At 44.7% G+C, this 72089-nt stretch overlaps 1 protein-coding gene across 1 annotated transcript; it reads left to right on the top strand.

The window, feature by feature from the left end:
• The first annotated feature begins 4663 nt into the window (after positions 1-4663).
• On the top strand, positions 4664-23609 carry IVD (isovaleryl-CoA dehydrogenase). Its single transcript, XM_077260666.1, has 12 exons — positions 4664-4842; positions 8857-8946; positions 10686-10737; positions 10853-11022; positions 12522-12615; positions 13288-13424; positions 16143-16239; positions 16889-16982; positions 20418-20499; positions 20974-21078; positions 21624-21696; positions 23108-23609. The coding sequence occupies exons 1-12, from the start codon at positions 4690-4692 to the stop codon at positions 23239-23241; spliced, it is 1281 nt and encodes a 426-aa protein (XP_077116781.1). The 5' UTR covers positions 4664-4689; the 3' UTR covers positions 23242-23609.
• Positions 23610-72089: the final 48480 nt, after the last annotated feature.

Consider the following 72089-nt stretch of genomic DNA (forward strand, 5'->3'; position numbering starts at 1 on the left):
GGGCTCATACTGTGTATATAGGAGGCTATATGTGGCTCATACTGTATATAGGGGCTATGTGGGGGCTCATACTGTATATAGGAGGCTATATGAGGGCTCATACTGTATATAGGAGGCTATATGGGGGATCATTCTGTGTATAGGCTATATGGGGGATCATTCTGTATATAGGAGGCTATATGTGGCTCATACTGTATACAGTAGGCTATATGAGGGCTCATACTGTATATAGGAGGCTATGTGGGGCTCATACTGTATATAAGAGGCTATATGAGGGCTCATACTGTATATAGGAGGCTATATGTGGCTCATACTGTATACAGGAGGCTATGCGGGGGCTCATACTGTATATAGGAGGCTATGTGGGGCTCATACTGTATATAGGAGGCTATGCGGGGGCTCATACTGTATATAAGAGGCTATATGAGGGCTCATACTGTATATAGGAGGCTATATGTGGCTCATACTGTATATAGGGGCTATGTGGGGGCTCATACTGTATATAGGAGGCTATATGAGGGCTCATACTGTATATAGGAGGCTATATGGGGGATCATTCTGTGTATAGGAGGCTATATGGGGGATCATTCTGTATATAGGAGGCTATATGTGGCTCATACTGTATACAGGAGGCTATATGAGGGCTCATACTGTATATAGGAGGCTATATGTGGCTCATACTGCATATATTATATTAATATGGATCAGAATTAATTTCGACAAAAAGAGAAATGATCCAGCTGGAGGTGGAGGCAGTTCAGACTTTGTGAGACTTTATTAGACAACTAAAGCGATAAATAGTCCTTCAAAATGAAAAATCTTTACATAGCAAACACCTGGCACACCAGTGAGGAGGATCAACGCGTTTCAACTATGAAGTCTTACTCATGATGGTAGATCATGGGTAAGACTTCATAGTTGAAACGCGTTGATCCTCCTCACTGGTGGGCCAGGTGTTTGCTATGTAAAGATTTTTCATTTTGAAGAACTATTTATCGCTTTAGTTGTCTAATAAAGTCTCACAAAATCTGAACTGCCTCCACCTCCAGCTGGATCATTTCTCTTTTTGTCTTCATTTGCTGTGGGCGCTCACCCCGAACCGTGCTGGGCGTTGGCAGGTCTGGGGATTTCGTCTAAGACCGGTAAGCTGACTATATTCCTTTTTTCTTTTCAGAATTAATTTCAGCCTATTGGTTCAGTCTTCACAACAGTCACGGTGTGTCATGTCGCCCTTTGAGAAAATTAATCTCCCCCTGCTCTGTTTTGTATAGCACTGTTACATATAGTGCCGTACAGAAGGGAAAAGTTTGCGCTACGCACGCCTCTATCTCTGTCGTTTTCCATGTACGATGTGCACCAGGGCACCTGTGTGTTACATGACCTATCGGGGGATCATGTGACTTTACACGATATATTGGGTACCTGGGGGCTCACGCTTTCTAAACTGCCGGGCTCCGCTCTTTTTGTCCCTGCACCCCCATGACACATAATTAGTTATGACAGGCTCCCATTAGAGGCTCGGACAGACGTCTGTAGCTCTTGGTCCGATCACTGGCCGGCGTGGGGCTCCCCACCTGAGCGTCACGGCCATACCCATTGGCGTCTGCATGAGCCTAGGAAGCCTTGTAATGACACTACGCAGAGTGACCCCATATCTGCTGGTACATAGCGCTTCTGCACATGACAGGATCCCTTTAAGGTGGACTCGCGGCCGTATCCCCCTGTATTATGGCTGATGGATGGGGCTCCCCTTACGCTCTGGTAGTAGTGGGGTGACAGCGGAGTGCCTCTTCTGTAGACCGCTATGAAGCCACGCCCAGTAACGTACGTGGCATCTAAGGCTTCTTTCACATTTCCGTCGGTACGGGGCCGTCAGTCGGCCCGACGTACCGACGGATATTGTGCACAATTGTGCACAACGTGGGCAGCGGATGCAGTCTTACGACGCATCCGCTGCCCATTGTGAGTTCCGGGTAGGAGGGGGCGGAGTTCCGGCCGCGCATGCGCGGTCGGAACTGGCGGATTAGACGGACGAAAAAATGTTACATTGAATGTTTTTTCGTCTAGACGGACCACAAAAACACGACGCATCTGTCGCACGACGGAAGCGACGTGTCAATCCGTCGTTAGTTCAAGTCAATGGCAAAAAAAACGGATCCTGTGGGCACATTTGCAGGATCCGTTTTTTTTGCCATAACCACGGATTGCGATGGCCCCCAGAAGACGGAAATGTGAAAGAAGCCTAAGGCTACTTTCACACTAGCGTTTTTTGCAATATGTCGCAATCCGTCGTTTTGGCGAAGAAACGCATCCTGCAAAGTTGTCTGCAGGATGCGTTTTTTCCTCATTGACTAACAGTGACGCAGTGACACACGTCGCAACCGTCATGCGACGGTTGCGTCGTGTTGTGGCGGACCGTCGGCTGCAAAAAACGTTGCTTGCAACGTTTTTTGCTGCGTCGAGAACGTCTTTTCCGATTGCGCATGCGCGGCCGGAACTCCGCCCCCTCCTCCCCGCACCTCACAATGGGGCAGCGGATGCGCTGAAAATCAGCATCCGCTGCACCCGTTGTGCAGCGCAAACAACGCTAGCGTCTTTACGTTGGCCCGACGCACTGCGACGGGCCGAGTATGACGCTAGTGTGAAAGTAGCCTAAGGCAGTGTTCACACTGAGACATTGGAGCAGAAATGCCAGCTTCTTTAAGGCTACTTTCACACTAGCGTCGTGCACTGCACGTCGCTATGCATCGTTTTGGAGAAAAAACGCATCCTGCAAAAGTGCTTGCAGGATGCGTTTTTTCTCCATAGACTATTTTTAACGACGCAGTGCGACGCATTGCCACACGTCGCAACCGTTGTGCGACGGTTGCGTCGGACCGTCGCCACCAAAAAACGTTGCATGTAACGTTTTTTGGTGCGTCGTCTGCAGCATTTCCGACTGCGCATGAGCGGCTGGAACTCCGCCTCCCCGCACCTCACAATGGGGCAGCGGATGCGTTGAATAACAGCATCCGCTGCCCCCGTTGTGCGGCGCTTCCACAGCTAGCGTCGGTGTGCCGCTAGTGTGAAAGTAGCCTAAGGCCTCTTTCACACTTCAGTCTTTTGGCGTCAGTCTGAAACCGCCATTTTCCTCAAATAGCGGATCCGCCATTTTTTTTGGGGCGGATCCGCTATTTTCCCATAGACTTGCATTAGCGACGGACTGTGGCAGATGGTCGTCCGTTCCATCCGCCATGCGACGGATCCGTCGAGATTTGGCGGACGTCATCTAGACATTGACGAACATTATAACGTTTTTTGTCTGCGCCGAAATGGCGGTTTGCGACGGATCCGTTGCGTCCGCCATTCCATAGAATGGGCGCCTATGGGCGACGGCTCCGTCGTGACCGTCATATGGCGGATCCGTCGCCCCAATCCGCTTTTTCAATTGAGCATGCTCCAAAAAGTAGATACTTTTCCCAGACAACCCCCAAGTAAGGCTACTTTCACACTAGCATCGTTTGGCCTCTGTTGCAATGCGCCGTTTGGAGAAAAAAACGCATCCTGCAAAGTGCTTGCAGGATGCGTTTTTTCTCCATTGACTTGCATTAGTGACACATTGCAACGGATTGCCACACGTCGTCGTGCGACGGATGCGTCGTGTTTTGGTGGACCGTCGGCACAAAAAAACGCTACATGTAACTTTTTTTTGTGCGTTGTGTCCGCCATTTCCGACCGCGCATGCGTGGCCAGAACTCCGCCCCCTCCTCCCCGGACCTTACAATGGGGCAGCGAATGCGTTAAACTGCATCCGCTGCCCCCGTTGTGCGGCGCATTAAATGCTAGCGTCGGTAACCCCGGCCCGACGCATTACGACGTGCAGTGCACGACGCTAGTGTGAAAGTAGCCTAATAAGGCTACTTTCACACTAGCGTCGGGCTCGGCCCGTCGCAGTGCGTCGGGCCGGGGTTACCGACGCTAGCGTTGTCTCCGCCGCAAAACGGGGGCAGCGGATGCAGTTTTCCAGCGCATCCGCTGCCCCATTGGGAGGTGGGTGCGGAAAAGCGGTCCGTCGGGAGCAAAAAACGTTACATGTAACGTTTTTTTGCTCCCGGCGGACCGCCACAACATGGCGCAACCGTCTCACGACGACGTGTGGCAATCCGTCGCAATGTGTCGCTAATGTTAGTCAATGGAGAAAAAACGCATCCTGCAAGCACTTTTGCAGGATGTGTTTTTTCTGCAAAACGACACATTGTAACGGAATGCAGTTAACGCTAGTGTGAAAGTAGCCTAACGGATCCGTTAGAACCGTTTTCTCAACAATTGTGACGGATCCGTCACTATGTCGGAGGTGACTGACGCCAAATAACTGAAGTGTGAAAGAAGCCTAAAGTTGCGTTTTCCCAGAGGAGTTGGCGGTTCTGCTCCAGCAGGTAAAACACCCTGAGATGTGGAGCTTGTGCAGGTCCCGGCCGGGCCGCACACAGGACTGATGGTCGCTCCTATACAGACTGACGCTGTTGTCCATAGCAACCAGTGCCGACTGTAATTGGCTGGCGCGGCTCAGCCGTCTGTCTCAAGGAGAAGCCTCCGTCCTCTGTTATAAATGGAGTGGGCGGGCCTTATTACGCGTCATCTTAGGGGCGGGCTGTTAAGTATACGCCGCCCTGATTGGACGAGAAGCGCACACCTCATCCCCTACCCCGTATGTTCCAGGACACTATGGCTGTGCTCCTACGTAGACTCGTCAGTGACTGCCGCCGAGGATGGCCGCTGCTGGCCCAGGGCACCCGCTGGTGTTCGAGTTCAGGCGCGCCAGTGGACGACACTGTGAACGGGCTCAGTGACGAACAGAGACAGGTGGGAGAAATCACGTATGTGACGACTCAACCAATCAGAACTGAGCTTGCATTCTATTCTGACCCTTGAACGTGAAAGCCGCATTCTGATTGGTGGATGGAGCCTCCATTCTCTTCTGCTGAAGCCTAGAGAACATTGGGGGCTCCCACCCACCAGCAGAACAAGGGCTGTACTCCCGGGGGGTCTCACATTGCTGGCCTGTGATAGAGGTGAAGGGAACAGACGGGATAAGAAAACCCCTTTAAGGCCGGCACAGCCCTGCATTATAGTGTAGTACCTTAAAGGGGTTTTCTTATCCCAAGGGGTAAACATTGTAAAGTGCTCATATAAACAATTATTTACAGTTTATTGCGTTTTGAAAAACTCAGCGCTCAAGAACAGAAGAATGTGTAATGTGATAGTTTACTGCTCGTTGCCTAGGTTACCGGCCACCTCTGCTGCACAGGACAGTGCTTACTAGCTTTCCAATAGAGCTTGTAAGTGCTGCTCTGTATCACAGGGCAAAGCTGACTCTACTGCCACACCGGGGCACACCGGTCAGACCTGCTGAGCAACCATGCCGCTGTCCGAGCTGTGCACCATCAGGAGCTCTCCCCCTGCGCGGGGTGGGTGTGCTGCTGCCTCAGAACCTGCAGAAACCCCTTTAAGATTTCTCCAGTGGCTATGACTACTGAAATAGTTGTCATGTCCTGTCCCTGAATCCATCCCTGGGACCCGACACCAATCGTAGGCTCAGGAAGTCCTGGGCTTGACTACTGACACTTGTCCATAACCCTGGCCTGGCGGCCTATTTAAAGGGAGTTTTAATGCAAGTATTTTGTGCTAAAACTGTATCCTCCGTGCTGTGTATTACTGGCCACAGTGAGTCAGCTAAGGATCCATCAGCGAGCTCGCTCTGATTGTCCGGTATAAGACGTTCTAACTCCTCCATCTGTCTACTTCTGAGCTCCTCTTAGCTGACTTATGACGGAAGACCACATCATGGATGAATGTGTTGGGAAACAAAATCAACGGTGCAAATTTGTAATGAAACCCAATTGCAAAAATGATTTTTACCCCCAAATTCATGTTGTTTAATAATAAAAAAAAAAAAAAAAAAAGTAAACACATTTTATGTCAGTATTTCATCTATTCTCATGCTAGTTAATATCCTGAGCAGGGGCCTCATAAATAATTAAGTAAATTTTGTGTGGGGGAGGGGGTTCTGTTTTTTCCTTGCATGATAATAAAGGAAGGATAGCATTTTGTGTTTTATTTTTAATCTGTATTATTTTGTATTTTTCTGCTGTTTACAAACTAAGTGATTGTTGCCAAAAACAAACTAAGAAATGATCTACTGTTACAATCAACTTTTACATGTCTAGTTAAGTATTATATAATACTAATATTATTATTATTACTATTATTATGAAAAAAAAGTCACTCCCACCCTCCTGATTCCCCCACTGCACTTCTCAAAGCTTGTCTTCTCAGGCAAACCAGCGGTATCACAGCTTCTGCTGAGCCAGCATTTCGGCACTGCCTTAAAGGGGTTGTCCAGCACTTGGATATCGATGGCCTTTCCTTAGGTTAGCTTATCAATATCAGTCCCTGGGGGTCTGCCACCCTCCATCAGGAACAGATCGGACCCCCACTGATCTGACTGAGGACCTGTCTTTAGGATATGCCATCTGTATATCGTGGACAGACCCTTTAAAAGGGTTTTTGCACCAAGCCTGACAAAATACCTTCAGTGTGTGCAGAAAGGAGCATAATCTCTGGGGAACCACAATGTGGCCATGACTGAGTGCACTTTACCATTTCCATGTTATCTCACGCCGGCTCCTGATGATGGCAGATTAGCAGCGCTCCCTCCATATTGATGCTTTGTCCTTAACTGTCAGTCCGCCCTGACCCTGACCCTTTGCACTCCCCCTGTTAATGACTGTACAAAGCTAATCTATCACTGTCAGTTGGTAGGAGACTAGGGAGCCAGGGAGAGGGGTGAGGTCTTTATATAGAAGCCACAATCCTACCTGTCATTTATGTTATGACTTGGCTGGTGAATTCTACACACCCCCTGCTACATTCCAGGTTTTTATCATCTAAACAAAATCCTACCAAGAAGAATCATTTCAAAACTTTTCCTTTCCAAAACTTTGATCTTCTTCTGAGGAAATCATTCTATTGTTGATTTGGAGGCATGCTTAGAGTTGCTGTTTTTACTGAAAGGTGAAATTCCTGTTCAATTTCAGCTTTTTAGCAGAAGTGTGAAGGTTTTGATGCAAAATTGACTGACTAATATTGGGAACTGTTCATAATTCCCTCCACCTTAATTAAAGCCCCAGTTCCAGCTGCTGAAAAACAGCACCCAAGAAAAATATTGCCTCCACCATGCTTCACTGTGGGTATGGTGTTCTTTTGGTGATGTGTACTGTTTTCCTTGTGCCAAACATACTTTTTGGAATTAAGACCAAGGTGGAACTTTTGGCCATATAAGACCATAACACGTTTTACCATATGCTTTTGGCAGAAATGATATAGGTTTTGACAAAACATAGCCAAGCTTGGATGTTTTTCTTTGTAAGAAGAGGGTTCCTTCTTGCCACCCTACCTCACAGGCCAGATATATGAAGGAGATGGGTTGATTATTGTCACGTGCAGTGCACAAGCAGTACTTGCCAGGAATTCCTGCAGTTCCTTAAATGTTGCTGTTGGCCTCTGGCAGTCTTCTGGACCAATTTCCTTCTTGTTTTTTCATTAGTTTTTGAGTGTTGTCCAATTCTTGTTAAAGTCACAGTTTGTTAAATTTAAGACCCTTATTGATGAACATGTCTACAGGGTTTCTTAGTATATCAAGTGCCTATGGATACTTTTTGTACCCTTCTCTTGAATGATGACTTTGTACAACGAGATCCCTTTGCTGTGTTGTCAGCTGTTTGCAGACCACAGCTTCTGCTGTAAAATTCAACTTAAAAATGTCAGGAATATCCCCTTAGAACAGCTCAACTTCCTATGGGGTTATCAGAATCACTAAATGATGGCGCAGTGCACTGACTACTATGTAACATGAGGGTAAATGTGATTGGGACATTTTGGACGCAGGCTCGTGCTTCCGGGGCTACCATTACACGTCACAGGGCAGTGTGACGCTGAAGGGGGTGGGGTGGTAGCAAATGAAGAAAGGAGGCAGATACTACTTCCAGGCACCGTACGCCCCGGACCCTGGTAGAAATCATTAGCATAAAGAAATAAGACTGCTTCTCCACAACAAGATCATTAATATGAGGCAGACAGGTAGGACTAAAGTGTGGGGGGGGGGGGGGGGGGGAGGGGGGGCAGGCAGACAGATTCCCCCTAATTGTCCCTCTCAAAATGGTTCCAGTCTGTTTCACAATGGATTCGTACAGATTGTGGGTGACATTGAAGCTGGAAAAAGTTCTGAAATTATTTTTTTCGTGTGGTGTTTTATTTATATTATAAAAAAAACAGGTATATTAACAAGGGTTAAATAAATCTCAAGGCACGGTACACATAGACAATTATATAAAGGGGGGAAAAAATATACCACCAATGTGCACCAATAGGAAGTATAAAGGACAAATCGGAATAACACCTGAAGATATGAGGAAAAAAACGAAACAAAGTCCAAAGTTAAGTATAAATAACAATATTTATTAAAATCTATGATACAGTGGAACGGTGGAAAAAATACCATCAAAAGCACAACACCAGGGACGTATAAATAATATTGTGAATAAATTAATTAAATACATAGCCACAGTGAAGGTTCAATATATATGTGCATACACAGGTATGCACATATATATTGAACCTTCACTGTGGCTATATATTTAATTAATTTATTCGCAATATTATTTATACATCCCTGGTGTTGTGCTTTTGATGGTATTTTTTCCACCGTTCCACTGTATCATATATTTTAATAAATATTGTTATTTATATTAACAAGGGTGTGTAGACTTTTTATATCCCCTGTACATGACCTAACATCACTTTTTTTTCTTCACTTAGCTCCGCCATACGATGCACAAGTTTCTCCAGGACAATTTGGCCCCTAAAGCACAAGAGATAGATCAGCAGAATGAGTTCAAGGACATGAAGGTGAGTAGTATCTGCCGGCGTGGGTCCGCCCCGTCCCACACTGGCTTATTAAAACTTTCGCTCAATGTTCATTTTGCACAGTGCACCAGGAATTCCCATGTGCCCATAGCCCCCATTTACTAGAGTCCTTTTGGCCACAGTTGGCGCCAGTACACCGTGGAATAACATATTTTTTATGCAATATGGTGATCTGCAGCACGATTCCATATAAAGGCTTTTAGAAAAATAAATGAATCAGGAAGCAGTGATGCAGTATGATGAGCAGTGCAAAATGCAGTCTGAACACAGGCGAAAGAGTGAATCTGTCAGAAGGTTTTGCTATATAATCTAAGAGCACCATGATGTAGGGGCAGAGACCCCGATTCCAGTGATGTGCCACTTACTTGGCTGCTTGGTGCAGTTTTAATATAATCCTGTTCTCTCTGCTGCAGAGCTCTGAATGCTGAGCTGTGTACAACCCCACTCACACTCCTGATTGGCAGCTTCCTGTGTATATTGTCAGTAAGCTGCAAATCATTGGTGGAGGCGGGGTTACACAGAATAGCCGGACTGCGTTACATACGAATCTTAGTCCTGCAGTGATAATCTCCTGCTGATAAAACACCAAGTCTGTGGAGTCCTGGAGTCTGTGTCAGGGAAATTGAGGAGTCGCTGTCGGGGAAATTGTGGAGTCTGAGTAGGAGGTTTGGCGTACTGACTCCACAGCCCTGTAAAGCACTGATTGTATTGAAACTACAATACACAGCCTAGTAAGTGACACATCCCTGAAATCAGGGTCTCTTGCCTACATCATGCTCGCAGATTATGTAGCAAAAGCTGCTGACATATTTCCTTTTAAAGTGACGTTCCCACAATGAGTTTTTGATGTTACAGATTTTCTGCACCATTATCGCATCAATTAAGTAAAATGAGTTACTTGCAGTTCTTCAAAAGTACGCAGCGTAAAAAGCTCATTGTGGGAACGTAGCCTTAAGAGGGGTACAAACCCCTGTCCCCTGGCTGTAGGTTGCTTTAAAACAAAAGAAACTTCCTTTTTCTCCCCCTTCCCAGGTCCAGCGCTGAGTGTCTGCTGCTACTCCCAGTGTATATTATTGTCTGCACTAACAGCGCTGCAGCTCATGACTAACCTCAGCGGCTCATGCTGTCAATTTGGACAGAGCAGCGGAGCTCACTGACTGCCTGCAGCGCTGCTGATGTGATGTCAGAACTGCAGACATAATGGACATCGGGAGCAGTGATGGATACTTGGGTGGAGTGAGTAAGGCATATCATTTTTTTTTTTTTTATTTCTTTTTTTTTTTTAGTAAATTGCTGCAATTCGTACACTCTGAATTATCACATTGTTTTACTGTGTTTTTCATAAAGAAAACTGCCACAGTTGCTCTTTTCTGGTCTCCACCTCCTCCCAAAATAAGAATTGAAAAACGATCGAAAAGTTCTAGAATAGCCCAAATTTAAACGTTAAGGGTCTCCGGAAAGAGCGACACCACATCCTGCCTCACCCTTTGTTGGAAAATCTGCAGAGAGTGTCTATATATCCATTATAATCAACACTGGGTGCCCGGGGCAGACCCCAAAACACTTAGCAAGAGCAACTACACTCTTTATTATAAGGGTGGTCTTCTATAAATAAATAAATCACTATACATAATGGAATGTGGAATGGAAAATGTGTTACGGGAAAGCTGTGAGGGAGGATTTTAGGATGAGGTGCATAATTTTGTGTATTTTCTTCCTAGAACTTTTGGAAGAAGCTGGGAGATCTTGGCGTCCTGGGTATAACCGCTCCGGGTTAGTGGCGATGACCGTGTAGTATAAGAAGTGGCTAAACTTGCCCCCGTTATGTGTTTCGGGTGCTGTGCTGTATACGATCTCCTCCTTATTTCTCCTTATTTCTGTTATGTAGCGGAGTATGGAGGATCGGCCATGGGATACCTGGAGCACGTCCTGGTAATGGAGGAGATCTCCCGTGTGTCCGCAGCTATCGGCCTCAGCTATGGAGCCCACTCCAACCTCTGTATCAACCAGCTGGTGAGAAACGGAACCGAAGCCCAGAAAGAAAAGTATCTTCCTAAGGTACTATCTAAGTGTTACTGACCGGGGCTTGTTCTTCTGTACATCGCTACTGCATGCGGATGCATCTGACCAATAGCGCTGAAATCTACATGTGCCTATAAATCACACTGTCCACATGATTAGGTTAGTGGCATTTCATATAAATTAATTACAAACATGCTCTGGCTCCAAATTCTTCCGGAAGAAGCAGGTGGTGAAACGCGCGTCGGGGTGAGGTGACTTCGGACTGATTACTCCTGACGGTTATCACTCTCTTCTATCTACCCTTCAGTCACAGGCATCTGTACTACTTTCATCATTGGCATCATCTACGAGTTTTCTTTGTGTATGGGTTGTCCTGGCACCTTACGTCCCAATTATGTATGCTGATGCTAATATATGGCCCTCTTGTATCTTAATGGAGATATTCCCACATTTATCTATATCCTTTGATATTTGACAGTTTATATTTGTGGCCTGATTACTGGCCCTCTTCAAGTTATACCCTGGCCGTATTTCTTGTGACAGTTTATACTGCTGGAACTCTATTCACACTATTTCCTGTGCGTAAGCTCTATTGTTCTTTAGGTGACTGTGAGTGTATTATGTTTTTCTTTTCTGGGGAGTTACCGGAGCCTAACCACAGAGTAACCCATTATTGAGATTATTTCACTTTCATCAGCGCTCATGTATATTTATTTTTTGTCAGGACTCCATGGCGTCCCCTATTTGGCATTTTGCTTTTTTAATTATATTTTAATGTTTAAAATTGTAATAAAGGTATATTTATTTTATACAATGGATCTCTTCGTTATTTAGGCCAAGAATTTGAAAATGTTTGTAATTAATTTACATGGACCTATAGGTTGCCCACCTTTTTAGAAAAAAACTTTTTTTAATTTTTTTTTAGCAAGGTGTCTTGAAAAGTTGTGTGCTGTTTTATGTATTTCCCGTTACAGGCAACTTTTGATGTGGTCATAAATCAGTTGAAAGGAGCTCAGTAAAAAAGCAGCTGGGAAAGCTACAAACTCTATCTGACCTTCAGTACTAGCTCACTGGCAGATTTTCAGTTAACTCATAGACAGTGCAGTTTTGAATCCTATTGTCACTTGTCTTTAAGCGTTTGAATTGATAGTTTTATTTGGATTGGACGTGTCCCTCTGGAAGACCCCCGGATCATCCAGGCATATCTTGTGTTACGTGCAGGCAGAACAATTACATAAAAAAATTGATATATATATATATATATATATATATATATATATATATATATATATATATATATATATATATATATATATATATATATATATATAATTTTTTTTTTTTTTAATAAAAGTACTACACATGTGACTATTTGTGGTGCTGGGTGAACATATTTTCTGAGATTATTGTAGTTTGCATTTTGTGCTATGGACACCTCTATTGTTTGAGCTGTCTGACGTTGTCATATTATTAGTGATGTTTATTTATATTTCATTTCATTTTTATCTTTTTTTTTTTTTTTTTTTTTAATCCAGCTGATCAGCGGAGAACACGTTGGGGCGCTGGCTATGAGCGAAACAAATTCTGGTTCTGATGTAGTTTCCATGAAATTGAAAGCAGAGAAGAAAGGTAGGTGCTCGTGTGTACGGAGATGTGACCTGTGTAGCTTAAATGTTTTTTGTTTTTTTCCCAAACACAGGTATTTGTGGCTAACAATCATTCTTGCAATTGGGAATCATTAAAAATATTGTACTTTTTGCATAGTATAGACTCTCTTTTGCACTGTCTATAGCTCCTTGCAGGATGAGTTAACTGAGCATCTATCAGTGAGCTTGTTCTAATGGTTTGACGAAGAGTTTGTAAGCCTTATCTTTTTTAGCTCCTCATAACGTTTGATTTACGACCACATACCACATCAAAGTTGAATGTGTCGGGGAGTCAAAGAGCCTGTAAAAGCCAAACGATGCAAAATTATTAATGAAACCCATGGCTCAAGTGATTTTTATCCCCAAATACATGCATTTAAGTAAAGAAAAAGAATTGGAACAAGCCCCTTTTACATATTACCAGTAATTTCTGTTACTGTGGAATCAGGAGGGATAATGTCGGGGGACCATTGTCCGCAGGGTAAATTCGCACGCTGCAGGCTTCACATCCACAGGGCTGCTATGTGTTTAGAGACGGGTAGATGAGATTTCTCCAGTCTCTATAAAATATAGGACATTTTCTGTTTCAAAAATCGTGACCGAAAATGCACTGTTACCTGAAAATGTCCCGTCAGTGATAACCGTCTGTTTCCAGGGGACTACTATATCCTGAATGGCAGCAAGTTTTGGATCACCAATGGCCCCGACGCAGATGTGCTTATCGTGTACGCAAAGACTGACTCCAACATTAAGCCTGCATCACGCGGGATCACGGCCTTCATTGTGGAAAAGGTGATGACCAGCTTATACCGCACAGCCTTGTCGTATCTGCTTTGTACCGGCGTGTGAGGATTCTCTATAGCGGTATTTGACTTGACACTGTATGGTGGTATTTTACTTGATTCTCTATGGCGGTATTTGACTTGATTCTGCGTGGCGGTATTTGACTTGATTCTCTATGGCGGTATTTGACTTGATTCTGCGTGGCGGTATTTTACTTGATTCTGCGTGGCGGTATTTTACTTGATTCTGTATGGCGGTATTTTATTTGATTCTCTATGGCGGTATTTTACTTGATTCTGTATGGCTGTATTTTACTTGATTCTCTATGGTGGTATTTTATTTGATTCTGCGTGGCGGTATTTTATTTGATTCTCTATGGCGGTATTTTACTTGATTCTGCGTAGCGGTATTTTACTTGATTCTCTATGGCGGTATTTTACTTGATTCTGCATGGCGGTATTTTATTTGATTCTCTATGGCGGTATTTTACTTGATTCTGCGTGGCGGTATTTTATTTGATTCTCTATGGCGGTATTTTACTTGATTCTGCGTGGCGGTATTTTATTTGATTCTCTATGGCGGTATTTTACTTGATTCTGCGTAGCGGTATTTTACTTGATTCTCTATGGTGGTATTTTACTTGATTCTCTATTGCGGTATTTTACTTGATTCTCTATGGTGGTATTTTACTTTATTCTGCGTGGCGGTATTTTATTTGATTCTCTATGGCGGTATTTTACTTGATTCTGTATGGCTGTATTTTACTTGATTCTCTATGGTGGTATTTTATTTGATTCTGCGTGGCGGTATTTTATTTGATTCTCTATGGCGGTATTTTACTTGATTCTGCGTAGCGGTATTTTACTTGATTCTCTATGGCGGTATTTTACTTGATTCTGCGTAGCGGTATTTTACTTGATTCTCTATGGCGGTATTTTACTTGATTCTGCGTGGCGGTATTTTATTTGATTCTCTATGGCGGTATTTTACTTGATTCTGCGTGGCGGTATTTTATTTGATTCTCTATGGCGGTATTTTACTTGATTCTGTATGGCTGTATTTTACTTGATTCTCTATGGTGGCATTTTATTTGATTCTGCGTGGCGGTATTTTATTTGATTCTCTATGGCGGTATTTTACTTGATTCTGCGTGGCGGTATTTTATTTGATTCTCTATGGCGGTATTTTACTTGATTCTGCGTGGCGGTATTTTATTTGATTCTCTATGGCGGTATTTTACTTGATTCTGTATGGCTGTATTTTACTTGATTCTCTATGGTGGCATTTTATTTGATTCTGCGTGGCGGTATTTTATTTGATTCTCTATGGCGGTATTTTACTTGATTCTGCGTAGCGGTATTTTACTTGATTCTCTATGGCGGTATTTTACTTGATTCTGCGTAGCGGTATTTTACTTGATTCTCTATGGTGGTATTTTACTTTATTCTGCGTGGCGGTATTTTATTTGATTCTCTATGGCGGTATTTTACTTGATTCTCTATGGTGGTATTTTATTTGATTCTGCGTGGCGGTATTTTATTTGATTCTCTATGGCGGTATTTTACTTGATTCTGCGCGGCGGTATTTTATTTGATTCTCTATGGCGGTATTTTACTTGATTCTCTTTGGCGGTATTTTACTTGATTCTGCGTGGAGGTATTTTACTTGATTCTGTATGGCAGTATTTTACTTCATTCTCTATGGCGGTATTTTACTTGATTCTGCGTGGCGGTATTTTACTTGATTCTCTATGGTGGTATTTTATTTGATTCTGCGTGGCGGTATTTTATTTGATTCTCTATGGCGGTATTTTACTTGATTCTGCGTAGCGGTATTTTACTTGATTCTCTATGGTGGTATTTTACTTGATTCTCTATGGCGGTATTTTACTTGATTCTCTATGGTGGTATTTTACTTTATTCTGCGTGGCGGTATTTTATTTGATTCTCTATGGCGGTATTTTACTTGATTCTGTATGGCTGTATTTTACTTGATTCTCTATGGCGGTATTTTACTTGATTCTGCATGGCGGTATTTTACTTGATTCTCTATGGCAGTATTTTACTTGATTCTGTATGGCAGTATTTTACTTGATTCTCTATGGCGGTATTTTACTTGATTCTCTATGGCGGTATTTTACTTGATTCTGCATGGCGGTATTTTACTTGATTCTGCATGGCGGTATTTTACTTGATTCTCTATGGCAGTATTTTACTTGATTCTGTATGGCAGTATTTTACTTGATTCTCTATGGCGGTATTTTACTTGATTCTGCGTGGAGGTATTTTACTTGATTCTGTATGGCAGTATTTTACTTGATTCTCTATGGCGGTATTTTACTTGATTCTGCGTGGCAGTATTTTACTTGATTCTATATGGCGGTATTTTACTTGATTCTCTATGGCGATATTTTACTTGATTCTTTATGGCGGTATTTTGCTTGATTCTCTATGGCGATATTTTACTTGATTCTTTATGGCGGTATTTTGCTTGATTCTTTATGGTGGTATTTTACTTGATTCTTCATGGTGGTATTTTGCTTGATTCTCTATGGCGATATTTTACTTGATTCTTTATGGCGGTATTTTGCTTGATTCTTTATGGTGGTATTTTACTTGATTCTCTATGGCGGTATTTTACTTGATTCTCTATGGTGGTATTTTGCTTGATTCTTCATGGTGGTATTTTGCTTGATTCTGTATGGCGGTATTTTGCTTGTTTCCATAGGGAACACCAGGATTTAGCACTGCACAAAAACTTGACAAGTTGGGAATGAGAGGATCAAACACGTCAGAGCTTGTATTTGAGGACTGCAAGATTCCAGGTTGGTAAATTGATAGGAATTAAGAGAGTTTTGGAGCCGGATTGTATAAGAAGGGGATTTGTGCGTCAGGACTGTATGACATTTGTAGGTCAGGACTGTATTACATTTGTAGGTCATCAGTTTATTCAGAACCTCCTAAGTAGATATCCCATAAATATTTGATGTGTGGGGGTCCCGTCGATGGGGGAATAGGAGGGCCTTGTGTCCCATTTTGCACCATAGAAAGGGTCTTCCCATAAGTTGTTATTGGGGAGTTATTTATATTCTGGGGTACTTGAATCTTAAAGAGTAATGGGGCCATATTGGACATTAAAAGGTTATTCTAACAAAGGATATTTCCATGATAGGTAGGGGACACCTTTCAGGTGGGCGAAGGAAGGGGGGGGGGAGAGGGTATAAGGGGAGTCCAACCGCCAGGGAGATAGTCAATGAATAGAATAGAGGCCACTCTTGCATCTCCAGTCCATTTAGGCTGTGGTATGAGGCCCCCCATTCTCGGGCAGGCTATTGGAACCCCAACAGTCAGCAAGTTGTCAACCATCCCATAGATAAGGGATAACTTTCTTTAGAAGTAACCACCTAAGGGCCGACCTTTTGCTCTTGCCACATGTGGTCGTTCTCCTGTGTTTAGTAATTTTGTATTTTTCAGAGAAGAACATGCTCGGGCACAGAGGTAAAGGAGTGTATGTGCTGATGAGCGGCCTGGATCTGGAGAGGCTGGTGCTCAGCGGAGGTCCCTTGGGGTAATTGTTATAATCCTTTTGTATGTAGAATTATTGAGCTTTTATAACTAAAAGTCGCACTGAAGCTAACCATTCGCTCTAGTGACCTCAGCCAACTTCACAGCACCATTTACAAACTCAGAAGGAAAGAGCTTGTAAGCTGTGCTGCGGTCTGTCAGTGGAGCCTGTAAGCACTGTGCATGTTATGCCATCTAGCAGCGGTGGTCGGTATCCAGGGCAATGAGTAAACAAAAGAAAAGTATTAATTTCTCAAGAACGGCTGCAAATTTTAATGAACAGTAAATTGCCAACTTGCGTATTTTTCCAAGCTTTATCTGACGATATCCACCAATGAAGATGGTGAAATCCCATTATCTACCATGTAATTTTCAGTACTACGTTGTGGGTCAGTTCCTTAATTGATCTTTGCATAGGCACAGGTGATGCTGGGCATGGAAATAGAGTAGCACAGGTTTCCATAACTTGGGAGCCCCCCTCATTCTCAGGACCATGGGGGGTTCCAAATGTTTGGACCCCGAGTTATTATTAAACAATATATATCGTTTTACATGATATGTGATAAATATACCACCGCTGGTGGTCCAGCCATAGGAATCCCCACTCATCCTGAAAACTGGTCCCAACAGTCCCCTGTGAGAATGAATCTTTAGTGAGCACGTGGGACCACTGACCCACTCCAGAGCAGTCATTAGAGCGGTGGTCGCACGTGCTCAGTAACGTGTGTTTAAGGAACTCCTTCTTTGGAACAGTGGGGGGGGGTCTCTGCAGTGAGACACGTTTGTGGTATTTGTAAAGATATTAGCAATTTGCTTCTAGCTAGTATGTGAGCACGAACCACATTAAAGGGGTATTCCAATCTCGCTGGGACATTGCTTATTAACAGGGGTGGATTAAGGGTAGCCAGGGCCCTGGGCTATTGAGACTCTGTGGGCCCCCCGGTCATGTGACGGGGTCATCATATACCTGAACTAGATTATTCCAGAAAAATAGTTGCTGAGTGAAACTCCACTTCTCACCTATCACACATTAACAGTTCCCATCACCAGATCACACATATAACCGGCAGCTTTTGTTTTGGCCAAAAGATTTTTCAAGCCGCCACCATAACACAGTAGACACTTTTTGCCAGGCCCTGCTCTACTGTAACATATTAAATATTTGTTAAAATATGCAATACAATTTAGGTATATTTTTATTTATTTTTCAATTTTTAAAATGACCAATAATATCACATACAACGAACAAATACCACTACACCTTGTCCAGACCACATATAACCACCACAGTGATCGAATAATATCACATACAAGGAAAAAATACCACAACACCATGACCAGAACACATATTACCAACACTAAGTGACCAAATAGCACATACAAGGGACAAATACCACAACACCATGTCCAGACCACATATTACCACTACATAGTGACTGAATACTACAATACTGATCAGTAATAAAAAAAAAACAAAAAAAAAACAAGAAAAAAAAACACAATACTATCACCATAAGTGCCATTATACACAGGAGATCTGTACTTGGTATGCAGTGTCTGTGTACAGGTAATACAGTGATCACTGGTGACATTATACACAGGACCTCTGTATATAATATACAGTGTATAGTGTCAGTGTATAGGTAACACACTGACTCACCAGGGAAGTCTCTAGATGAAGTCCTTCATATTTGTTTTTCATCTTTCATCCAGCACAGACCGCCATCACTTCTTCCAGCCAGGGCTCGTATCTACAGGAAATAACAGTTATCTCGAGCTCTGCTTGCAGAGCACATTAATTATTTTTTCCCAACTTCTACATTACACCACATGAAGAAAAAAAGGCAACATAGTGTCACTCTACACAGTAACAGGACCGCCCCCCCATTTAAAACAGTATACTCAAAAGATAAAATAAATACATTACTGCAGTAATAATATCCCTTAATTAGCCCCTATGATAATAATATTCCCCATCCTGGCCCCCGTGTGTCTCATTCCTGGCTCCAGCCATATGTTCTCCCATCCTGCCCTCATGAGTATCCATTCTGCCCCATATGATCTCCCCATCCTGCCCCATGATCCTGCACGATCTGTCTCCAATCCTGCCCCATATCTTTCATTCTGCCCCACGTCTCCAATCATGCCCCGTATCTACATTCTGCCCATGCCTCCAGTCCTGCCCCCAGTGTGTCCAGCATATTGCCCCCAGTGTCTCCAATCCTGCCCCCCAGTGTGTCCAGCATCTCTGCCCCCAGTGTTTCCAGCATCTCTGCCCCCAGTGTGTCCAGCATCTCTGCCCCCAGTGTGTCCAGCATCTCTGCCCCCAGTGTGTCCAGCATCTCTGCCCCCAGTGTGTCCAGCATCTCTGCCCCCAGTGTGTCCAGCATCTCTGCCCCCAGTGTGTCCAGCATCTCTGCCCCCAGTGTGTCCAGCATCTCTGCCCCCAGTGTGTCCAGCATCTCTGCCCCCAGTGTGTCCAGCATCTCTGCCCCCAGTGTGTCCAGCATCTCTGCCCCCAGTGTGTCCAGCATCTCTGCCCCCAGTGTGTCCAGCATCTCTGCCCCCAGTGTGTCCAGCATCTCTGCCCCCAGTGTGTCCAGCATCTCTGCCCCCAGTGTGTCCAGCATCTCTGCCCCCAATGTGTCCAGCATCTCTGCCCCCAGTGTGTCCAGCATCTCTGCCCCCAGTGTGTCCAGCATCTCTGCCCCCAGTGTGTCCAGCATCTCTGCCCCCAGTGTGTCCAGCATCTCTGCCCCCAGTGTGTCCAGCATCTCTGCCCCGAGTTTCCAGCATTCTGGCCCGGGTCCCCCGGATTGCCGCTCTCATTAAAAAAAAAGAAAGAGTTCTTCTCACCTGACCGCGCTCCTTCGGTGAAGCTCCCTCCTCGCAGCTGAAGCGCGCACTCGCTGGTGACTGACAATGACGTAAGACGCCGGCGACGTGCGCGGTGTGGCTGACGTCAGCTGCTAGCCACTGCTTGGCTGGCGGCTGTTAACTATTGCCGTGTGGGCGCGTTAAACTGCCGCAGCACCAGTAGGGGCCCGGTGAGCAGATGAGACGGGGCCCATGTGGGCCCCCTCTGCCCACTGGGCCAATACGCCCTTCAGGGCAGTAATGACCTGATGGCGGCGGTCAATCTGAGCGGTAGCCCAGGGCCCCCCACACCACTGGGCCCTGGGCTACCACCCAGATTGACCTCATTATAATCCGTCCCTGCTTATTGATATTTTGCGGATAAACGATAAATGTTTAAGGTATAACCCCTTTAAGTGACAACATCTCAAGTGACGAGATTGGAAAATCCCTTTAATGTCAGTGCCTGCACACTGGCTACATGCTGCTTTGTACGGCAGCTGAAGCCCACTATCGTCCTCCTGATCGTCTCTTTTGGCCATTTTTGTCGTCAGTGACCTAATTCTTCTCTGTCCTCCTTTAGGATCATGCAGGCGGTTTTGGACCACGCACTTCCCTACTTACACACCAGAGAAGCCTTCGGCCAAAAAATAGGATATTTCCAGGTACATATAAGTGGGAAAATGTTTTTTTGTGCACAATATAACACGATTCATCCAGGCTGACCAATGATCGCACATGGACCATATGAAAGCTGTCGGTAATAGCCCGTTTAGACAGCTGACCAACATTCTACAGAATGATCATTAATAACAGTCCGTCTGTGCGCATTGGAAGATCCACATTATCGGCAGCACATGTGCTGCCAAGAACAATGTTTTTTATGCTGCCATAAGTCATTGCAGCTGATGAATTGCATTACAGGACGCAGGGGCCTGACCTGGACTCCGTAGCCTCATACAGTATCTGCCTATGAGGATGATGTTTGGCTCAAGAGACACCACAGTCTGTCCTCACCCCATGGATTATAGGGTGTGAAGCCACCCTGATGGTGCAGAATTACCAGACCTTGCTTGTATATTCTTATTATTGTCCATATCTCAGACAGTTTTGTGATCTCAAAATGTCTTCTTCTGCAGCTCATGCAGGGAAAGATGGCGGATATGTATACACGTCTGACTGCATGTCGCCAGTATGTCTATAATGTAGCCAGGGCATGTGACAAGGGTCACTTCAATGCTAAGGTAAGTAGCATTTCAGATGAGTCGTAGCTTAATACAATTTGCCACCATTTTTTAGACTTCAGTGCAATGGATAATTTATTAAAAGATGACCTGTCTTTATTTGAAAAGTCACCTTTTTTGTTCTTTTAATGCGTTCCCACTTCTTTCCTGAACAGTTTTTTTTAAATCTGCCTCACAATTACAGAGATATGGGCTTTTTTATTCACTGCTGTATTTTATTCTCTACCAAAGCTCACAGGATCCTCAGGGGCGTGTCTTTAAACTGCTCTGCATGATTATCCTGTGAGCCACGCCCCCTTATACTGATTTAAAAAAACAAACAAAAAACATCACTAAATTAAAAGGCCCATATCTCTGCAACCATATGGCGGATTTAAAAAAAATGAAAAAGTGTAATAATCAAGGAAGCAGCAGTAATAAAGTAAGAGCTAACACCGGTCAGTTTTCACTTGCTGACAGGTTCTCTTTAAAGTCGAATTTTTGGCACGGGGATCGATTCTGGATATTGTATGTGATAAATTGTGAAAATGTCATTTAACCTACAGGATTGTGCTGGCGTTATCCTTTACGCTGCTGAATCTGCTACCCAAGTGGCCCTCGATGGCATTCAGTGTCTAGGTAAGGAGATGGGCAAGTTTTGTTTCTATTATTCGGACGCTGTCCAAAGCAAAAAAAAAAAAAATTGTAGATCTGAATGAAAGTGCTCAATCGTAAGTTAACAAACATCTGAAAATTAACAATTCTGGTCAGTATTCCTTTGAGGCTAATTCTTCCTGTCCACTGGTACAGCACATACATACTGTGCACACCGGGCTTAGTGCAGCGAGGAGCCCGAAGACAAGGAAGTCAATGCTGCCAGCAAATAATGATCCCTTCTTGTTCTTATCTGCGCCACAATACAGCTTTAGCACACCTTTTGGCCACCACCGAAATCCAATATTACCACTGATAAATATGTAATTAATTCTTCAGTTTTCCTGCGTTATTTCCAGCAGTCGAGGTCTACAGAACACAAAACTGTGCTCTTGATTTATTTTTGCATTTCCCACTATTTTTTTATTTTTTTATATTTTTTAATTTATTTATTTTCTTGTTTTTTTTTTTTTTTTTTTTAATAAATATTCTCCATTACGGCTCTGTTTTTTGTTTGCTAGATGTTTTCGGCCAATTCATCTATTGAGCAAAATCTGTGCCCCAAAAATAGATCTCCATAAATGATTTTGTATGCTGGATTTTGTGTGCAAAATGTTGTGCTATTTTAGCAGAATATCCAAAGGGTCGCAAAGTAAAGGTGAAAGACAAAAATAAGGAGTTTTTATTTTGTGCAAAATTCATGTTTCATGTGCATGAATTTGGTACAAAAAAAGGACACCCCAAGAAGTAAAAAAAAAAAAAAAAAAAAAAGAGCGAAAATGACTGACTTATATTAATTTGCAAATTAGACAAGCCGTATGTGTTGTATAGCAGAGCAGAAAGCATATCGCACACCTTCACCTGTATGGAAAGACAGTGATGGCTCTGGTGGGAGCAAGTGCACTACCACCGCTGTATTTTCATATAGGCAGCTCATTTTTTTTGAAACTCAGCGTTAACAAGCTTTCTGATTTGTGCTGATAAACAGATTTTGTCTGTTACCTGTCTCCAGTTAAAGGGAATCTGTCATCACGTTTTTGCTATGTAATCTGAGAGCAGCTTGATGTAAGGGCCGAGACCCTGATTCCAGTGATGTGCCACTTGCGGGTCCACACGCTGTCATTGATACATATATTTTGATATTTTGATCCGGCGCAATGAAGCTGGCCGGATCCAGAGTGGGCGGCACTCTGTGCCTAGGAGACCGACCACCTCTCACAGACTGGCAGAGGAAGCTGGTAACCTAAAAATCACTCTTCTCAAAGACAAAGAGGATCTTTTAATAAGAAGTAACTTGAAAAGTTGATAGTTTTTACAGTTGTTAGCAATTTTACCCATCAATGACGAGACCGCCCCATGTTCACTGTTCTTATACAGATGTTTTTCTTCTCCACAGGGGGCAATGGCTATATAAATGACTACCCCATGGGCCGCTTCCTTCGTGATGCCAAGCTTTATGAAATCGGGGCTGGTACTAGTGAAGTCCGGAGACTGGTCATAGGCAGGTCCTTCAATGCTCTGTACAAGTGACCTGCCGACCTTGGAGATCACCGATCATGGCTCTTCCAACTCCGAACTCCATCCGCAAATCTCTCTGCACCAGGGTGGATGAGCACCGATGGCCACCTACTGCCTAAAGACACTTACCTCGTAAGCTGCGATCCACGTGGCCGCACAAACTGGACTGTTAGGAGATCGGCCCGGTTCCAATGCTCGGACTGCCGTCTCCTTATCAAGTGAATGTGAGCGTTTCTTATAGCTGGGACATAAAACAATGGACTGTATAGTTTTATCAATAGACTGTGGGCTCTGATTGCCACCACTGATCATTGCTTATGGGGTCTGTATTGGGGTCTGTGTAATGCTCCAGGGACAAATAAAGCATACATCAATCACCAGGGCACATGACTTGTCATTATTTCCCCCTGGACAGTGCTGTCTATAGGGGCTGCATACTGCCTGTTGGTAAAGGGGGTGTCTGGGACTTTACCATTGATGACTTATCCTCACCATAGATCATTAGCGTCTGATCAGTGGGGGTCCGACACCCAGCACCCTGCCAATCAGCTGTCCCTGGTGTCTGCGGCCAGAAATGACCAGTTACCGAGCTGCACAGCCCCGTCTATGGAACAATGGCCACCGCTAGTGCGGGCACTATGAAGTCAGCACTTCTGGACGACACCAGGAACAGCTGATTGGTGGGGGTGTCTCATTACCACCAATCATACATTGATGACCTGTCCCAAGGATAGGCCATCATTGCTAAGTCTTAGACAACCCCTTTAAGTGTAACCCATCTTTAAGAGCAGAGATGGAGAGACACATTACAGAAAGTGGAGTCTTTATCTTTTCATTCCTGTTCTCCTGTCTGCTATCCTGCAAAGTCCAGTGAAGCAATGGCAGGATGCAATGCATGCTGGGAGGTGAAAGGAAGTCCGTTCCAGCTCCTATAGTGCTGATGGAATACTGATGATAAACTGCACTTTCAGACTGTGAGGTTTTTGTACATATTAGACTCTCTGTCAGCACCAGTGGTGTATGAGGTCGGCTTCAATATGCTTTTCTACAGGATTTTTGTGAAAGGCTTTAAAAAATATCTGAATGTGATAAGCTACTAAGAAAAATTCAGTTAAATTACTTGGAAAAAATAACTGATTCTTCAGCAGAATCAGGAGGAGCTCTGGGATTTTTACAAGGTATTCACATTTTTTTAAGCAAGTGACAGGTCCTCTATCATTAGTCATAAATACAATACACATGGAATAAAGGGGGAAAGCGTTAATAATACCAGGAGTAAAATAATAGAAATATGTCCCCCTAGTGGAGGTTTAGTAGATTGCAGGCAGCTCTCACTGTACTTTAGTGACCTCTGCTGGTAGTGGTGGGGATTTGTTTTCAATTGTATTTTAATTCTGTTCTTGCTGCATCTCACAATAAATACTAAGCAGGGGAAATTTCCTAGGATGGGTGAGTCACAGTCCAGCCTGATTTGTGCTGGATTTATGAAGAGGAGATCACCATGTAATAAATATGGTAAAGATTTAGATAGAAATCTACATCTGCTGTGGGTATCCGTAGAGTTGCTTTAAATGCTAAATTCTGGCATCTAGAAATGATGGAAAGTCTATCACATGTATAGATAAGCAAATGTGACCAATTTGCAAAGTGCATGTTAAGTATATATGTACTTAGAGAGATAGGACTGTTAGTGCTGCCATGCACCCCAACAGAATGATGAATCATATAGCAAAAGGTGCAGAGAGACCAAGTAACAAGAATGATAAGAAAACCATTAGATAATATGAAAACCAAACATATAGACCAAAAATGAGGGTCAGCATCCCCAACAATTGGTAAATGGATAGTAATGTCATTCCAAACGTGTGCACTAGGAGAGGAACGCCAGGGACCCTCCTCATCATCATAGAGGAAACGATTTAACTTGACTATTATTTTAAAGGTCCGAATTGCACAGACTCTACAACGATCAGTGCGACTCCCTGAAACATTTCTTAATCTCGAGCCTCTTTATGCTATAGGGCTGCAAGGCGGACTCGGACCAGCACTTGTACCGTCTCACGGGCGCATGGCAATGTCTCCATGCGAAGATTCACCGCTTTCTAGGTGGATCTAACAAGAGTCACTAACTCTGCACCTCAACCTGCCCCTTATTGCTCTGAACACATACACTGGTACAACACAGAATTTAGAGCTATTTATTGGCATACTGAAACCCTTTCCCCAATTTTTGAACTAAATTGAACTATAGCGCAAATATATTTAGTCTTCTAATTATGCCAAATAGGTGATAATGATCATTTTCATATGTGGGTTGAAACAGTCAGAAACAGAAACGGCTGTGCTTCTACAAGGGTGAGGTTGTGGACGATGGTTCCATGTCACATTTCATAGCAAGACTGACTGACTAACAGAAGGTAGTTATAATAATGAGGCTGTGCCAGTGGTCACCTGACAGCGCTAACAATGTCTACCACAGACAAGCTTAGCGCTAGCTCTCCATTTACCAGATCCCAGGGGTAGTTTTGCCCTTGTATGGCTATCTGGACTAACACAGGGGCCCCTGTGCTGGAGCCACGGAGTCAGCTGGTGGACGGAGGTGCAAGCTGGCCGGAGTAGTCGGGTCACCGGATCAGAACCAATGTGGCCGTAACTGTACAAAATCAGAAGATGCAAGAGTAGTCTGTACGGGAAACCAATATCCAACTCGGAGGCCTAGAAGAAGCAACGAACCAGAAGAAGACCTCATCTATCTGGCAGCTACCAGCAGTAAGATGGGAATGTTAGCATTTTACCAAAGCAGGGAGCTGGTTACTCCATCCAGACCGTTCATTGGCAGACTGGACAGCACTACAGGTCCCAGCCACTCTAGTCTTCATAGCTGGATGGAGCCTGCACTGCCCAGATCCTCTGATCCCACTGTCTCCTCCGTCACCAGAATGAATTTGGTGGTGCATTGTGGTAGAAGCAAACGTCACAAGACCAGATCCCAGAGGAGATGTGACAGTATCCCCCCACCTTCCTTTTAACAAGGACCACCGGACTATATTTATTTGGTAACAGAAGATGAAATTTCCTGGTCAGATTTTTGGCATTGATACCACTTGCCGGGACCCAGGATCTCTTTAATGCACCAGATATTGCACAGACCCTCTCACCATACAAGAGTCCATGATTCTCTGTGCCTCAAACTCCAAATTGCCTTTACCGCAGGAGGAGGAGGAGGAGGATCTCCGACTGGGAGACAGCAGAGAGTGACATTCCGCGACTATGGAGGATGCGCTTCATACAGTAATGCTGTGCATCTTCCGTTTACTTCATGGATAGAATATAGAAGCAGGGGCCCCTTTGTGAATGGGGGCCCTAGGCACGTGCCCAGTTTTCTCCTTCCTAACTCTCACCCAATTACAAAATTCTTCACTTGATGAATGGACTGATCTTGGGTGTCAGACATATTGGCTTCTCCGCAGGCTACCTGCTACACGCAGGTTCTGAATTTCCAGAGTGCCGAGCTACTTTTTATCCTTTGTGGGTTTGTGTGAATGGAAATAACCCTACAATCATCTCACCGGCAGGAGCCCGTATGTAAATGCTCCATCACAACATGGGACAATAAAAGAAGCCACATCCACGCCAGATAATTACTGATGATGCTGCAATTACACAGCTTGCAAGAAGATGTAGAAGGGACATGACTGGTCTAATACAAAGACATCTCAGACTTTTTTTTTATTTATTTTTTATTTTTATAAACAAATCTCAATTTATTGGGAGTATTTAATATAAAAGCAATACTATAATATTCATATTAATAATTTATTGTGATTTTATTAATAATGATTACTATTGGAATTATTATTAAAAGGAACCTGCCAAAATATTTATACAACTGAAATTAGTAGTATGGCTGTATAGGTACTAGTAATACGATAAAAATGATACCTGTCTTGTAATAATCTGATGTGCCAGCGCTGAGAAATCAAGCTTTTAAGCCACATGCAAATTAGCTCGAAAGTGTTTTGGGGGCGTGTCAAGGCACGCGGAGTGCATTACACATTGTTATCCATATTGGGGCTTCAAAGCTTGATTTCACAGCGCTGGCAGATCGAATTACCACATAGCAGGTACCATTATTATTGTACAAGGAGCTATACAATCATTCCAACCTGTAGTAAAAAAAATAAACAAAACAGTTTCACTTTAACCGGAATCTGTCAGAAGGTTTTTGCTACCTCATCTGAGAGCATATAAAACCTACTGTACAAGAGAAAAAAAATGAGCAAAAACCCTGCTCCATTTTCTCCTGTTACCTTTGGGAAAATAAAAAAACAAAATTGGATCTGAAATAATTTTTTTTGTGAAAAAAAGTTAAATGTTCATCTTTTTAAACATTCCAAAAATTCCTGTGAAGCACCTGAAGGGTTAATAAACTTATTGAATGTGATTTTGAGCACCTTGAGATGTGCAGTTTTTAGAATGGTGTCACACTTGGGTATTTTCTATCATATAGACCCCTTAAAGTGACTTCAAATGTTATGTGGTCCCTAAAAAAAATGGTGTTGTAAAAATGAGAAATTGCTGGTCAACTTTTAGCCCTTAGGCCGGCCTCACACTAGCGAGTTTTACGGACATATGAGCGCATAAACTACGTCCGTAAAATACGCATTACACACGGCCCAATGAATCTCTATGGCCCAGCTCATATCTGCAGTATATTACGCATCCGTAATATACGGTCTTGTACGGCCGTAGAAAATCGCAGCATGCTGCGTTTGTCACCGTATTGCGCAAAAAAATTGCCAATGAAAGTCTATGGGGGCGAGAAAAATACGGATTCCACACGGACCAGCAGTGTGACTTGCGAGAAATACGCAGCGGTGTTAGTGAAAAGCCGGTAATTCAATTGCCGGCTTCTCGTTTCTCCTTCCCAAACCCGACAGGATATGAGACATGGTTTACATACAGTAAACCATCTCATATCCCTTTTTTTTTTGCATATTCCACACTACTAATGTTAGTAGTGTGTATGTGCAAAATTTGGGCGCTGTAGCTTGTAAAATAAGGGGTTAACTGGCGGAAAAAATTGGCGTGGGCTCCCGCGCAATTTTCTCCGCCAGAGTGGTAAAGCCAGTGACTGAGGGCAGATATTAATAGCCTAGAGAGGGTCCATGGTTATTGGCCCCCCTGGCTAAAAACATCTGCCCCCAGCCACCCCAGAAAAGGCACATCTGGAAGATGCGCCTATTCTGGCACTTGGCCTCTCTCTTCCCACTCCCGTGTAGCGGTGGGATATGTGGTAATGAAGGGTTAATGTCACCTTGCTATTGTAAGGTGATATTAAGCCAGATTAATAATGGAGAGGCGTCAATTATGACACCTATCCATTATTAATCCAATTGTATGAAAGGGTTAAATAAACACGCACACATTATTAAATAGTATTTTAATGAAATAAACACACAGGTTGTTTTAATATTTTATTGCTCTCTCAATCCACATGAAGATCCTCGCTCTGAAAAATAATAAACCAACAATATACATACCTTCCGATGATCTGTCACGTCCCACGAAGTAAATCCATCTGAAGGGGTTAAATCATTTTACAGGCAGGAGCTCTGCTTATGCACTCGCTCGTGCCTGTAAACCCCGGGTACTGAAAGGAAAGCTGGGTGATCTGTAGTTACCTTGAGTTGCGGTGAGGCGCCCTCTGCTGGATGTCCTCATGAACTGGAGCCTTGGAAAAGTTTCTGTTATAGAATTTTTGGCTCGGGGTGAATTTAACCCCGTGTGTATGCTGTGTCCGTTCCCAATTATTATCAGATCTGATCTATTGAGCGCTCAAGAAAGAATGAACTCTGACACAAAGTGACAGTATAACATTCCATCCAGATCTCTGGTTTATTTCCTTAATACATGATCTTATAAAAGCGTATAAAATGGGAGTGGTTAGCAGATTAACATACAATTTAGCTATTATTTCATTGGCTGACTGAGTACATAATGCATTTAACTGAGTACATGACATCTTTGAACTATGGTCTACCTAGCAACAAACTGATCTTGCACTTTAGAAAACATCTGCCACCTTTATCCTGCTAGTCAGCAACATTTTGGGACATTAGTTTCGAATCATATGCTTTAACTTCCCTGTTCTCTGGTGATCTAAGCATACCAAAAAGTCCCGAGGTCTGTCTTGCCTAACTCATGTGATTAAATTGAGCAATTGATCATAAAATAGCTGAATATATTTGCTTTTAAGCTAGGACATGATTTAAAGGGATATACATGCAAGTGAGATCTACATGATATATATATTTCTATCACAAGCCCCCCTTAGATATCACTTGCCCTAATCCTAGCCTCCTGTCCCAAAGCGCTGCAACTCTTTTGTGCTGTCGGCGAACTGACATATACCTAACGTACATGCCCTACACCGTACAGACTTTTCGCAAATGGGCGGTCAGGAGATCTGTCCCTAAAGGGGGGTGGAAGCATTCATAGTCTCATATTGGCGAAGTTCTCCAATCAGCTCCACGTATTCATCCTCATCGGGGTGGGGTGCGTCGTCAGGTGGGTGAATCTGGATTCGGATAGGTTCGTCCAGGAGGAGATGTGGCATCAGGGGCATCAGGTTTGTGGTTTCCTTGACTGTCTTTTCCATCATCCTGCGGATACAAGGGATTACGCAGCAACCAGAAATTATCACAAGAACAAAAATAACAAGTATGGCTGCCCCAATCTGTGCTAATAATCTTTGCCACCCTTTCATCCATCCAAAGTACTGGTCCCAAGGATCCTTCACTCCTGAGTTTTGTTTCAATTCCTCTGATAGCTCGGTGAGTTTCTGTATCGCCACCGTGACTTTACCATTGGGACCAGTATTGTCTGGGATGTAGGTGCAACAGGTGTCTTTGATCATTTTACAAACACCTCCTTTTTCAGCTAGAATCATGTCTAGGGCCATCCTGTTTTGGAATGCCATGATGGAAGTGGGGCCCAACTGGTCTGCCAGACCTTTTAGAGCATCTCGGGTGTAGTTAACAAATCTCTGCTGGTTGTAATACACATAATTTATCCAATCAACATTTTTGTTCACAGTTATTATTGGCAACAATGACTCAAATCCTGCCTTGACTTGATCCCTGGCTTTGAATTCATCAGGTACCCCCCTTGGCACACCTACGTTGTCTATATAAACATGTGGATCAAAACTGCCTTTTGGGGCACTTGCCCGCTTTGGTCTGTTAACTGCAGTACTGGGTGAAGACTCACGGGTGTAGGGAAACAGGTGGAAAGGCATCAGAATTTTTGCCAGTGCACATTGGCCTACCCAAACACCCTCCAGTCTGCTACGTATCTTCATATCACCACAGATCCAGTATATGTCACCTAGGGAGACCACATGATTGATTAGGTTGTCAGTGGTGGTACTGTATTCTGAGCAGAACCCTTTAGTGAAGTTTTTTACATCCCTGCCAACCCCTGTGCGTGTGTAACAGGTGTAATTACCAGGGTATATTGTTATTCCAGTCCCTGGGGGGGTGTCTTTAGTCATGAGTGGGTACTTAGACTTCCAGTGTTCACAGGATGCAGAATGAGATGAGTTAGTGTATATGCTGAGGAAACAGGCCTGCTGGGATTCTGGGATGTTAAGTGGCACTGTGCCCAGATGGGGTCTGGCTCCGGCACATGCATAACAGCCACTCCCATTATGCTGTTGAGCTGTGTATCTTACCCACTCTAGCCAGTAATTGGTTTCAGAGAACCCAGTCTCTACTGCTAAAGTCTCCTCATAGGTCGGGTCTGTCAGTACCTTTACGTTACTAGGGGTCTCCTGAGTCACATTGGGCTTGTCAGCTGCATTTGCCAGCTTGAATTTTCCTGAGTACTGCACAGGGGGTTTGCGTTCACCACTTGGAGGTGTACTACTCATTATGTAAGTACCGGCATCACCTGGGGAGGGGTTTTCAATGCTAAGGATGAGTCGGTTGCATTCCCCCCTGGTGCTGCACCCTTTCCTGAAGGCCTGCTTTGTTAGGCGCATACGGTCAATTAAGGACTTGCCATCTTTATCTTTTCTGTTTAGGGCTGATGGGGGTTTGTATCCCCAACTGTCACCAGTGTTCCATGCTGCCGCTCCCCAGTATTCACATTTGTCTCCCCAATATTTATCTGCAACACAAATATACTGAGTCCCATGCCCCAAGCTGTCCAGCTGTGTGGGTGGGCAGTGTACCACATCGCAGTAATCAAACAGGTATGTAATTATGTGTGCTGATGTATCGAACCAGAAAATGGTATAGTCCCCATCCTTGGTGATCTCCCCTCCCAGAGGTGGGGTGCGAGGGGCTTCCACCCCCAGGATATGTATCACAAAGAGGATATACAGGATCATTCTGGCTTTGGCGTGTCCTCTGGTACGGGAGCCTTCTTGCAATGCGATGCGTGGATCCAAGTGGGTTTTCCCTCTAGTTTCACAGAGGTTGGTGTTGTCAGCAGCACTTGGAAGGGACCGTCAAATCTGGGGTCAAGTGTTCTCCTCACGAACTTCTTTACCAACACCCAGTCTCCTGGTTTCAGGGAGTGCGTACCGGGTACTGCTCCTGGATCTGGTAATGAAGAGAAAACTCGAGAATGGACATCAGCTAGTTTTTTGGACAGTTGAATTACATAAGCAGACAAAGTATCATATTGCATTGCCAACTGCTGAGGGAAGAATACCCCTAACCTAGGGCTGGACCCAAACAGAATCTCATGTGGTGACAGCTTTTCTGGGCCCCGGGGAGTGTGTCTTACACTAAACAGTGCAATGGGAAGGGTTTCGTGCCATGGTTTGCGTGCCTCTTGGGCAACTTTCAACATCCTGTTTTTAAGTGTCCCATTTAATCTTTCTACTTTCCCGCTACTCTGAGGGTGATAGGGAGTGTGTAGGCCTAGGTCTGACCCTACTGCTGACCAGATCTCCCTTGTGAGGTTTGCTGTGAATGCGGGACCCTGGTCACTCTCTATCACTTCTGGGACCCCGTATCTGCACACGATCTCTGAGAGCAGCTTCTTTGCAGTAGTCTTTGCTGACTGATTTCTCACTGGGAAAGCTTCTGGCCATCCTGAAAACACGTCCACGACCACAAGGGCATATTCGAAACCTCCACTTGGCGGCATCTGGATGTGGTCTATCTGGATCCTCTGGAAGGGGTATAGTGGTCTGGCCAGATGATGGGTGGGAACTTTCTCCATTCTTCCAGGGTTGCATTTGCCACAGGTCAGACAGCTGCTTGCGAACTTGGCTGTTAGGGTGGAGATCCCTGGAGCGAACCAGTAAGCACCAATCAGATCATTCATCTGTGTCTTTGATCTGTGGGTGGGCCCATGTGCCCACTGGACCACCATAGGGTACATGCTTCGGGGTAAACAGGGTTTATAGTCCATTGAGTATACCCTTCCTTCTTGATGTGTTGCACCCTTCCGCATCCAACTCTCTTTTTCTTCCTTTGGAGCTTGCTCTTGCAACTTCTTGAATAGATTCCAAGACGTCATCTCATCTGGTGTCTTGTCCTCAGTTGCCACGTAGTAGCCATCCGGCTCTACGACCTCTCCCACTTCTCCGCATTGTCTTCCTCTGGCGGCTTCTTTGGCTGCCATATCGGCCATGTTGTTGCCCCGTGCCTCTACTGTGTTCAGTTTTCCATGCGCTTTGACTTTCAGTACGGCCACCATTTTTGGAAGTTGAAGTGCGCTCAGCAGGTCCTTAATGGCTCCATGATGCTTCACGGTTGTTCCGCTTGCTGTGATGAAGTCTCTTGCAGCCCAGATGGGTCCAAAGTCGTGTGCTATGCCATGCGAGTACCTTGAATCGGTGTATATGTTTGCAGTCTTGCCCTCTGCCATCCGGCAGGCCTTCGTCAGTGCTATTAGTTCTGCTTCCTGGGCTGACAGGCTAGGCGGCAGACTTCTGGACCACAGGATTTCTTGATTGCTGGTCACTGCACATCCCGTGTGGAATCTTCCTTCATCATCTGCAAATCTGGAGCCGTCTACGTAGAGGATCAACTCTGGGTTGGTCAGCGGCTCTTCTGCCACATTGGGTAGTCCTGCTGTTTCCTGTTGCATGATACTGAAGCAGTCATGGTCATCTGTCCGCAGCAAATCCAGATCCTTGTGGAAGGTATCGTGCAGATTTTGATCTGAGGGGTCCGTATTCATATCCCCCCTTGGGAGTGGGAGTAGAGTGGCCGGATTGAGGACTGTACATCTGGAGATAGTGACATTGTCAGGCAGTAGTAGGGAGCACTGCAGGCGAAGATGTCTTGCGGTGGAGAGATGTTTTGGCTGGGTTTGGTTGAGAATTGCTGAAATGTCATGTGGAGCCAGAATTTCCAGTGGATGTCCAAGAATGATGTCAGCAGTCTTGTCCAGGAGGGCGTGTGCTGCAAATACTGCTCTCATGCAGGAGGGGGCTCCCCTTGCAACTGGATCCAGGCGTGCTGAGAAGTAGCCTAGAGGCCTCTGTCTTCCCCCGTGAGTCTGTGTCAGGACTCCAGTAGCATGGCCTTCTTTCTCCATCAGGTAGAGACGGAATAACTTCTTGTAGTCAGGTAGGCCTAGTGCTGGCGCTGAGACTACAGAGTCTTTTAGCTTTTTAAACGAACTGAAGGCCACATCTGTTAGCAGGAACGGGGTTGCATTGACGCAGTCATACAGAGGTTGCATTAGGACTGAGGCATCAGGGATCCAGGCTCTGCAATATGAAACCAGACCAAGGAAAGCTTGTAGCCCCTTTGGAGTTGCTGGAGGGGCCATCTTCTCCACTGTGGTCTTCCGATCATCTGTCAGGTGTTTCGTCTGGTGAGCAATGCAGTGCCCAAGGAATGTAACTCGCTTCAGACACCACTGGATTTTGTTCTTTGAGACCTTGCAGCGCTGTTCCGCCAGGTAGAGTAAGAGAGACACGGAATGTGTTTTACACGTGTCAAAGTCAACTGCACAGAGGAGTAGATCGTCCACATATTGCAGCAGGGTCACTTCTGCATGTTCTGTGATCCAGTTGGCGAGAACTGTGGACATTGCTTTGGTGAACTGTGAGGGGCTGTTCTGGGCCCCCTGAGGCATCACCGCCCATGTGTACTGTGCTCCCTGATGCGTGAAGGCAAACAGGAACTGATCGTCCGGATGGAGGGGAACACTGAAGAAAGCATTAGCCAGGTCGATCACCGTGAACACTGTTGCTGTAGAAGGCACATTTGAGAGCAGAGTGTGCGGATTCGGCACAATTGGAGTTTCAAACACTGTAGCGTCATTCACAGCTCTCAGGTCGTGTACCATTCTGAACTTGGCTGGCTCCCCTTTTACAGTCTTTTTCTTGACAGGGAACAGCGGGGTGTTGCAAGGAGAGGTACAAGGGACCACGACCCCTATTTCCAGAAACACCTTCAATTGGTCTGAGACAGCTTGACTCTGGGCGATGGACAAAGGATACTGGGCCTTACGAGGATATGGAGTGCCTGGCTTGAGTGATACCCGCACTGGGGCAACTTGAAGTTTTCCCACATCTTGGGGTCCCTTGGACCATAGACTTTCTGGTACTACGTCCAGTACCTCCTTGGGTAGGCCTTCATCAGTTGCCTGAGGTTCCTGTAGGGCCGCCAGCATCACTGACTCTTCCTGGGTCAAAGGTGAAGAGAGGGTTACGGTCCCATCTTCCTGGAACACTATGGTTGCTTTCAGTTTTTGTAGTAGGTCCGCCCCCAGCAGGTTGAGTGGGCAGGTTCTTGACACCACAAACTGGGATAGGATAGAGTGTCCTGGCTGAGTGCACACGCTCAGAGGCTTTGTAAGCTGAGAATGTCTGACTTGACCATCAATGCCTACGCAAGACACAGAGGATTCTGATAGGCAGGTAGGGTCAGGGAGTTCCACATGTCTCATCACACTTCTGGCTGCACCAGTGTCCACAAGAAAAGATCTGACAACGCCATCCACTTCCAGGGTAATTTGAGGGGTTGGTCCTGCTGATGGGGTTTTGCATGTCAGGAGCGTGGTGTCTTGCGGACCTGGCTTGCCCCTGTCCTATGGACGGGGCTCTTCACTGTTTACCTTGTCTGTTCCTCGGCCTGCTCCTCTGGGCAGGGTCTTGGGTTGTGGTGGAGCCCTGCACCGGCTCTGGTAATGACCCAATTTACCGCAGTTGAAACATCTGACATTCCTTCTGTCTCGGTGTTGCGGTGGCTCTTCAGAGTCTATGGCTGCCATGAGGGGTGTTGTCTTCCGCACTCCTGGTTGGGACTCGATCCCTTTGGCTACTGTGAGCAGGGTGTCCATTGCTATTGACCTGTATTCGGGCCTAGCCACTATCAGTGGCTTCCTGATTGGCTCTCTGAGTCCATGCACAAAGGCCTGTGCTAACATTTGCCTGTGTATCTGGTCATGAATGGTGAAGCCAAGGTCCTGGAAGACCTGCATTACTCTGCCATGAAACTTCTCCACAGACTCTGTCTTCTCCTGACTCATGTCGTGTAAGCTGAGGGCCTGTCCGGCCAGCCTGCCTTTGGCCCACTCTCTGAGTTGTTCAATCAGCTTCGGCCCTGACTCCCAGGCATGTACATCTAGGTCTGCTGCAAGCTTGAAATGTTCCTTCATGATTGGCCAGAAGGCATCACCTGCCTTTATCTCCATCACAGCCCACAGATCATTCCAGGTGGCTGCATATGTGCGCTGGTTCTGCTGCATTCTTCTGTAGAATGGCATGGGGTGCATTTCTGGGTCTGGGAGATTGTTGAGGATGCTGGTCACCTGACTTGGGGTGAAGTGCACATAGTGTAAAGGTGGTGCTTCTATCTGCCCCTGTCTTCTGAGTGCCTGTGGGTTCTTCTTTCTAGTGCTGGGCAGCATGTATGAAGTCCCTTCTTCATCTTCATCAGATGAATTGCTGTGATATCGTGTACTGGGGTCATGCAGTGGCTGATGGGTGGTTCTGGGAATTGCCTTTTTGCGAGAAGATGTCTCTCCACCCTGCTGAAACTGCGGAGGATTATAGTTCCATTGTGGTGTGAATGTTGGCTGCTCTGACCGGGGATACTGATCATCATCAGATGGTGGTGCCTGTGACCTCCCCCCTGTCCCCGGACCTGAGCTGCCTGCTGCTGGTTGAGGGGTGCTTTCAGCAGGGGGATCTCCACCTTCCTCCCCTGATAACATGACTGGTAAAGGTTGAACTGTATTTGGCACATAGAAAGTTCCCTGTGCGGTGAGCACCGGATACAGAGAGACCACACTGCTTGAATCCGGCAACCGCCCAGCAGGCAACAAGGCAGGAGAAGGAGAGTGTGATACAGGAGGAGATGCATGGTGCAGAGGGAGAGATGGAAATAGAGATGTAAGGTGCGCAGAAGGAGGGGGTGAGGAGTGAGAGAGAGTGAGAGGGGGGGGCAAAGGGTGTGGTGTAAGAGGAGGGGGTGATGAGGGAGCAGAAGGACGGGGTGTGGAGTAATGAGGAGGAGAAATAGGAGGGGAAAGAGGAGGAGAAAGAGGAGGAGAAATAGGAGGGGAAAGAGGAGGAGAAAGAGGAGGAGAAATAGGAGGGGAAAGAGGAGGAGAAATAGGAGGGGAAAGAGGAGGAGAAATAGGAGAGGAGGGACGAGGGGTAAGAGGAGAGGAAAGAGGAGAAGAAAGGGGAGGGGAGAGAGGAGGGAGAGAGATAGAGGAGGAGGAGAAAGATGGCGGAGAAAGACAAGGAGAGAATTCCTTCCTCTTCAATGCAGGCCGAGACGGCATCGCCAGAGTAACAGTGCCATCTCCCTGCACAGCGGTTGGGCGGGGTGCACCACACACTGAACAAGTCTCTCTGAACAATGGATTCTGTTGGGAGCAGACTGTACATACCCAATATTTTTCATCTCCATATGGGGGAGGTGCTGATGGTCTGACACCTTTCCCCACTTTGTACACATAAAAATCACTTCCTGATTCTTTCACATAACGTTCAGTGCTTCCTAATCGATGCAAGTCTGTAGCCACTTTATACCATGCTGCTGCAGCAGAAAATAAATCAGCGTCAACTAGCTTCCCTTTCTTCCTTTTCAAAACATCATGCCACTCTGCAGCTTGAAGCCTGCCTCCCTGATGGATTTCACATATTTTCATGAGCTGCTTGTAATTTTTCACATATTTTACACCTTCGTGCTCTGCCACGATCTGGGGGGCCGTTTTCTCATCAGGGAGCAAAAGGCTCTCCTGGCGCTTGGCCACTCTATTCCCCATTGCAAAAATGCAAATGAAAAACACAAGGAAAAAGACCTCTAGGAGGTACGTATGTAAAAGCGCGAAAAATAAAAGAAAAAACACACTTTCAAAAAATTGATGTAAAAAGTCGAGACCAGAATTAAACAAAACCATCAGAAAAACACAAAATCTTTATACAAAAAGGAAGGTATATATATATATATAAAAACTATTCCTTCTTAAACAAAGAAAAAGGTGAAGAGACAGAAAAAGAAAAAAACTTTTGGAAAAAATTTGAAGAAAAAGAAAAGAAAAAACTAAATAATACCAAAAACTCTACCTTAATAAAAACTTAGAACAAAAATCTTCAAATGACTAAAATACAGATATATATATATATTCTATATTCTCCCCTCTGCGCTCAACGCAGTCAGAGACACACTTCCCCTTTCTAATGCTGTGATACTATAATATGCAATATCACTAAAATCACGTATCTGATATTGTTTAATGTCACCTCTTCTTCGAATAAATGCTATATTCTAGCTAGACTTCAAAAAAAAAAAAAAAAAAAAAAAAACAGTTGTGACAGTGTGATTATTTACTATGCATATTTCTCCGTCTAGAAAAAGAGGAAGTGTTTAGGGAAAAGAGGAAGAGAAAAAAAAACTCTCTTTTTTAACTTTATAGTTCTATGCACTCAAGCAACATTAACGTGACATTTACATACAGACAAAGACATCCAGGAGAGATATCGATACCCTCTTTATTATTCTGTGACACGTGCAAGTTGCGCTGGGAACAGACTACTGTCAATCGCACTGGACGCCCACCTGCGCCCGAGCCGCCTGAGTGCCTTGTAGCACAACAAGCGGGAAATCTACCACCCCGGTGCTGACGTCCTGACCGGATCGCCGACACTACGGGAATCTGCAGTAGCTCTGTAAGTTATTACTACCCGTGCCTGGAGCCTGGAGCCACCTGCTCCGGAACTTTGCGTGTTCCTCCTATGCACGGGAATCCTGCAATAACTTATCGAGCGATTTGACTTCCTGCGGCCTGTCTCCCAGCAACCACAAGCGTAAGCAGCAGTCACTTTCCTTTCCTCTCCTGGATCTTAGACAAACACAGAACAGATACGGTACACAGCAGACACTTCCCAGGGTATTTGGGAGGAGGTATGGACTTTTTACGCCACCTGGGATTGCAGTGAGCACACCTGACCGGCTAAGGATACAGACTTGGACTGAGCACAGGGGACATTCAGGTAAGATGACAGAATTTTCTTACCTTACTCTGTTGGAGCTGCAGTCTCCGTCCCTTTGCGCTGAGGCCTCGGCCCGTACCCACTTCCTTCCTGGTCAGGGATGTCACCTGGGCGATATCTTCGTCCCTCTGCCTCCGTTGGGCTCGAGTTCATATGAGGACATCCAGCAGGGGGCGCCTCACCGCAACTCAAGGTAACTACAGATCACCCAGCTTTCCTTTCAGTACCCGGGGTTTACAGGCACGAGCGAGTGCATTAGCAGAGCTCCTGCCTGTAAAATGATTTAACCCCTTCAGATGGATTTACATCGTGGGACATAACGACGGAAGGTATGGAATATTGTTGTTTGTTTTTTTAACTTTGTTTCAGGACGATGGTCTTCAGGTGGATTGAGTCTAATAAAATATTACAACAACATGTGTCTTTATTTCATTAAAATACTTTGTAATCATGTGTGTGTGTTTTATTAACCATGTAGTACTATTGGATTAATAATGGATAGGTGTCATAATTGACGCCTCTCCATTATTAATCTGGCTTAATATCACCTTACAATAGCAAGGTGACATTAACCCTTCATTACCCCATATCCCACCGCTACACGGGAGTGGGAAGAGAGTGGCCAAGTGCCAGAATAGGCGCATCTTTCAGATGTGCCTTTTCTGGGGTGGCTGGGGGCAGATGTTTGTAGCCAGGGGGGGCCAATAACCATGGACCCTCTCCTTGCTATTAATATCTGCCCTCAGTCACTGGCTTTACCACTCTGGCGGAGAAAATTGCGCGAGAACCCTTTATTTTACAAGCTACAGCGCCCAAATTTTGCACATACACACTACTAACATTAGTAGTGTGGAATATGCAAAAAAAAAGGGATATGAGATGGTTTACTGTATGTAAACCATGTCTCATATCCTGTCGGGTTTGGGAAGGAGAAATGAAAAGACGGCAATTGATTTACCGGCTTTTCACATATATCGCGCTGAATTAAATCTAAATACAGAATATATATATATATATATATATATATATATATATATATATATGTGTCTCAATGATAGATATATATATATATATATACATATATATATGTTTTAACGAACATTTGAGCACATAAATCCATTAGATGTCGGTTTTGTAAGCCTGCGAGAAAATATTGCAGTACGGATGCCATACGGATTACATACGGAGGATGCCATGCGCAAAATACGCTGACACACCCTGCCTACGGATGACATACGGATCACTATTTTGGGGACTTTTCTGCGTATTACGGCCGTAAAAAACGGACCGTATTTACATACGCTGAGTGTGAGGCCGGCCTTATAACTTCCTAGCACAAAACAAAATTTGGTTCCAAAATTGTGCTGATGTAAAGTAGGCGTGTGGGAAATGTTACTTATTTCCGTTTTTTTCACAAATAAACGCAAGTCATACCAAAGAAATTTTACCACTATCATGAAGTACAATATGTGAAAATGTCAGAATCACCGGGATCTCCTGAAGCGTTCCAGAGTTATAACTTCATAAAGGGACAGTGGTCAGAATTGTAAAAATTGGCCTGGTCATTAACATTCAACCCCCCCCCCCCCTTGGGGGTAAAGGGGTTAAAAACCTTACCATGTGTCAATGTTGACCTCCGTGTGAATAAGGGCAGACAACAGGACTGGGCCCAACCAGTAGAACACCAGTCTGGGGGAGCTTTATATACAATTTCAAGCTCAGGAAAGGAAGGCCACACCTCAGCTTGCACAGAATGCAACAATACAAAGAAAAAAAACACAAAAATTGAGCTTGACTTGAATTGGAACACATGCAGCACATAAACGCATGTTCACATTGGCCATAAAACTTATAAAACATACAAGAGAAAAAAATGAGCAAAAACCCTGTTGTAAATAAGTAAAAAGAAAAAAGTGCATCTAATTTTGATGAAAACCAATATTACTAAAAACTCTGTTATTTAGATGCACTTTTTGCTTATTTACAGCAGGGTTTTTGCAAATTTTTTCTCTTGTAGGTTTTATAAGTTTTATGGCCAATGTGAACATACGCTTATGAGCTGCATGTGTTCCAATTCAAGTCAAGCTCAATTTTTGTGTTTTTCTCTGTCCCCCATGACTGCACCACGGAGAGAGGGATCCGCCCACCAAGGACAGGAAATCTACAGATAAAAAGGCGGTACCTCTCTCCCGCATCAGTTTGGTTTCCTGTCCTTGATGGGAGACCTACAGAAACCTACCTCAATCGTTGTGGGATTCCGGGGCCAATCAGTCCGATCCAGGCAGCAGGGGTTCCCTGCCTCAGCTGGTGTGGTGACCCGAGGCGCCACCGCTGGGGTTAGCAAGCCTCTAGGGCGTGCGAGGAGGGGCGGCAAGGAGAGGATCGCGGCCGCCTCTCCGGGTAAGAAGCTCCGCAGCAGCAGCATCCCGGACACAGGGGTCCCTCTGGGGGGGAAGGAGCCAGTATGTGGGCTGCCTCCCCAAGCGTAAGTCTGCCATGGCTGGGCTCCCGGGGGTTCCGGGAACCAGTATCCACGCGTGGCGCCATCTTGGGGGTGGTACCGCCACAATGGCGTTCCCGGTGACACTGCGCATGCGCGAGAGCAGGACGCGATTAGGCACAATGCATGACTGGGTATCCAGTCAGTGCGCATGCGCAGGCATTAAAATCGTGTGGGCGTAAGGCAGGATTGGGTAATCCAGTCACTGCTATTTAAAGGGGACAGCCCTCAGGTCGAACGCTTCAGATGGAGCTCGACCAGCATTCCCCCAGCATTATGAGCGACCTGGACCCACAAGGATCACCCCTATCCAGATCTCCACTACCGCCGCCGTTGCAGCAGAAACGACAGCCACAAAAAGGACAAGCCTCCCACCACCTGGAGGTTACCGGCAAAGGACGCTCGGGAACGCAGCACAGTAAAGGCTCCAGCGCAGCGTCTGGAGCAAGGGATAATCCGACTGCAGATACAGATCATCCCCAACCGGTACTAATGGGTCCACCAGGTAGTGAGTGATCTTCGTGAAAGCTAGTGGTTAATGAGGCCCTATATTTGTTTCTTTCATTTCTTTAGGGGAAGAAAAGCTCAGGGAAAACTAAACACAAAATATGCGCCCTTTGTAGAGAGGATCTTCCCTCTACTTGGAAAAAAAAATTTGCAGCTCATGTGTGCAGCAGACAGTGTGTGAAGGGCTTCCCGGGTTCGCAGCAGACCTCAAATCCTTGTTAAAAAAAACCAGGTGGAAGACACCTTTAGATCCCTACAGGAGGGGAAAAAGCGAAGAAAGATCAGGCACAGATCCCCAACACCTGAGACCAGTGACACGGGTAGCGAAGAGGGGGACTCAGACACCTCTAACTCTTCTTCAACGTCATCTTCATCTTTCACTGGGGGTCGTAGCTGCTTTCCTCTAGAAGAGGCTAATAGCCTCGTTAAAGCAGTTAGGAACACCATGGGGCTAACTGACCCTCACCCAAAAAAATCAGTGCAGGACATTATGTTCGGGGGTCTCGAACAAAAAAAGAGGAGGGAATTTCCGCTTAATGAGAAAATTCAGGCCTTAATTAAAAAAGAGTGGAAAAAGCCCATAAGAAAGGCCCTGCTTACACCAAAGAGAAAATACCCTTTTAATGACAAGTCTTGCTCCTTTTGGGAAAAAGCTCCTAAACTGGACTTTGCCATCGCCAAGGCATCTAAAAAATATGCCCTTCCGTTCGAGGACATGGGGGTCCTGAAGGATCCCATGGACAAGAAAGCAGACGCGTTCCTTAAAGGCTCATGGGAAGCAGCTGGGGGAGGGCTAAAACTGGCAATGGCCGCCGCCTGCACATCCCGTTCCCTAATGGTCTGGCTAGATCAATTAGAAACTCAGCTTAAAAACAGGTAATCTCGGCACACTATTCTAAACACCTTGCCAGTAATGCGGGGGGCAGCCGCTTTCCTGGCAGATGCTTCTGCTGACTCAATTAGACTAGCTGCTGGATCAGCGGCTTTTTCTAACGCAGCCAGGCGGGCTCTTTGGCTTAAGTGTTGGCCAGGGGATCTTCAAACAAAATCGAAGTTATGTACCATCCCCTGCGAAGGAGAATTCTTATTTGGCCCCACTTTAGATGACATCTTGGATAAAGCAGGGGATAAAAAGAAGTTATTCCCTATCCTTGCTTATCCTTCCTACAGGAGGCCCTTTAGAAGCAAGAGGTTTATCCGTAGGAAACCTGGGAAAAATCAGGATAGATGGGAAGACAAAAATAAAAACAAGGGGTTCATGTTCAATAAGAGCCCCACTGACAACAAAAAGCCCACCCAATTAATTTTTGCCCCAGGTGGGGGGAAGGCTGTCCCGCTTTCTCTCAGCCTGGGAGAAAATTACCAACAGTCCATGGATATTGGACATAATAAATTTGGGGCTAAAACTAAAATTTGCTTTTAATACAATTTGCTATAATCTAGACCACAAGTGCAAAAAAAGTGCCAGTGCTTACAACAAAAACAAACATATACAGATAAAAACCAGTATTTATAAACCACACATATGCCTCAACCTGGAGGTAATCAATGAATCCACCCCCAGAGGAAAAAAGTATATGGATATGGCAGTTTATAGAGACCACTCAGAATTATAAATTGATCCCCCTTGTTTCTGCCTGTATCCTTAATGGGGTATTCCTTAGTGCCTTTCCCTTAACACGGCAACATTCCTCATTATATATACTCCATCAATATTCAACAGTCGCAGTAAAGTACGTCTGATTAGACCAACAGTAATACGTCCCATTCAATCACTTGGTATAAATATAATCAGCGGACCAACACTCTTAACAACTTATATGCATATGGTGTTATAACTCTGCCGCAACCTCAGCATAACATAGAGAGGGCAAATCCCCATCTCATTAAGTCCTGCCCATAAGATCCATCAGAATACAAATAAGCCCCCTGAACAGGGCTGCGCATACAGGCATATGTTCAATCAATATTTCAATGGGCATTTCTTTTCAAAATCAAATTTTATACTCATCCATGGGACCGAGTCTTTCAGCGGTGCCTTTTCAGAGTGTTCAGGATCTCATATTCGGTAATGAATCATAGCATTCCGTTCTCTGATCCTTTCTAATGCTTATGTCTCCCGAGTCCCGACGCGTTTCATCATTAAATTCATCAGAGGGGGGATCCACATATATTCAGCAGCATATACGAGCATTGCTAAATCACTAGTTCCTTTACCTGCCTTAAATATACTCCATGTGTATCTTCATACCGCGTGCTTCCGGATGCCGGCGAGTCACTTCCGGCTTCCGGAATACGCGCGCTGTGTGATGTGTTTACCTACGTCACACAGCATCCGGTTATTGGGCCACGAGCGGTGAGTGTTGAAAGTCGCACACTCCATTTCTGGTTGCTGATACGCACTCCGGGATGCCCTGACCCGCAGCCGCTACATCAGGTTCCAAGATCACATGACCTGAGCCGGCGTATTGCATATTCAAAGTGAGTGCGCGATCAATCTGATCCGCCCCAAAATGAAGGAACATCTAGATGAGTCCCATTTGTACGTCCCCATAGATGCTGTCCTTTCAAAGGAATAAATGTGCATGTTTTTACAGTCCCTGCTTCTTCCATACCTCAAGGATTATCGGCTTTTTAGATGTTATTCATCACAGATTGGTGTACTCACGTATAATTAAAAACAACACATCTTTTTATGAAGCTGTATATACACTAGTCACAGAAGGTGGATATTAACATGAGGGAAATAATGAGATATGAGAAACAAGGGAATCAGGCAATGGAGACCAAACAGCACACGACGGACCATCCCCAGACCACCGATAATGAAGGTATAGAAAAGGGTGATACTACATACTGCCCCTATTACTCCCTAGCTGTTAAAGCCCTACCTATCGCGGAGGTTGGCACCCTAGGACCTACGCAGCGGCGCCCCCACTCAACGGCAGCTATCCCTGGTAATAGAGTCCCTATTAGGCAACTATGCCTACAGGAAGGAAGAAAAGTTAAGTTGCTCGTTAAGGCCCATTGGGTTCTGGGTTTGCAACTGAAAAATCCACATACATTCTCGCTGCAGGATACACTTGTCCCAGTCGCCTCCTCTTTGTGGCCGGGCAATCTTATCAATCCCCATGAATCTCACTCCTCTTAAGTCACCGTTATGTAGTCTATTTTCTCTAACCAGCTGTGAACATTTAAGAATACCTAGGTTAATTTGAGGATAGATACACATACCTCAGTGACATATTTAATGTCTCAAAGTCGAGCTATAAGTAACCCATCAGCAGAGCAAAAATCAGTACCCACTCAAAAATCATGTATATACTAGGAGAAACGCAAGTCATTAGGTACACTTGATAGATATAAATTTTATTGAAAAAAAATCACAAAAAACTAATAATCACAAATCATCCCATATAGATCGGTTAAAATTGCAGACATATGCAGAGAAAGAAAGACAAAGAGTGAAAAGAACGAGGATCGTTTTATACTCCTGCCCTATTGTATAAGTGAGTTCAGATCTATTTAAAGTGCTCGTGCCACAAAGTGCATCATAGTAACAGGGTAAAATCTCCCACTCACAAGCTTAATATCATTGCCAATCTAGTGTTTTAGCACCAGGAGGACTTACCACAGGCAGGAGGAAAATGACCCACGTAGGGGTATTAGTAGCCCCACAAGGACCCCCGACGCGTGTTTCGCGTGTATCCCACACCACTTTTTCAAGGGGAATAACAGAATGTGCCAGCAAGGACCTTTTATGGTCACCTGATGTACCACCTGGTGTTGGCTGGGCCAATCATAGTGGTTTATAAGCGGCGCATGCGCACCGCGTCCTGCAGGTCCTGAACGGCACGGTTCAGCGCCGAGCAACACTGCGCACGCGCGGGGACAAAAAGTATCCCAGCGCCTACGAGCAGAAGCAAGGAGGCACGTCACCGTCCGCCAGGAATGCAGAGACACGGCGCGCATGCGCACAGCCGCCGTGATCGTAACCAGGTCGAAGTGGGAAAGGCAAGAGAATGATAGTCTTATTAACCCACCGAGAACCAGAACGAGACATAAGTCCACCACTACAGTACCAAATAATGAGCATATCACTGACAGTTACTGCATAATATAAAGTATAGTCCAAACGTCAGCAGATGTCGTTAGGTCCCATATGAGGCTGTGGTGAATATAGATGTCCTCGTTGGTCCAATATGGCAAGTATTCATATATATAATTAATTCTTGCTTTCCAGGTCCATCAGAAAAAGGTAGTAAGACCTGAAGGTCAATCACGCTGCACAGTCATAAGAGTAAGAAAAGGAGAATTAAAAACATGATAAAAATAAAATTAAAAGAAAACGGACATACTAATACCAAATTAAGGGGGAGGGTAGGGATGTAGATAAAAGGAACAATAAACAACAAAAAGCAAAAAAATATCAAGGGAAACAAAAACACACTTAAGGCGAGAATCCATAATATAGATAACTATAAAAAAGGTGCAAACGACAGCGACTCATTAAGGCCTCTAGGAGTCATTGTGTCCAGTACAACAATCCACTTGGCTTCAACTTGTGTCAGTGTCTTCTTATAATCACCCCCCCCCCCCCGATCCCTAGGTGAATAGCATCAATCCCTCTCACTTGAAATGATGAGGGGAATCCTCCAGGGCTCGCTCACATGTAACAGCAATGAGCCCTATAAGATTTATATCCACATTCAACCACGAATGGGAGGACATGAGGCAGATCCTTAAGAAACACTGGTCGATCTTGAGCACTGAGCCCTCCCTGGGAACAGCTCTTGGGGATTTTCCCTCCATGACTGCTAGGAGATCTAAAAATCTCAAAGATCTTCTAGTGAGTAGTCACTATACTCCTATCTCCAGTAATCCATTTGGCTCTAGGGGCCCAATGTTGGGCTCCTTTCTATGCGGTCGTTGTCTTGCCTGCACAAATGTCCTACGTTGCTCCACATTCAGCTCATCTGATGGCAAGCGACAATTTGACATTCGGCATAGCATATCGTGCAGTAGCACGAATGTCATCTATTATGCGACATGTGGCTGTGCCAAAATTTACTTTGGACTTGCATCCAGAGAGCTGAGGATACGTGTACGGGAGCATATTCGGGACATTTGTGCGGCCAAGACAGCGACCGACCCTTCACTCCTCAAGACAATCCCATGGCATTATAGACTATATCACAACAGTGACCCCTCATAATTTCAAGAGAGAGGTCAAGATGGAAACAATAAAAACATCAATAAAAATGTTGTTTCCACTTTGTTTTATGGCAGTCCTAGACTTAAAGGACGCATATTACCACGTCCCTATCCACAAAGACCATCAGAAATTCTTCAGGATAGCAGTCCATATCAGGGGGGTGATAAGACATTTCCAATTTGCAGCCCTCCCCTTCGGACTAGCCATAGCACCTCGAGTTTTCACCAAGCTGGTAGCAGAGGTAATGGCCCACCTGAGGGAGCAAGACACCCTGATCGTGCCATATCTCGACGATTTTCTAGTAATCGCCAACTCTCCTCAGCATTGCGAAAGCCAATTAAAAAAAATCATGCACTCCTTAAAAGCCTAGGCTGGCTGGTGAACTTGACGAAGCCCAAATTAGTACTGTGCCAAGTTCAGGAGTATCTGGGCATCAGATTAGACTCTGTCCGGCATGAATGCCGTCTTCCTCGGAAAAATGCAAAAGATGGTGGGACTAGTATCCAGAATGAGGGATCTCCCCTCCATATCCCTACGTCAAACTATGTCCCTCCTGGGGTCCATGAAGGCATGCATTCCTGCAGTCCAATGGGCTCAACTTAATTCGAGAGATCTTCAATGGCAAATTGTCAGAAGTTTCTCTAGAAGGAAATTTAGAAGGTCGGTTCAGTTTATCACCAAATACAATTCTTTCGCTAGATTGGTGGATGATGCGGAACAATCTGTCCCGAGGTGTCCCTTAGGTAACCCCGGTCTCAAAAGTAGTGACTACAGACGCAAGCCCCAGTGGGTGGGGGGCCCCCCTGAACGATCTCATAGCTCAGGGGGGTCTGGTCAGACAACCTGAAGGGAGTATCTTCCAACATGAAAGAACTACTTGCAGTCAAATTTGCACTCTTAGAATTCCTAAATCCCCTTCACTCTCATCATGTCAGAGTTTTGTCAGACAACAGAGTAGTGGTAGCGTACCTGAATCACCAAGAAGGTACCCGTTCCCAGTCTCTAATGGAAGTAACAAAATCAATCTTCCAGATAGCCGAGAGCAACCTACAGTCCTTGACAGGCCTTCACATAAAGGGGGTGGACAATTAGAGAGCAGACTTTCTAAGTCGATCCCGTCTGAAACAGGGGAATGGGAATTGAACCAGGCCGTGTTCAACCAAATCTCGGAAAGGTGGGGCGTGCCAGACATAGACCTCTTTGCGAACAATCTGAACAATAAGGTAGACACCTTTTGCTCTATTACACCATTGGGGAACACTGTAGCATTAGACGCATTCCTGATTCCTTGGAACCACCAGCTGGCATACGCCTTTCCCCCAATTGCTCTAATACCAACAGTTCTGATGAAAATATGGGAAGACAGAGCTCGTGTAGTCTTGATAGCTCCATTCTGGCCAAAGAGGGTATGGTTTTCCTGGATGAGAAGGATGTCTATCTATGACCCCTGGGTGTTGTGGATTCTGTTTGTGGGCTCCCTCTGGTGGTTACTGCTGGTACTGGGTGACTTTGGTGGGTTGCGGCCTTTGGTTTCCACCTGTCCATCAGTGGCTGGGTGTTTCCTATTTTACCTGGCCTTTCTGTCATTTCCCTTGCCGGCTATCAATGTATTCAGATGTGCTCTGTTTGGTTCCTGCCTACCTGCTCCCAGATCTTTCAGGATAAGCTAAGTGCTGATTTTCAGTTGTTTGGTTTTTTGTCCAGCTTGCTTATTATGTCTCTATGCTAGCTGGTAGCTCTAGTGGACTGAGGTTCTCCCCATGTGCCATGAGTTGGCACATGGGTTCTTGTAATCTCAGGATGGTTTTTTTGATTAGGGTTTTTTGCTGACCGCTCAGTCCCCTTTTGTATCGTTCTGCTTTCTAGTTTACAGCGGGCCTCAATTTGCTAAAACTATATATATCATCTCTATGTGTGTGCCTTCCTCTCATTTCACCGTCAATACATGTGGGGGGCAACTATATCTTTTGGGGTTCATTCCGCTGGAGGCAAGTGAGGTCTTTATTTTCTCTGCAGTGCTAGTTAGCTCTTAGGCTGGTGCGTGGCGTCTAGAACCAACGTAGGCACGCTCCCTGGCTATCTCTAGTTGCGTTTGTCAGGCGTAGGGCAGCGGTCAGCCCAGGTTCCATCACCCTAGAGCTCGTCCGTAATATATTTGTACTTTGCTTGTCCTGTGCTATCCCTAGCCATTGGGATTCATGACAGTATAGCCGGCCCACAAAGTGTTAATTGTTTGGGCTGAAGCAGGAGAAAGAGAAGTGTTTAAGGGAAATTTTTTTTTTTTTTTCCCTTCAGAGTTTTGCTGCCTAGCCCTTAATTGCTGTCTAGCTGCTTCTTACCTCCTCTTAACCCTTGAATGGCTCTGATCTTAGCTGTTTAACATGAATGTCCAGAGTTTGGCTTCCAGCCTGAGTAATCTCGCGGCAAAAGTTCAAAACATACAGGATTTTGTTGTTCACACTCCCATGTCTGAACCTAGAATTCCTATTCCAGAGTTCTTTTCTGGAGATAGATCTACCTTCCTGAATTTCAGGAACAATTGTAAATTGTTTCTTTCTTTAAAATCTCGCTCCTTTGGAGACCCTGCTCAACAGGTCAAGATTGTAATATCTTTCCTGCGGGGCGACCCTCAGAATTGGGCATTTGCATTGGCACCAGGGGATCCTGCATTGCTCAGTGTGGATGCGTTTTTTCTGGCATTGGGATTGCTCTATGAGGAACCTAACCTGGAGATTCAGGCTGAAAAGGCTTTATTAGCCCTCTCTCAGGGGCATGATGAAGCGGAGATATATTGTCAGAAGTTTCGGAAATGGTCGGTGCTTACTCAGTGGAATGAGTGCGCCCTGGCTGCAAACTTCAGAAATGGTCTTTCTGAGGCCATTAAGGATATTATGGTGGGGTTCCCTACGCCTACAGGTCTGAATGAGTCTATGGCTATGGCCATTCAGATTGATCGGCGTTTACGGGAGCGCAAACCCGTGCACCAGTTGGCGGTGTCTTCTGAACAGGCACCTGAGACTATGCAATGTGATAGAATTCAGTCCAGAAGTGAACGGCAAAATTATAGGCGGAAAAATGGATTGTGTTTCTATTGTGGTGATTCAGCTCATGTTATATCAGCATGCTCTAAACGCACAAAAAGGGTTGATAAATCTTTTGCCATTGGTACTCTGCAGCCTAAGTTCATTTTGTCTGTGACTCTGATTTTTTCACTGTCTTCCATTTCCGTCGATGCCTATGTGGATTCGGGCGCTGCCCTGAGTCTTATGGATTGGTCATTTGCTAAACGCTGCGGTTTTAGTCTGGAACCTCTGGAAGTTCCTATTCCTCTGAAGGGAATTGACTCTACACCATTGGCTATGAATAAACCGCAGTATTGGACACAAGTGACCATGCGCATGACTCCCGTTCATCAGGAGGTGATTCGCTTCCTTGTACTTTATAATTTACATGATGTACTAGTGCTTGGTCTGCCATGGTTACAAACTCATAATCCTGTCCTGGACTGGAAAACAATGTCTGTGTTAAGCTGGGGATGTCAGGGGGTTCATGATGATGCACCTCCGATTTCTATCGCTTCATCTACTCCTTCTGAGATCCCTGCGTTTTTGTCTGACTATAGGGATGTTTTTGAGGAGCCTAAGCTCAATTCGCTCCCTCCGCATAGAGATTGTGACTGTGCTATAGAATTGATTCCTGGCAGTAAGTTCCCTAAGGGTCGTTTATTTAATCTGTCACTGCCAGAGCATACTGCTATGCGGAATTATATTAAGGAGTCCTTGGAAAAGGGACATATTCGTCCATCTTCGTCCCCTCTGGGAGCAGGTTTTTTTTTGTGGCAAAAAAAGATGGTTCCCTGAGGCCTTGTATAGATTATCGCCTTCTGAATAAGATTACAGTCAAGTATCAGTATCCATTGCCATTATTGACTGATTTGTTTGCTCGCATTAAGGGGGCTAGGTGGTTCACTAAGATAGATCTTCGCGGTGCGTATAATCTGGTGCGGATAAAACAGGGTGATGAGTGGAAAACCGCATTTAATACGCCTGAGGGCCATTTTGAGTATTTGGTAATGCCTTTTGGACTCTCCAATGCTCCGTCAGTCTTTCAGTCCTTTATGCACAATATTTTCCGTGAATATCTGGATAAGTTTATGATTGTGTATTTGGATGATATTTTGGTGTTTTCTGATGACTGGGAGTCTCATGTTCTACAGGTCAGGAAGGTGTTTCAGGTTCTGCGGGCCAATTCTCTGTTTGTGAAGGGCTCAAAGTGTCTCTTCGGAGTCCAGAAGATTTCTTTTTTGGGGTACATTTTTTCTCCTTCTACTATTGAGATGGATCCCGTCAAGGTTCAGGCGATTTGTGACTGGACACAACCTACATCTGTTAAGAGCCTTCAGAAGTTCTTGGGGTTTGCTAATTTTTATCGTCGGTTCATTGCTAATTTTTCCAGTATTGTTAAACCTTTGACTGATTTGACTAAAAAGGGTGCTGATGTTGCTGATTGGTCTCCTGCGGCCGTGGAGGCCTTTCAGGAACTTAAGCGCCGGTTTTCTTCTGCTCCTGTGTTGTGTCAACCAGATGTTTCACTTCCTTTTCAGGTTGAGGTTGATGCTTCCGAGATTGGAGCGGGGGCGGTTTTGTCACAGAGAAGTTCTAATGGCTCGGTGATGAAGCCATGTGCATTCTTCTCTAGAAAATTCTCGCCCGCCGAGTGCAATTATGATGTGGGTAATCGGGAGCTTTTGGCCATGAAGTGGGCATTTGAGGAGTGGCGTCATTGGCTTGAGGGTGCTAAACATCGTGTGGTGGTCTTGACTGATCACAAGAATCTCATTTACCTTGAGTCTGCCAGGTGTTTGAATCCTAGACAGGCTCGTTGGTCGTTGTTTTTTTTCTCGTTTCAATTTCGTGGTTTCATACCTGCCAGGTTCAAAGAATGTGAAGGCAGATGCTCTTTCCAGGAGTTTTGTGCCTGACTCTCCTGGAGACTCTGGGCCTACTGGTATCCTTAGGGATGGGGTAATATTGTCCGCCGTATCCCCAGACTTGCGACGTGCATTGCAGGAGTTTCAGGTGGATAAACCAGATCGTTGTCCACCAGAAAGACTGTTTGTTCCGGATGATTGGACCAGTAGAGTCATCTCCGAGGTCCATTCTTCTGTGTTGGCTGGTCATCCTGGAATATTTGGTACTAGAGACTTGGTGGCCAGGTCTTTTTGGTGGCCTTCCTTGTCTAGGGATGTGCGTACCTTTGTGCAGTCTTGTGAAGTGTGTGCTCGAGCTAAGCCTTGCTGTTCTCGGGCCAGTGGGTTGTTGTTATCCTTGCCCATCCCGAAGAGGCCTTGGACGCACATTTCCATGGATTTTATTTCTGATCTCCCGGTTTCACAGAAAATGTCCGTTATCTGGGTTGTGTGTGACCGCTTTTCTAAGATGGTTCATTTGGTGCCCTTGCCTAAGTTGCCTTCCTCCTCTGAGTTGGTCCCTTTATTTTTTCAGAACGTGGTTCGTTTGCATGGGATTCCGGAGAATATCGTTTCTGACAGGGGATCCCAGTTTGTGTCTAGATTTTGGCGGACGTTTTGTGCCAAGATGGGCATTGATTTGTCTTTCTCGTCTGCATTCCATCCTCAGACGAATGGCCAGACGGAGCGAACTAATCAGACCTTGGAAACTTATTTGAGGTGTTTTGTTTCTGCTGATCAAGATGACTGGGTTGCTTTTTTGCCACTGGCCGAATTTGCTCTTAATAATCGGGCTAGTTCGGCCACGTTGGTCTCTCCTTTTTTTTGTAATTCGGGGTTTCATCCTTGTTTTTCCTCTGGTCAGGTGGAGCCTTCGGATTGTCCTGGAGTGGACGTGGTGGTGGACAGGCTACATCAGATTTGGAATCAGGTGGTGGACAATTTGAAGTTATCTCAGGAGAAGACTCAGCAGTTTGCTAATCGCCGTCGCCGCGTGGGTCCCCGACTTCTTGTTGGGGATTTGGTGTGGTTGTCTTCTCGTTTTGTCCCTATGAAGGTCTCTTCTCCTAAGTTCAAGCCTCGGTTCATCGGTCCTTATAGGATCTCGGAGATTCTTAACCCTGTATCTTTTCGTTTGGATCTCCCAGCATCGTTTGCTATTCATAATGTGTTCCATCGGTCGTTGTTGCGGAGGTATGAGGTGCCCGTTGTTCCTTCGGTTGAGCCTCCTGCTCCGGTGCTGGTGGAGGGAGAATTGGAGTATGTTGTTGAGAAGATCTTGGATTCTCGTGTTTCCAGACGCAAACTCCAGTATTTGGTTAAGTGGAAGGGTTATGGTCAGGAGGATAATTCCTGGGTGGTCGCCTCCGATGTTCATGCGACTGATTTGGTCCGCGCCTTCCATAGAGCTCACCCTGATCGCCCTGGGGGTTCTCGTGAGGGTTCGGTGACCCCTCCTCAAGGGGGGGGTACTGTTGTGGATTCTGTTTGTGGGCTCCCTCTGGTGGTTACTGCTGGTACTGGGTGACTTTGGTGGGTTGCGGCCTTTGGTTTCCACCTGTCCATCAGTGGCTGGGTGTTTCCTATTTTACCTGGCCTTTCTGTCATTTCCCTTGCCGGCTATCAATGTATTCAGATGTGCTCTGTTTGGTTCCTGCCTACCTGCTCCCAGATCTTTCAGGATAAGCTAAGTGCTGATTTTCAGTTGTTTGGTTTTTTGTCCAGCTTGCTTATTATGTCTCTATGCTAGCTGGTAGCTCTAGTGGACTGAGGTTCTCCCCATGTGCCATGAGTTGGCACATGGGTTCTTGTAATCTCAGGATGGTTTTTTTGATTAGGGTTTTTTGCTGACCGCTCAGTCCCCTTTTGTATCGTTCTGCTTTCTAGTTTACAGCGGGCCTCAATTTGCTAAAACTATATATATCATCTCTATGTGTGTGCCTTCCTCTCATTTCACCGTCAATACATGTGGGGGGCAACTATATCTTTTGGGGTTCATTCCGCTGGAGGCAAGTGAGGTCTTTATTTTCTCTGCAGTGCTAGTTAGCTCTTAGGCTGGTGCGTGGCGTCTAGAACCAACGTAGGCACGCTCCCTGGCTATCTCTAGTTGCGTTTGTCAGGCGTAGGGCAGCGGTCAGCCCAGGTTCCATCACCCTAGAGCTCGTCCGTAATATATTTGTACTTTGCTTGTCCTGTGCTATCCCTAGCCATTGGGATTCATGACACCTGGGTACTCCCGGATCTTCCAGATCTCCTCTCCCAGGGACCAGTACAACATCCGCAGGTTGCAAGTTTCCACTTGACAGCCTGGAATTTGAAAGGGAGCTGTTAGAAAATAAAGGTTTTTCACTGGGTCTGTTGTCTACCCTGCTGCAAAGTAGGAAACCAATTACGACTAAACAGTACGGGAAAATATGGAAAAAATTCCTGTCGTCCTCAGAAGCCAAACTAGGTGAAGAAGTTCCTCTAAAAGCCATACTAGAGTTCCTGCAAAAGGGGTTAGAATTAGGTCTGGCCACAAGTACACTAAAAGTCCATATAGCAGCTTTGGGGGCGCTATTCAACTGCGATCTGGCGGGGAATCATTGGGTTTCCAGGTTCATTAGAGCAGCAGGGAGGTCAAGACCTCTACCCTCACGGAGTACCCCTCAGTGGGATTTAAATCTAGTCCTTACGGCCCTGACTAAACCTCCCTTTGAACCCTTGGCAGATGTCCCATTGAGAATTCTATGTCTTAAAACATCCCTATTGGTCACCCTCACCTCTGTACGTAGGGTGACATACAAGCCTTGTCAGCCAACCCCCCTTTCACTCAATTCCTGGATGTTAGGGTTGTTCTCAAAACTGATCCGGCCTACCTCCCAAAAGTAGCTTCTAATTTCCATAAAGCACAGGAGATATCTCTTCCCTCCTTTTGTCCTAACCCCAAAAGCAAGGAGGAAGAGTCCTTACATACATTGGATGTTAGGAAATGCTTGATCCATTACATAGAAGCCACTAAGGAGTGTAGGGAGGATAGATCTCTTTTTGTCTGTTTCCAGGGTCCCCGAAAGGGGAAAAAGGCCTCCAAAAGCACCCTAGCAAGATGGATCAGCCTGTCGTACTCATCAAGTGGGGTACCCGTCCTGGGAGAAATCAGAGCACACTCAATGAGAGCAGTAGCGACCTCCTGGCCAGAAAGGGCCGGTGCTTCAATTGATCAGATATGTAGAGCTACTACCTGGTCTTCACCCTCTACATTCTATAAGCACTATAGATTGGACCTTATCTCTTCCTCAGACCTCACCTTTGGTAAAAGGGTTCTGGAAGCGGTGGTCCCTCCCTAATGTACAGTCTCTGCATTTCTCTCCGTGGTGCCGTCATTGGAGACAGAGAAAAATATAGTTACTTACCGATAACGGTATTACTCTGAGCCCATGATGGCACTCGTACATTCCCTCCCTTCACGTATGGGTGTGCACAGTAGTAAAAAGTCCCTATGCTTATACCTAAGTAAATAGCCACGCGGTATCTCGGTTAAGACTAATGTTGAAATTATATTATGTTATTAACCTAAGCTCCCATCATGCTCTGTAAACAACTGATGCGGGAGAGAGGTACCGCCTTTTTATCTGTCATGGGCTCAGAGAAATATCGTTATCAGTAAGGCTACGTTCACATTTGCGGTCCTCGCCGCAGCGTCGGGCGCCGCAGCGGCGCCGCATGCATCATGCGCCCCTATATTTAACATGGGGGCGCATGGACATGCGGTGCACTTGCGTTTGGCGCCGCATGCGTCCCTGCGGCGCCCGCGTCGGGGCGCAGAGGACGCAGCAAGTTGCATTTTTGCTGCGTCCAAAATCAATGAAAAAAAGGACGCATGCGGCGCAAAACGCAGCGTTGTGCATGCGTTTTGCCGCGTTTTTGTTTGCGTTGTGCGCTGCAGCGCCGACGCTGCGGCGCACAACGCAAATGTGAACGTAGCCTAAGTAACTATATTTTTTCTTTGTATTGTTGCATTCTCTGCAAGCTGGGGTGTGGCCTCCATTTTTTGAGCTATAGGTTGTATATAAGGCTTCCCAGGCTGGTGTTCTACTGGTTGGGGCCAGTCCTTTTGTCTGCCCTCATTCACACTGAAGTCAACATTGACACATGGTAAGGTTTTTAATATTAGACAGTGTAGGACCGTCCCGATCAGAGTTACCTTGTCGTGGTGGGATGGCCTTTATGCTATTTTTGATCAAATACAGTATTACTAAAAACTGTGTTATTTAGATGCACTTTTTTGCATTTAACTTATTTACAGCAGGGTTTTTGCTCATTTTCTCTCTTGTAGGTTTTATACGTTTTATGGCCAATGTGAACATGCATTTATGTGCTGCATGTGTACCAACTTAAGTCAAGTTCAATTTTTCTTTTTTTTCTCATCTGAGAGTAGCCTGATGTCGGCTAAGAGATGCTGAATCCACCGATGTATCACTTAGATCACTGGGTGCAGCCGTTCTAACACAGAGCTTTTAAATTTAGCAATGAAGCAGAGCTGAGGGAGCTAACCCCGCCTGTACCAGGATCTGTATATACAATGTACATAGACAGTGAGCTGCCTATCACAGGAGGAGGCATTTCAGACCATGGATCAGTAACCAGCTAGTCACAGAAATGATAAGCTCCTGGTGGTAAAACAATCAGTGCAAGCAAATAAAAACATGGAGCTTGATAAGAGAGGCATTACTGAAATCTGTGCTTTAACCCCTACCTCATGCAGTCTTCAGATTACATAGCAAAAACCTGCTGACAGATTTCCTTTAAGAGTTCCTATCATATCACAAATTTGATATGAGATGAAATTCACGCTTCGTCAGTGAGAATAGGGAAATAAACAGGCCTGTGATTTCTAATAATCTCCAAAGAGTTCTGGAGCGTTCCTTGATTTATGCCTTCCACAATAAATTAAAGCAGTTCATAATAGCAGATGAAACCCCCTGTATCCCCCCAGCTTAGTCACACCCCTCAACAAATCTTTGTTTCAGAGTGTTTCCCTATGAGATTTGGCCAGCTTGAAGACATTAACCCTTTTCTTAGTCTATTTATATAATCCTATAATAAGGATTTTAATAATAATAATAATAATAATAATAATAAATAAAATGATTCTTAGCCCCCCAAAAGACATTCCACCATCAAAAGTACGCAAACACCAGGCCGTTACACTTATAGGACCTTTTTGAAGAATTTGCAGTCATCATTGGCCCCAATCTCCTCCCTCTCATGTCCTGACTCTGCAATGAAATGTTATAATGAGACGTTACAATGTGCCCGGGATGAAGCTGCATCTCCTACATTTACCAACAAACAACAAAGAATGAGTGCAAAAAAGTCTCCTTAAATTGACATATTTATTAATAGTAAAGGTAAAATAATAATTTATCTTACCTTTATTATTAATAAATGTCAATTTTATGAGACTTTTTGCACTTATCCTTTCTTGATGGTTGTGTAGTTTACTTTGGAGTTTTTCTCTAGAGTATTATTTTTTATTTATATTTTTGCTCATATTTGTGGGTTTTCACCTTCACTGTCAACCCTGGCACACACGGCAAACACGTTTCTTCAGCGGTGCTCCAGGTGCACCGAACGTCTGTGGAGAAAATCCAATTTTGCTGAAGATTTCATCCATTACAAGTTTATGCTTAAAACATACAACTCTGCCCTTCACCTCTCCAAACAAACCTACTTAAACACCCTCATCACTTCACTATCCAATAATCCTAAACGACTCTTTGACACTTTTCTCTTTCTCCTGTATTAAATAATGAAGGCCCCGTCCACTAACCTCAAAGCTGATGATCTGGCCAATTATTTCAAAGAAAAAAATGTACCATACCTTATGCATTCTCCTCCCTCTTGCACTGCATCCTGCTAAGTTTTTGCGTTTGAACCAGTCATGCAAGAAGAAGTGATCAGGCTCCTCGCATCTTCTCGCCCTACTACCTGCAGCAGTGACCCTATTCCCACACATCTCCTCCAGTCCCTTTCCCATGCTGTCATAACTAACCTAACTAAAATATTTAATCTCTCTCCTTCATCTAGTATTTTCCCTTCTAATTTAAACACTCCAGCATACCTCCATTACTTAAAAAAATATCTCTCGACCAGAACTGTGCTGCTAACTACAGACTTGTCTCCAATCTTCCCTTCACCTCTAAACTCCTGGAATGATTGGTCCACTCCCATTAGTCTGCTATACCTCAGATAACTCTTCTTGACCCTTTACAATCTGGTTTCCACTCGTTACACTCTACTGAAACTACCCTTATTAAAGGGGTCACTCCTTGCTGGTTCTCCTGGATCTCTCTGCAGCATTCGACACTGTGGATCACCAGTTCCTCCTCACTATGCTCTGTGCTATCGGGCTCAAGGATACTGTTCTCTCCTGGTTCTCCTCCTACCTCTCTGACCACTCCTTCACTATATCTTAGACAACTATTCAAATAACACATCCTATATGACCATGGCTGAGAACAATAGAAACCGTTAAGTTCTCCCATATAAATAGAATCATAAGGAGGTGGAGTAGTCCCAAAATCTCAAAACAAAAGAACAAAACATGAAGTAACCATGAACCACCAATTAATAAAATGTACGTTTTTTTATTCTAATGAAAATGCTTAAAAATACATGATGACATAAAAGTGAGGTCTCATCCAAGAGAAAAAAAAGAGGGGAGCCTATCTGTGTACCGTATAGCCCATGGGTGTTAGTAGCCAGCAGAGTAGCCCATGTCAGCTAGTAGCCAGCAGAGGGGTTATAATAAGTCATATATCATCTTATTATAACATGTACACCAATTGTAATCAGGCAGAAATAACAGATCAAAGAAACATGTATTGTATCTCAAACATTGCCCACAGTTGTACCCAAAACAAATAGAAACATAGATGTAAGTCACATGAAAATGCTAGAGCTTACCTATGGTGCATGAGATAGGGGCTCCCCGTGCTACCACGACGCGCGTTTCACTTTCGCTTTCTCAAGGAAAGGTGCTCTTGGAACTCTCTAAACTTGAGCGATTGCTCCACTCCTGTCTAATCCACTGTCTCTCAGAAAACTCTCCTTGACCCTTTCCGCTCTTTACATTCTGCTATAACTGCCTAAATTCTGTAATGATCACTAAGGATTTTTTTTCTTTTGTGAATATATTTGTGTTTCTTTAGAAACTTTGTTATACCATAAGAACAGAGAAATGCCCTAGGCGGTAACACGGAGGACTGTGATGCAAAGGACCTAAATAGAGAAAAGAAGATCTCCAAACACAAGATATAGAAAGAATAAACAATTTTATGGAAAGAGAAAATTAAAAAAGCTTAAAAACGAAGATGTAAACAGACCATACAGAAAATGAAAATGCAGACACTGAGCAAATACAGTAGATATGTTGTGTCCAAAGCTAGGCATATGATGCAACACCTTGCAGAGCAGGCTCAAATTCATAAGCAAGCAAATGCATAAGATCGTAACATTGAAAAAATAGAATCCTCATAGATTAATTGCAAGGTGCAGATGACTAGAGTGCAGAAAAGAACACAAAGTAACTGGACGGTGATAGGGTTTGTCTCTGGTAACTCCCAGGAAGAAAATTATATGAAGTATATAGTGAATACGTGAAATATCACAAAATTAGTAGTTCATGGGAGAGTCCTGAGACAAAAGTACACATTATAACACTATAGCAAGGTTAAATAGGCATTTGCTAGCAATTGTAAGCAATACCATAAAGAGATATAAGGATAAATCCAAATATAAATACTCAGGGTCCAGAAGGCTCCAGTGTATCCCCTTGATGTGCGTTTCGATAGTTCTTCCTCGGAATGCCTGAGGAAGAGACCTAAGATGTCTGAAATACTTGCTTTGTAACATCATTTATTTTATTTTATTAGCCATTAAAAGGTATCATAACTACAAGAATTTGTGTTCTTTCTCATAGAGAACATTCTTTTATTCAACTGGCTAACACAGTACCAAACCCTTTTTCTTTTAAATTCTTTGGAATGCACTACCCAGGAAAATTCGGTTAATTCCCAATATCCATAGTCTTGTATCCATGGTCTAAAAACACATTTCTTTATTATTATTTGACATTCTCTTTCCAAAACCATTTGTGTTAATATGGAGATGAGTAATAAAACAAGGATCTGTATACTGAAGATGGGGTCATGATTAGCCGAGATTCATGGTATGGGTCTATACATCATGTAGGCTAATGTACTAAACACCCACACCTCTCAAACCTAAAGGATAGTCCTTCAGATCACTAATCCTATTATTGTGGATATACAAGGAGGACTAATGTAATTACAAGTTGTAATGCAATACAGATCACATATGGTATCTCCCAATCCGCACAGAAGAAACCACAAAATGCAAACAAGCAATCAATCCCCGGCCTCCAACGTCTTTTAGTGTTCAGCAGCCGAGCGTATGTGACTATCTGCACGCAGCAGCCAGTATAGCCGGGGTGGTCTTCTCTTATTGAAGCCCCTTCCTTCAGCATTCTTTAAATGGTTCTCCGCAATGACTCATGTATTTGCTGCTTGGTTTTCCAGAATAGAAGAGTTGGAGTGTTCTCTTTTCCAAGATCATATCCCAATATGTAGGAGGTATAATAATAATAATATTAGCAAATACCTCCAACTAGAAATGTAGTATAGTTCTTCAGATTCACTATGTCGCTTACCCCATGTAGGGCAGTGCAGTAGCTGAGGTTTCCATGGTTACGACCACTTAAGAGCTGTCTAACAAACTAACTATCAGTATAAAAGATCAGGGATCTGTGGTGCTGGATCATCACTTCCAGGTTCTTCTTCACGCTGAGGATATTTCTTGATGACATTGGCTGGATGTTTGGGGACATTGTCCTGTGGCAGAATAAATGTGGAGGCGATCAGACGCCTCCCTGATGGTGTGGAGAGGAGTGAATACCATTTCACTTTAATGGCGGTCCGGGTAGCGTTAGCCGCAGGCTGAGGCTAACACTGCCCGCCGATGCTGCTGAATGGGGGGGGGCCCGGAGGTTGGCCCCTAAACAGCGGCAATCCCTGATTGCGATCCCTGCAGCTTGGGACCAGAGCAGAGCTGCAGAGATCCAACGCCGTCCTCCTTCCTACCCGGCACTTCTCGTCTGACTCAGCGCGGCTGGATGATGTCATGAGACATGATGGTGTCTCCTCTGTATCCTGATGAACCATTTAGCTTATATCATCATCCCTTTTACACAGGTGCATTAATCGTGTATCTCGGCAATATACAGAGGAGACACCTCTACAACAAGTGGCCAGCAATTTTGTGGTCCCCTGCATTAATTAGTGACACAGCACTATACCCCCATATTACGTCTGGGACACTGCAAAATATACTGAACGGATACAGGCTGACATCTAGTATCGACTGCATCCACAGGACAGGTTATGCTTCTTCATCGTTTTATTTGACTCACCAAACGTAAAGGGTCCTTTCTTTGTATGCAATACAGTTCTTACAGGCGATTTTGTGAACAAGGCTACGGGTTGGCTGAAACGTCAATTCGCCAAGTACCTTTTTCCTCTGATACAAATTTAATAAACTTTTGGAATTTTGCATTGCAATTTTGAAAACCATACGAGTGCAGTGATCTTTTGAATTTGATGGGGAGGCAATGATGGTGATGGTGGTAGAGGCAATGATGGTGGTCGGGGAGGCAATGATGGTGGTGATGGGGAAGCAATGATGGAGGTGGTGAAATGGGCAATGATACGGTGGTGGGGAAGAAAGCAATGATGGTTGTGGTGTAAAGGACAAAGGTGGTAGTGGTAGAAAGGACAATGGGGGTGGGGAAGGAGGCAATGATGGAGGTGGTAATGAGTACAATGGTGGAGGGGGAGAACAATGGTGGAGGGGGGCTGCATTATACCCTTTCAGGGGGGGCTGCATTATACCCTATGAGGGGGCTACATTATAATTCTGTGGGGGGCTGCATTATTCTCTCAGGGGGTTACATCATACTATATGAGGGGAGCTGCATTATGCCCTATGAGGGGCTACAGTATATTCTATGGGGGGCTGCCTTATGAGGGGGTGGCATTATACTCTGAGGGGGCTACATTATATTCTGTGGAGGGTCTGCATTATATTATATGTGGGGGGCTGCATTATTCTCTCAGGGGGTTACACCATACTATATGAGGGGAGCTGCATTATGCCCTATGAGGGGCTACAGTATATTCTATGGGGGGCTGCCTTATGAGGGGGTGGCATTATACTCTGAGGGGGCTACATTATATTCTGTGGAGGGGCTGCATTATATTATATGTGGGGGGCTGCATTATTCTCTCAGTGAGCTACATCATACTATATGAGGGAAGCTGCATTATGCCCTATTAGGGGGCTACAGTATATTATATGGGGGGCTGCCTTATGAGGGGGTTGCATTATAATCTCAGGGAGCTACATCATACTATATGAGGGAAGCTGCATTATGCCATATGAGGGTGCTACATTATATTCTATGGGAGGCTGCATTTTACCTTATGAGGGGTTGCATTATATTTTGTGGGGTGCTGTATTATACCTTATGAGGGAGGCTACATTATATTCTATGAGGGGGCTACTTTATATTCTATTAGGGGGCTACCCCAACCCCTGCTGCATAATTAAGACGTGTACTACCTTATATTATACCCTGATATTAGCGTGTTTTACTACACAATTGGTGGTCTTGAATTTATTTATATGTAGCTACATAGTGGGCCCCAAGAATGTTTTTCTCTGGTGGGCCCAAGGTGCTCCAGTCCGACGCTGCATCTAACGCGTTTCAGGGTGAACCCCTTTATCAATAATACATTTCAAATATGCTGATTATCAATGGGTTCAACTCAAAACACATTGGATGTATACAATTTTTGCTAAATTAGTTTTTTTATTTTTTTTTATAACGCGAACCTGTCACCAGATTTAGCTCATACGAGTTACGGCCATGACCTTTCACGGCTTATCTACAGCATTCTATAATGCTGTAGATAAGCCCCCGATCCGACCTGCAAGAGAAGAAAAATAACTTTTATTATACTCACCAGGGGGGCGGTCCAGTCCGATGGGCGTAGCAGGTCCTGGTCCAGCACCTCCCATCATCTTGAGTTGATACCCTCCTGCTTGCTTCACAGGCTCCCCGGCATTGCGCTCCTGCGCAGGTGTACTTATCTGCCCTGTTGAGAGCAGAGGAAAGTACTTCAGTGCGCAGGCGCCGGGCCTCTCTGACCTTTCCCGGCACCTGCCCACTGCAGTACTTTGCTCTGCCCTCAACAGGGCAGACAAGTACACCTGCGCAGGAGCCCGATGCCGGGGAGCAATGAAGCTAGCAGGAGGGCGGCAACGCAAGACGATGGGAGGTGCTGGACCAGGAAGGACATGCGACACCCATCAGACTGGACCGTCCCGCAGGTGAGTATAATAAAAGTTATTTTTCTTCTCTTCCAGGTCAGATCGGGGGATTATATAAAGCATTATAGAATGCTGTATATCAGCCCTGAAAGGGGGTGGCCATAACTCGTATCGGCCAAACCTGGTGACAGGTTCCCTTTAAATTACCATTTTTTTAATAAATATAACTTGTTTGCTGTCTGGAAAGAAGGAACAATCTGGATTGATTTAACTTTTTTTATTTTTATCTTGCATATAGCCTATATGTCATGAATTTTCAAAGTAAATACACCAGTCTCATCAGGTCTTTGAGATCTATTTAACCCTTTCACGACATATGACATAGATTTTTATTATATGTCGTACCCCTGCCTTTTATGCAGGCTTCTACACTGAGCCCGCATCTTTCCCGGCTCATGACAGCTGATTTAATCAGCCATCATGTCCCTTTAACAGTGGCGCTGTTCCATCAGAGGTTATTCATTTGTTAAATCCCGCTGCATTTAACAAGCAGTGAGCACATCATTCCTAGCTGTCATCAGCGCACCCGTTATATGATCGCGGGGTGCCAATAGTTGTCATGACAGCTGGGGGTGTGCTGATGACCCGTGCCTATAATTATGATCTTCCCGTGAACACCGGACCATGGTCAGCATTCATAAAAGATCCTCATTTCTGCTATATATAGCAGGACTGGAGCGTTGCTATGTGTAGCACAGGCGATCAGATGATTTCAGCTTTAAGTCTCCTTACGGGACTATTAAATACAGAGAAAAGTTTAAAAAATTTTTTATAAAAATATGAAACATAAAAAAAACCCCCACAAAAGTTCAAATCTCCCCCTATTTGCTTCATCGAAAATAAACAATTAAAAAAAAAAAAAATGCACATATTTGGTATCGCTGTGTTCATAAATGTCCAATCTATCAAAATATATAATAAATTAGTCAAATTGGTAAATGACATAATGAAAAAATAAATCAAAACGCAAGAATTACGTGTTTTTGGTCACTACAACATTGCAAAAAATGCAACAAGAGGCGACCAAAACATTGTATCTACCTCAACATGGTATCAAAAACGTCACCTTATGGCACAAAAAAATAAACCGTCACCCAGCCTCTTATCCCGAAAAGTGAAAACGGTGCAAGTCTAGGAAAACAGTGACAAAAATGAAAAACAAAATTACAAAATTTTTTTACACCACGTAAATAAAAAAAAAACTATAAATGTTTGGTATCTGCGTAATCGTTTTGACCTTGGGAATCATATTGCCAGGTCAGTTTTACGATATAGTGAACATAGTAAATTAGGGAAAAAAAATTATAGAATTGAACATTTTTTTACAATTTCAGCGCACTTAGATTTTCATCCCATTTTCCAGTTCACTATGTGGTATAATGAATGGTGGCATTCAAAATAACAAGTCTTCCCACAAAAAACAGGCCCTTATACTTCTCTATTCACGGGGAAAAAAAAGTTATGGCTCTTGTGAGAAGGGAAGGAAAAATTAAAAAGAAAAAAATGGACGTTTTCGTTAATATTGAGAGCAGTTTATACCATATTGTCTGGTGACAGATGCGCAGTAACAGGATTGTGCCAAGTCTGGAAGTTAACGGAAGTTCCCTATTGCTGGGGGTCTTCTAGTGGTTTAAAAACACTTGTGAGTTTTACAATATGATCATAGACATGAAACAATGTGATGAACGCCGCGGCCTCGGACACTGGAAGGCACAGTGACTACTCTTAGTGACATATATCCCATATACCCCTACATCGTCCTCACACTCACACCTGTATATAGTACGTTTAATATATTGGGAAGAGGAAATGCTATCGTACCATGAAATAAAAATATATTCTGTGCTATAAGAAGTTTATTGCCTTCGTATCACTGGCATTGTGATGCCCGAATTACCTCAGTGAGTCCTACTCAGAATGGCAGCTCATTCATGTCTGTTGCATCCTCGTCTGAACACGAGTGGTGCCGTATTTTCACCGTGGATGATGCAGAGTGATGGAAGCATGTCAGTCACCCTGTATTTCTACAGAGAGTTGACTATCTGATGTACGGTAATTATCTTTCGGATGGCAGCCATTGGTGTGACTCTAGAAATCCCTAGTACTCTGACTGAAACCACCAGTTACAGGTAAAACTTTACCCTGTTTTCTACCTTAATCCTGCGCAGGGGTGTAATGACCACAGTCGCAACCGGCCCGTGCTGATGGAGGACCAGCCGACGCCAGCACAAACTTCAACTGGAGGAGTATTCAGCTATAGAGTATTGCAGCGCAGAGACCCGTCAGGTCCGTGAAAGGCAATACATCCTGCCGGGCAATTAGAAGCCAGCAGCTGACATTGGTGTGCACGCGACTGGGGCTACATGACAGTGACGTCATGCTCTCTCATTGCTTGCATGCTGAAGTCAGCTGTCGGCTTCAGAAGAGGACCCACTCAGTGGGGGAGCGGAGGGAAGGTGAGTATAATTGTTTTTTATTATATACATTAACCCATTAACGACTGCCGATACGCCTTTTAACCGCGGCAGTTAAAGGCGTACTTACGCCTCAGTGCCGCTTTTTAAGAGAGTTGAGAAAAATAGAGTACAGTGCCCCCCAGAGACGGAAAATCTCTGGGTCTCAGCTACCAGGGGTAGCTGAGACACCGGAGAACATGATTGGGGTCGGTTTTTATCATCCCCAGTCACATGATCGCTGGTATTCACCGAATAACATCGATCACAAAGAAAAAAATTCTGGTTTTCCATTCATTTCTTTCTCTAGCATACTAAAGGAGAGAGAAATAGGGTCCCCTGAGCCACTCCGATACCTCCATCATCCCAGGACCCTCATGCTCCGTCCCTCGGCCCTCCGCATCATCTTCCTGGAAGAAAATGGCGGGCGCATGTGTAGTGCGCCTGCCGAGATCTACTGGACGGTACCCGGCAACAATAGGAGATTTTTCCTATTGGTTCATTTTGATCACTGTGAGACCCTCTCACAGTGATCAAAATAAAAAAAAAATTGTAAATCAAACCCCCCTTTGTCATCTCCTTAGGAAGATAAAAATAATAAAATGAAAAAATTGTAATTTTTTTCATTCTTTGCAGTGTTGTGGTTAGGGATGGGATTAGGGTTTGGGGTGTGTTGGAGTTAGGGTTGGGGTTAGGGCTGTGTTAGGTTTGGAGTTAGAATTGGGGGGTTTCCACTGTTTAGGCACATCAGGGTCTCTCCAAACGCAAACGCATATATGAAATTACCAAGATGGGCCAGGATGATGGACATACAGCTATTTAAGTGATTTCTTGATTGAGAACAGGTGTGGCAGTAATCAGGCCTGGGTATGGCTAGGGAATTTGAACTTCCCAAAGATGTCATAAACCACAGTTTATTTATGTTTTAAGGAGGGGAGCAATCACGTTTTCACACAGGGCCCCCTAGGTTCTTTTCCCTTAATAATAAAGACCTTCATTTAAAAACTGTATTTTAATATTTAAATTTGTTCTGTGATCTGAAACATTTACATGTGAGAAACATGCAAAATAGTAGGAAATCAGGAAGGGGGCAAACACTTTTTCACACAACTGTATACATCTACCAGGATGGGGGTTCCCGGTCTAAATCTTGCACTGGGGCCCATCGGACTCTAGTTACGCCACTGATCCTGCATATCATATTCTGTTGCTGATCTCGGAGTGCTTTGATCCTTGCTCTGAATGAAGAAGTCTTAGTTTTTGCCATCTCTTATTTTGACCTGATCTGTACAACCCTCTTCTGCCAGATGGCTCTGTAAGGCGGCCACAGTGGTAGCCGTGGCAATGGGCTGTAGTGTTCCCACACCCTCGTGCCCCACAGATGAAATACAATGACCCTTCTGCTGCACCCATTACTACCCCCTCCTACCACTTCCTATCTAATATGAACTACAGCAATCTTTCCAACATAAAACCCATGCCCCTGACGCCCACCTCCTTGCTCCCTCTTTCTGGAGCACTCTGGAATGCCCACTCAATCTGCAATAAGCTTCATATGATTCATGACCTTTTTCTCTCTCACAAGCTTGCCTTCCTCGGCCTCACAGAAACATGGCTAACACCCTTTGACACAGCCTCCCCTGCTGCGCTGTGTTACGGCAGCCTCCACTTCACCCACACCCCTCACCCCGGCAACAGACATGGTGGAGGAGTGGGTCTTCTCCTTTCTTCTAACTGCACCTTAAACCCAATCCCACCTCTACCCTCCCTTCCCTCCCCTTTTTTTAAGTCCACTCTGTCCACATCTACTCTCCCTCCAACCTCCAAGTGGCCATCATATACCGACCTCCGGGCCCAGCCTCTGCCTTTATTGACCATTTCTCCACCTGACTTCTTCACTTTGTCTCTGCTGACATTCCCCCCATCATCATGGGTGACTTTGACATCCCCACTGATACCCTTCAGTCAACAGCCTCCAAACTACTGTCCCTTCATCTTTTGGACTTACTCAGTGGTCCTCCACAGCCACCCACACAGACGGACATACACTTGACCTGGTCTTCACCCTATCTGCTCTCTATCTAACTTCACCACCTCCCCTCTCCCTCTATCCGACCACCATCTGCTCACTTTCTCATCCTTGTCCTCCTCACCAGTCACCCATGTTCAGTAACATGCACACCCCCGCAGAAACCTCGCACACCTAGACACCCACACACTCTGACTCTATCCTACCACTGGCATCCATATCCTCACTCCACGACACAGACGTGACACTGCTTTCTACAATGCCACTCTCGCATCAGCTATTGACGCGGTTGCCCCTCTTGTTCATGGCAGAGTGCGACGTATCAATAGACAACCCTGGCACAATAACATCACTAAAAAGCTCTGGCAAGTGACCAGGGTTGCAGAGCGGCTTTGGAAGAAAACACATTCGCAAGACGACTTCACTGCATTCAAACAGGCAACACTCGCTTTTAAATCTGCTCTCACCTCTGATAAACAGGCCTACTTCACAACCCTCATGTCTTCCCTATCCTACAACCCCAAACAGTTATTCAAAACTTTTAACTCCCTCCTCTGCCCCCCACTGCCCCCTCCAACCTCCCTCATCTCTGCTGAGGACTTTGCCACACACTTTAAAAATAAGATCGACCAAATGAGACAAATCTTCATTGTTCAACCACCACAACCCCTTTGTATACCAGATGAATGCCCAAACCCCATAACCTCCCTATCCAACATCACTAAAGGGGGCTTAATTGTCTCCTCTCCAAATCGCACCTCACTACCTGTGCGCTCAACCGCATCCCATCCCACCTCCTCCCCAACCTCACCGCCACTATTATCCCATCCCTAACCCACCTCTTCAACCTATCACTAACTTCTGGCACATTCCCTTCTGCTTTCAAACATGCCACGATCACACCTATCCTTAAAAAGCCAACCCTCAATCCAACTGCCAGGTCCAGCTATCGCACAAAATCGCTGCTCCCGTTCGCTTCCAAACTCCTGGAGCAGCACGTCCACGCTGAACTTTCCTCCCACCTCTCATCTAACTTGCTCTTTGACAATCTACAATCTGGTTTCCGCCCCCATCACTCAACTGAGACAGACCTGAACAAAACTACTAATGACCTACTTACAGCAAAAGCTAACGGACAATACTCTGTACTCCTCCTTCTAGACCTGTCCTCTGCTTTCAACACAGTTGACCAATGCCTCCTACTACAGATTCTCTCCTCCTTTGGCATCAAAGACCTCACCCTATCCTGGATCTCCTCATACCTTTTCAACAGCACATTCAGCGTCTCCCACTCCCACATTACCTCCTCATCCTAGTGTGCAACCCCCACTCCACAAACTCACTCACCCTCGCAGAAATCTCAAACACCTCAACTTACAATCACTCTCGGAGTCCCTTCTCCCTCTTACAGACATAGCCTCCCTTCATGACACAGATGCTGCTGCCACTTTTTATAACACCACAATAACAGAAACACTCGATTCGGTTGCCCCTTCATGCATAGCAAAACTCGTACAATCAACAGGCAACCCTAGCTGACCAGCCTGACCAAAGAACTGGGACCGGCCTTCAGGATCGCTGAGCGGAGATGGAAGCGATCCCGCTCTGCCGACCAATTCACTGCATGCAAGCAGTCCCTCGCCAGCTTCAAGTCCATGCTCACTGCCACAAAACAAACTTACTTCTCATCTCTCATATCCTCCCTGTCTCACAACCCTAAACAGCTTTTCAACACTTTCAATTCTCTACTCCGTCCCCCCGCACCTCCTCCCTCCTCTCTCATTTCTGCTGAAGACTTTGCCTCTTTCTTTAAACTGAATATCGATACGATCAGAGAAAGCTTCAGCCCACAGCGCCCAATACCCCTCTTAGTTGCTCAACCCTGTTCCCCCAAAACCAGCTTCTCCACCATGACATAAGATCAGCTCTCCACCCTCCTGTCAAGATCACACCTCACCACTTGCACGCTTGACCCGCTACTGTCCCACTTCATCCCTAACCTTGCCACGGTCTTCATCCCAACCCTAACACACCTCTTCAACCTCTCACTCACAACAGGTGTCTTCCCCTCATCCTTCAAGCATGCCAAGATTACACCCATCCTGAAAAAGTCCTCCCTCAACCCATCCTCTGTGTCTAGCTATCGCCCGATATCTCTTCTCCCTTATGCCTCCAAATTACTGGAACAACACGTCCATCTTGAACTGTCCTCCCACCTCTCCTCCTGCTCCCTCTTTGACCAGTTACAATCTGGCTTCCGACCCCATCAATCAACTGCAACTGCCCTAACTAAAGTCACCAATGACCTACTAACTGCCAAGAGCAAGCGACACTACTCTGTCCTCCTTCTCCTAGACCTATCTTCTGCCTTTGACACTGTGGACCACTCCCTTCTGCCACAGATCCTCTCATCTCTTGGCATCACAGACTTGGCCCTATCCTGGATATCGTCATATTTGACAGACCAAACATTCAGTGTCTCCCTCCCCCACACCACCTCCTCACTTTGCCCCTTATCTGTTGGTGTTCCTCAAGTCTCTGTTCTAGGACCCCTACTCTTCTCCATCTACACCTTCGGCCTGGGACAGCTCATAGAATCCCATGGTATGCAATACCATCTCTACGCCGATGACACGCAGATCTACCTATCCGGACCTGACCTCACCTCCATACTTACCAAAATCCCACACTGTCTGTCTGCTATCTCGACCTTCTTTTCGGCTCGCTTTCTAAAACTGAACATGGACAAAACAGAATTCATCTTTCCCCCATCTCACTCTACCCCTCCACCAGACCTATCCATCAATATTAACACCGAAGTAAATTCCTTGAATGTACTAAATCTTTCTTCCCGTGATTTTTCGGATGAGCAGTTAAAATTGTTGTCTTACGGACTTAATTTTGTTCCAGATCATAATTTTAATTTATTTTCAACTTTATTAGACATCAATAAATTCGTCCGGAATCTTACGGTAAAAAAACACTTTTGGGCTGACAATCCAGATATTTGTGATAACCAGGATTGTATTGTAAAAAATGAATTTCATTCTCTTGATTTTCAGGAACAACGGACTTTATTAACATTGCAGGAATTGCAGGATCGTGATATCAGCTCCAATCCTCTTATTAATCAATCCAATCATTTGAAACTAAAAAATCCCTTTTTTTACCCGATTCAATCTAGGGCTGATTGCATGAATCGCTTTCAAGAGGTTCTTGAACGGGAACTTAAACAACTGAAACATGGAGAACCGGCATTTAGTACATCCAATCTGACATCAAAACAAAGATGTATCATTAAACAGATACAGGACATGAAAGACATTACCATAAAAATGAGTGATAAAGGAGGAGTGGTAGTTATTATGGACTCTTCTGAATATGAACGTGCCATTATGGACTTACTATCAGACACTACCACCTATAGTAAATTAAAATCTGATCCCACAATTAATTTTAAAAAGAAAATGGATGACATAATACAGGATGGTTTATCTCTTGGTGTTATATCTAGAAAACAGGCGGATTTTTTAACAATTTTATGCCCTGTAACTCCAATAATGCACGGTTTGCCCAAAATTCATAAACATCAAGATTTTCCCCCAATGCGTCCGATAATTTCCAGTATAGGATCCATAAATGAACGCATGGGTCAGTGGTTAGATTCTCTACTACAACCACTAGTTCTAAGACTACCAGGGCACATCAGAGATACCGGTGACATAATTGACATCATGTCTCATAAAACTTGGCTATCTGATTTTTCATGGCTTAGCTGCGACGTAGTTTCTTTATATACGTGCATCCCACATAATTTAGCACTTCAAGCGTTGGAATTTCATTTAAATTCATACAGTTATTATTCACAGGATTTAATTCAATATATGTTGCAGGTGACATTTTTTCTGTTAACTCACAACTTTTTTTCGTTTAATTCTGTTTATTATTTGCAGTGTGCCGGAGTCGCAATGGGGGCTAAGTTTTCACCTTCTTTGGCAAATTTGGTTATGGCGTATTGGGAACATCATTTTTTATTTTCCCATTCTAATCATTTTTCTTCCCATATATTCTGGTATGGCAGATACATCGACGATACACTCATAATTTGGAGGGGCGATGTATCTGTCATACCAGAATTTATCTCATATATCAATAATAATGAGTTCAATATTAAATTTACTTTTGTTCATGATTTATTTAAAATTTCATTTCTTGATCTAGAACTCACGGGAGTGGCGAATGAATTGATTTC

The sequence above is a fragment of the Ranitomeya variabilis genome, chromosome 1, assembly GCF_051348905.1.
Source record: "Ranitomeya variabilis isolate aRanVar5 chromosome 1, aRanVar5.hap1, whole genome shotgun sequence".
In the NCBI taxonomy this organism is placed as follows: domain Eukaryota; kingdom Metazoa; phylum Chordata; class Amphibia; order Anura; family Dendrobatidae; genus Ranitomeya; species Ranitomeya variabilis.

Coding starts and splice junctions, on each gene's coding strand:
- IVD (XM_077260666.1), top strand. CDS start 4,690: ATGTTCCAGGACACTATGGCTGTGCTCCTACGTAGACTCGTCAGTGAC. Junction 20,500..20,973: donor AAAAAATAGGATATTTCCAG/GTACATATAAGT, acceptor CTTCTTCTGCAG/CTCATGCAGGGAAAGATGGC. Junction 21,697..23,107: donor CGATGGCATTCAGTGTCTAG/GTAAGGAGATGG, acceptor TCTTCTCCACAG/GGGGCAATGGCTATATAAAT.